This window comes from Crocuta crocuta, unplaced genomic scaffold (assembly GCF_008692635.1).
Source record: "Crocuta crocuta isolate KB4526 unplaced genomic scaffold, BGI_CrCroc_1.0 scaffold256, whole genome shotgun sequence".
Taxonomy (NCBI): Eukaryota; Metazoa; Chordata; class Mammalia; order Carnivora; family Hyaenidae; genus Crocuta; species Crocuta crocuta.
In genome coordinates, this window is record NW_027530999.1 from 467,637 (window position 1) to 539,725 (window position 72,089).

At 36.4% G+C, this 72,089-nt stretch overlaps 1 pseudogene; it reads right to left on the reverse strand.

The window, feature by feature from the left end:
- Nucleotides 1-17,449: 17,449 nt before the first annotated feature.
- On the reverse strand, nucleotides 17,450-30,797 carry LOC144236900 (large ribosomal subunit protein eL32 pseudogene; annotated as a pseudogene).
- Between the last annotated feature and the right edge of the window lie 41,292 nt (nucleotides 30,798-72,089).

The window sequence follows — 72,089 nt, forward strand, 5'->3', positions numbered from 1 at the left end:
ATATGAGTGAAGTCATATGATATTTGTCTTTCTTTGACTAAGAGACTGTAACAATTTAAATGACCTCCTATTAGTAGCAGCATCAGTCCTTCACTTTATAGCTTTTCTCAAAAGGTCTTAGATTAATGGTCTTTAGAATAAAATAAGATCCACAGAAACCTAAACTCTTCTGATGGTTCATTTTATGTGTCAATCTGATTGGATTATGGGGTACCAGGGCATTTGACTTGACAGTGTTTCTGGGTTTGTCTGTGGGGATATTTCTGAATGAGATCAGCATTTGAATTTCTCTAAGTAAATCAGTTTGCCCTTCCCAGTGTGGATGGTGTCATCCAATCTATTGAGGGCCCAAATACAACAAAAAGGCAGAGGAAGGGAGAATTTGCCCTTTCTGCTAACTATTTGAGCTGGGATATTGGTCTTTCATGCCCTTGTACTGAGACTTACACCTTTGGCTCCCTTGATTCGTAGGCCTTTGGTCTTGGACTGAATGAACTACATCTTCAGCTGTCCCAGATCTCCAACTTGCAGATGTTAGATCAGGGACTTCTTAACCTCCATAATCATGAGTATCTCTCTTCCTCCCTTCTCCCTTCTTTCATTCCTCTACCCTTTCTCTCTATTCACGCACACACATACACACACATACTTGGTTCTGTTTCTCTGGAAAACCTTGACTATATGTTCTTATTTATAAATGCCTAATAATGGATTGATGTATATAGTAAGGCCAATAATCAGTTGGTGTTGGGCCAAAATAAGAGTGAGTTAAAAAATTCCGATATGCTGATTCATGAATGGAACAAACTGGACTGCATGGATTGTCGATCAGTCAGTTGCAACAAAAATGTATGGTTATGAACCAAGCAAAGATTTTGACAGAGACATCATCTCAGTGATCTAAATTTTATTAGAGACTTTCCCTGGGAATCAGGAAACATGGTGAAAACATACAAGACATCAGAAAGCCTATTCTTAGATTTTGTTTATTTAGGAGACCTTGAGACCTGTTGACTTCTCATAAACATACTCAGACCTATGGCTACTGGCTAGGTGAGCCTACATGGTGGGGATATCTCTGAGCTCCTCGACTTTCTCTGAGAGTTGACCTGTAAGGAGACCTCCAAATTTTGCTATTTAGAGAGCCCTGCCTTAGATTATCCTTTTGGTCTTAACACTCAATGGGCAGTTGTTTTAACCATCCCCTTTCTCCTCTGAGCCTTAATTAAACACTTACAAATTGATATTTGGAATTTTTATACTACAAAAGGAGCCATCATCAGATTTGCCCCACACAGCCTGTCTCTGAAATTTTTTAGCTTCTCTATTGGCAGCCGCACTCCCCCCGCAACTTTTATCCACTTTCTCTGAACCTCTTTTTTTTTTAATATTTTATTTATTTCAGAGAGAGAGAGAGAGAGAGAGAGACAACATGAGCAGGGGAGGGTCAGAGAAAGAGGGAGACACAGCATCTGAAGCAGGTTCCAGGCTCTGAGCTAGCTGTCAGCACAGAGCCCGACGCGGGGCTCAACCCATGAACCATGAGATCATGACCTTAGCTGAAGTCAGATGCTTAACCTACTCAGCCACCCAGGTGCTCCAGAACCTTTTTCCAAGTGATTATCCCAAACTGAGATTGCCTTTAGACCAATGGATATTTTAGGCCCGACTTGGTATTTCGCCTCCTGTTTCAAGCCTGCTTTATCCATCGGCCCAATCCTGTCCTACAGCTTCCCAGACTTAAAATTTATTTAGATTTAAAATTTATTTTTCTGTTTCATAAGACAATTAAAGAACATTTAGTCAGGATTCTCCAGAGAAATAGGGTATGTATGTATGTATTTATATATACATCCATATGTAAATGGGGGATAGGATGTATATGTAATAGGATGTGTGTATATACACATAAATTGTGTGTGTGTGTGTGTGTGCACACATATACAGACAGACAGAGAGAGAATAAGGCATTGGCTTTTCCAGTGTGGGCTAGCAGGCTGGAGACCTAGGAGAGCCAGTGGTGTAGACGTCTGAAGACAGTCTGCTAGAGAATTCCTTCTTGCTCAGGTTCCCTCTTGCTCAGGGTGGTTGCTTTTTTATTCTGTTCAGCCCTGATTTCATGAGACTCGCCCTCATTAGTAATCTATTTACTCAAAATTGACCAATATAAATGTTAATCTCATCCAAAAACATGTTCTAAGTTGACACATTAAACATCATATTAACTATGCCAAATTCTGCTTTGGTTTGGATATTTAGCTAGCATTTATTAAGTGCCTACTGTTTATAAGGCACTTTATTCTATTTGAATCATACAGCAACCAGCAGGTTGGGCAATACTGCATCATTTTACTGAAAAAGAAACTTAAGCTCTGTGAGGTTAAAAGCATTGTTGAAGATTATGCAAACCCAAAGTGATAAACTCAGATTTTTCTTACTAAAAAATTTTGGGGGATGCCTGGGTAGCTCAGTTAGTTAAGCGTCTGACTTCAGCTCAGGTCATGGTCTCATGGTTTGTGGGTTTGAGCCTTGCATCAGGCTCTGCTGACAGCACAGAGTCTGCTTCGGATCCTCTGTCTCCCTCTCTCTCTGGCCTGACCTCCTCCCCCCCCCCGTCTGTCTCTGTCTCACTCTCAAAAATAAACATTAAATTTTTTTAATTGAAGTATAGTTAACACACAATATTACATTAGTTTCAATGGTACAGCATAGCAATTGGACAGCTCTGTAAGTTATGCTGTTCTCAAAACAAGTATAATTACCATCTGTCACCATATAACACTATTACAATATTATTGACTATATTCCTTATGCTTTACCTTTCATTCCTATGACTTAATCCATAACTGGAATCCTGTACCTCTTACTCCTCTTCACCCCTTTTGCTCATCCTTCCATCTCCTCCCTTCTGGCATTTACCAGTTCTGTTTTTATGGGTCTATTTTCTGCTTTTGTTTGTTCATTTGTTTTTTTAGGTTCTACATATAAGAATCATATGATATTTGCCTTTCTTGCTCTGAGTTATTTCACTTAGCATAATGCCTTCTATATCCATCCATGTTGTTGCAGAACGGATGATCTCATTCTTTTTTGTGGTTGAGTAATATTCCACTGTACATCTATACTACATCTTCTTTATCCATTCATCTATCAATGGACACTTAGGTTACTTCCATATCTTGCCTATTGTAATTAATGCTACGATAAACATAGGGGTGCCTATATATCTTTTCAAATTAGTGTTTTCATTTTCTTTGGGTAAATACCCAGTACTGAGGTTGCTAGATCATATGGTATTTGTATTTTTAATTTCTTGAGGAACTCCATACTGTTTTCCACAGTGGCTGCACAATGTACCTTTCCACCAGCAGTGTAGGTGGGTTCCTTTTCCTCCACATCCGTGCCAATATTTGTTATTTTTTGTCCTTTTCTTTTTTTTTTTTTTTTTTAGATAGAGAGCAAGAGAGCACAAATGTGCATGTGAGCAGGGGAAGGGCAGAGGGAGATGGAAAGAGTATCTTAAGCAGGCCCCACCCTCAGTGCAGAGCCTGACATGGGGCTCAGATGTGGGGCTCAGTCTCACCCCTGTGAGATCATGACCTGAGCTAAGATCAAGAGTCGGATGCTTAACAGACTGAGCCACCCAGGCCCTGCTGTCTTTTTGATTCTAGCCATTCTGCCAGGTATAAAGTGGTATTTCATTGTGGATTTGATTTGCATTTGCCTGCTGATTAGCGATGTTAATTAAGCATCTTTTCATGTGTCTGTTGGCCATCTGTATATCTTTTTTGGAAAAATGTCTAATCAGGTTCTCCACCCACTTTTAATTGGATTATTTGTTTTATGGGTTTTGTTTTGTTTTGTTTTTGTTCTTGGTGTTGAGTTAAAATCAGGCTTGTTTGACTCTAAAGTCTATGTTTTTTTTATGTTGTGCCATGGTATCTGAGAGGTCAGTGTTAGCTTCTGACTTCTTGGTTGGGTGATACATTATAGAACCAATAAATACAACTTACTGATATACAAAGCCATAATCTATGCAACTTCGTCAGCTGTATGTTTTTTTGGTACTTAGAGTGGAATATGGCAGATGTCAGGAAGCAACAGGCATCTGTTCTAGCCAGAAATCTACACCCACATAAACATCAGTTGCCTAATTGTTTTCCTTCATATATCCTGATATTTCTCAGAAGTACACCATCTGCTCATGGAATAGATACCAGAATATGTCTGCAGCAGTTTTTTTCTTGTCAAGTTATCTTTCCTCTTATAATGTATTGCTTTGGTTCTTATGCATACTTAATCCAGTCCTCTATGGAAGCACAAAATATCTGCCAGCTCATCTACCCCAAAGAAGGGGGCATATGTAAAATGGATTAATCGTGAAGAAGTAGAATGTGTGGAGATTGATTTTGGCTCCTGGGGTTTGATAGGCCTGGCTTTAGATCTTTGTTCTACCACTTGTTATCTAAGTCTTATTTTCCTCATCTACAAAATGGGGACAGTGAACATACTGCTTACCTCATAGGATTTTGGGAAAATTAAATAAGGTACTATTGGACACATTTAGCACAGTGAATATCTTGTAGTAGAAACTCAATAAATGTTAGGTATTTTTATCATTATCTTTTTTTTTTTTTTTTTTTTAACGTGCATGACTCTCTCCCTTGCTGTGAGTAGACTATGGATAATTGCTGTTTCATTTTGCCTTATATAGTGGGTAAGATTTTTTAAAAATCAAAATGACTTTTCCATTAAGTTGTTTATTCAAAAAATATTTAGTGTGCATCAAGTATTTTTTCTGGTTCCTAGAAAGAAAATGTGAGTCAAAACACAAGATCTAATACAAGGCCTAAAACCCCCTGCGGCCTAGAATCTAAGGAGAGGAGACATTGAATAAATAACTATTGAACAAATACCATACATACAAAATTACAGTGAGGGGAGAATGAGAACAAAGAGGGTGGGGAATTTTATGTTGGGAGTGAGGAATTTAGCTTTATAATTCTAATGGAATTTTGATGGAATAGGATCTCATTAAAGGAACAGAGCTGCCAAAGTAAAAAAAATATTTTAGAGGGACTGATCTGTTCATTGCTCCTCCCTTCCTTTCCTTTCCCCCTCCCTCAGTTACTCAAAGCTCATGACAGTGTGAAGGTAATGTTCAATTGGTATGCATTGTATAGCTCTTCCAGGTATTAAAAGTACTGAAATATTTTTTTACTGCTTGGTAAAGAGTTTCTTCTACTCCACACATTTTGAGTGGCCCTACTTTCACTCCCACTGCCTTGGCCCTAAATCCTCCTCCAGAACCCATCAGATTTCCCTAAATCAGCCACTAAATGGTTGATGCTTGCCACAAAGGGTCCTCAAAGACCAAAAAGGACCTACTTCCTCTTTGGCAAGCTTGTCTATTTACTAGGTCAGAACTGGTATCATCCTGGTTTTAAATAATTTTAATGTTGTGTCTGGTTAGGTCAACATTTCAGTCTCTATTTTATCATCTGGGAGAGGTATGATAAAGTGACGAAATGGTCTAAGTAAGTCTTAAGAGTTAAGTTCTCTTCCTTTGTCTCAATTTGCTTATAGTTTTTAGTTTATTATCTGTAACCTTTGAAGCTGACAGCGGGGAGTCTAGCATCCATTGTATGAATTACTAACTTAGTATTTCATCTTAATTCCTTAGTTCATTGTGATTACATGTTACTCTGGGTTTGTTTATTGTAATAACAGAGTCACAGAAGCTGTAATCTTTTATCCAAATAGAGTTTAAAATGTGTAGCTCTAATCTCAGTAGAAGGTTTACAGAGGGCACAACTTCAATCTTTTACTAGAGAATTAAAAGCACAGTTCTAGTTAGCACATACAAAAAGGCTGTTGCTCCTAATACTATTTTGGATATTGAGAACTAACTTGTTTCAACTCCTTTGACTGAGATGAGAAATCAGCTAATTTAGACATTTTTAGTTTTATTATTTCCTGTGTATATGGAAGTGGAATTGTAGAATTTGCCATGTGGTATTTAATAAAAAGAAAATGGGCTTTATCTATTTTATGGTCTTTAGAAAAATGTTTATTTAGAGGCATCTGGGTGCCTCAGTCAGTTAAGTGTCTGAAGCTGACCTAGGTCATGATCTCACAGTTTGTAGATTCAAGCCCTGCATTGGGCCCTGACAGCTCGGAGCCTGGAGCCTGCTTCAGATTCTGTGTATACCTCCCTCTCTCTCCACCCCTCCCCAACTTGTGCTCTCTCTCTTTCTTTCTCTCTCAAAAATAAATATTTAAATAAAATAAAATATTTATTTAGTGAGAGTGTGTGTGCATGTGAGAGAGAGTGGGGGAGGAGCAGAGAGAGGGAGAGACAGAATCCCAAGCAGGTTCCTCGCTGTCACCACAGAGCCCAGTATGGGGCTCAGTCTTATGAACTGTGAGATCACGACCTAAACTGAAATCAAGAGTCAGACACTTAACCAACTGAGCCCCCCAGTTGCCCCTATTTTATGGTCTTTTAAATCACTGGATAGTTATTACTCCTGTAGATGTTTAAGTGAGGAATTAAAGCTTTTAGGACATGTGAGTGAGATCTTCTAGGACACTTACTCAACTATCACTAGAAACAAGGGCCTCTTTTTCACCTTTTGTGTATTAGCTATATTTGACCTATTTGATCTCTCATGATAAGGTAAATGGGTTCTAGGAAGCAGCAGCTTTTCCTTTTCATACATTGTGTATGCATGCCACCTACCTAACCACAGGTCTCAAAATAAGCAATATTAATTATTCCAAAGTTTCCATCTAAGCTGACAAGCATCAGTCTTAGCCAGCAACTTATCATTTGTAATGATGAATAGGCAGTATTTGGAGAATAAAAGACTGCTGAGCAAGTAGCCTTTGCCACATTAAAAAAAAAAAAAAAAAAAAAAAAGGAAATCTCAAGGAAGTGTAGAAAATTTCCAGAGATTGTAAAGACCAAAAGAAGCAGGAGGCAGCTTTCATTTCTGTATCTTCACATGACATGGAATTTTAACATAGTAATTATTTTAGCATTTAATGTAAATGAGTTAACTTTTATCCAGCAGATACATAGCATTTATATTTTGGTAGGAAAAAATACAGAACATTACAGTAGAAGTTCAAAGACTTCAGGAAGTTTTACAGTAGAAGTTAAAAGACTTCAGGAAGTTTTATTGAGATAACAAAATGGGTAACAAGGCCATGAAGGAGTATGCCCATCTCAAAGAAAAAGGAAGCAGTGAAAGCCTTCCCTGACTATCACTGGGGGAAAGATACAGAAGAGCAATACCAATGGAGGGGATATAGGAACATCTAACTGCATTTGGAAAGAAAGATGGCATCATGGGCAGCCAATCCAAGCAGTCTGCCCTAAGATAAATAGGGGGTGAAGTTATTACTCTATTCAGAATCTGACAGAGCATGTCAGTCTACTCCATTGATCCTGTGAGTATCACAGTGTCATAAAATGATGGAATTTGGAGGATAATTCATTTGGTTTAATATTTATTAAGCACTTAGTATTATAGCTGGTGCTGTCTAGGCATTGAAGATAAACCAGTTAACAAAACACCCTAGGTTTCTGCCCTCAAAAAGGTTATCATTAACTAACTTACAAATATGATTTTGGGTAATGGCAAATGCTATGAGGAGAAATGAAGAGCAGGGTAATATGATAGTGAATGAAGGATTGAGTTGTTTTAGATAGGTTGGCCAGAAATTGGTTTTTGTGGAAGATATAGTTAGTTAGGGATTTGTTTTCTTTTCTTTTTTTTAATGTTTTATTTATTTCAGAGAGAGAGAGAGAATGAGAGCGTGAGCAGTGGAAGGTCAGAGAGAGAGGGAGACAAAGAATCCGAAGCAGGCTCAGGCTCCAAGCTAGCTGTCAACACAGAGCCTGACATGGGGCTTGAACCCACAAAACTGTGAGATCATGACCTGAGCCAAAGTTGGATGCTTAACCAACTGAGCCACCCAGGTACTCCAGGGATTTGGATGATATGGAGGTACCAGCCATATAAATGTCTTTGAGAAGAACTTTCCAGGCAAAGAAATACCAGTGAACTGAGTCTGAGGTGGGAATGATTTTGCATATTTGAGGAAAAGCCAGAAAGTTAGTGCAGTAAGTTATAAATTAGTGGGTGTGGGCAAAGATGAGATGGGAGAGATAGTTGGAGCCAGATCATATAGAGTTAGGCCTTAGTAAGGAGTTTAGATTTTATTCTAAATACTGTGGGAAGCCATTGGAAGCTTTGAGTAGGGGATGTGATCTATTCCATGTTTTAAAAATGATCACTCATATGTTATGTAGAGGTTAGACTGTAGAAGAGTAAATATAAAAACAAGGGAGGCCAGTTAGGAGGAAGGGTAAATATAAAAGCAAGGGAGGCCAATATTGCAAAAATAATTGCAATATTTCAGATGAAGATATGAATGAAGATGGTGCCAAGTGGTAGCAGTAGAGTAATGAGAAATGGTTTGATTCTGGCTTTGTTTTGATAGCAGATCTAAGAGGACTTGCTGATAGGATTTGGAGTAGGAAAAAGGCAAAAGCCAAGAATTATTTGATTTTTAACCTGAGAAACTGTATGAATATTGGTGCTCACTTCTATAAAGTCTCTAAGAAACCAGTGCCAAGAAGGATGCTGTAATTAGAAGTTATTATTATCCATTTTACCTTAAATGACCATACAGAGTCAGCTTAATCTGTCATCATCAGCCCCCCAAACCTGCCAGGTCATCCATCATCAGAGAAGCATGATTACAGTGTTGTACAGAGCCAGAATTGGCTCAAACCCTGATTCGTCCACTTACTATATTACATTGGCATGTTACTTAATCACTGTGCCTCAGTTTCTTCATCTGGAAAACAGGGATGAAAATAATGGTGTTTATACATTAAGAAAATCATTTACCATGATCAAGTGGGATTCATTCCTAGGATGCAAGGATGGGTCAGTATTCACAAATACATCAACATGATACATCACATATGTCTGGGGTGCCTGAGTGGCCCAGTTGGCTGCACATCTGACTCTTAATCTCAGCTCAGGTCTTGGTCTCAGGGTCATGAGCTTAAACCCCACATGAGCCTCTGCTCCTGAGTGTGAAGCCTACTTAAACATAACCTAAATGTATGATTATTTCAATAGATGCAGAAAAAGCATTTGACTAAGTACAACATTCATTCCTGAATAAAAACCCTCAACAAAGTGGGTTTGGAGGGAACCTACCTCAACATATAAAGCCCATATTTGAAAAACCCACAGCTAACATACTCAATGGTGAAAAACTGAGAGCTTTTCCATTAAGATCAGGAACAAGACAAGGATGTTCACTCTCACCACTTTTATTCAACAGTGTACTGGAAGTCCTAGCCATAGCAATCAGATAAGAAAAAGAAATAAAAGCCATCCAAATTGGTAAGGAAGAAGTAAAACTTCCACTGTTTGCAAAAGACAACCTGCAAAACCTGAAAAACTACAAAAAAATCTACTTGAACTGATAAAAGAATTCCGTAAGGTCATAGTATACAAAGTCAGTGTACAAAAACCTGTTTTATTTCTATACACTAATAGTGAAGCAGCAGAAAAAGAAACTAAGAAGATAATTTTATTTATGACTGCACTAAAATAATTAAAATAAAATAAAATAATGGAATAATGAACTTAACCAACAAGTTGAAAGACCTGCAGCATGAAAACTGTAAAACACTGATGAAAGAAATTGAAGATGACACAAACAAATAGAAAGATGCTCCATGCTCATGAATTGGAGGAACAAATATTGTTAAAATGTCCCTACTACCCAAAGCAATCTATAGATTCAGTGCAATACCTATCAAAGTACCAACAAGCATTTTTCACAGAACAAATAATCCTCATATGTGTATGGAACCACAAAAGACCCTGAACAACCGAAGCAGTCTTGATACAAGAAGAAAAACTGGAGGTATCCCAATCCCAGATATCAAGATATACTACAGAGCTGTAGTAATCAAAACAGTATGGTACTGGCACAAAAATCAACATGTAGATCAATGGAACAGAATACAAAGCCCAGAAATAAACCCATAATTGTATGGTCAATTGATTTTTGACAAAGGAGGCAAGAATATGCAATAGGAAAAAGATAGTCTCTTCAACAAATGGTGTTGAGAGAAATGGACAGCTACATGCAAAAGAGTGGAAACTGGACCACTTTCTCATACCATACACAAAAATAAACTCAAAATGGATTTAAGACCTAAATGTGAGACCCGAAACCATAAAAATCCTAGACCGTAATTTCTTTGATATCAGCTGTAGCAGCATTTTTCTAGATATGTCTTTTGAGGTAAGGGAAACAGAAGCAAAAGTAAGCTATTTGGACTACACCAAAATAAAATACTTATGCACAGCAAAGGAAACAATCAATAAAACTAAAAGACAACCTACTGAATGGGAAAAGATTTTTGCAAATGGCATTAAAGGGTTAGCATCCAAAATATATATAAAGAACTGATACAACTCAGCACCAAAAAAACCCCCAAAACAAAACCAAAAGAAAACAACCCCCCCAATAATATGATTAAAAATGGACAGAGGACATGAATAGACATTTTTCCAAAGAAGACATACAGATGGTCAACGGACACATGAGAAGATGCTCAATATCACTTACCATCAGGGAAATACAGATCGAAACCACAATGAGATATCACCTCACATCAGTCAAAATGACTAAAATCAAAAACACAACAAACAACAAAACTGTTACTGAGGATGTGGAGGAAAAGGAACTCTTGTGCACAGTTGCCGGGAATGCAAACTGTTAAAGCTACTGTGGAAAACAGTATGGAAGTTCCTCAAAAAATTAAAAGAATTACCAAATGATCCAGTACTTTCACTATTGGGTATTTACCCAAAGAAAATGAAAACACTATTCAAAATTGTAATGCACCCCTATGTTTATTATAGCATTGTTCAAGGACAGAAGCACTGATCTAGGCACGTTCGTGTTCATGACATGGATTCTAGACCAAATGCTACCTCTCAGTAGTTGTCCTATGTTGAAAAAGTCACTCAACCTCCTTGCACTGTAGTGCTTTGCTTGTACAGTAGGAAGAAGGGAGCAGGTGATCTTGGGATCCGTGCTGATCACTATACCACTAATGTAAGATTTAAGTGATCTTATAACATTTTAATTGTCTTCATTGAGTGTTATTCAAAGGAGTAGTCCCTAGAACCGTTTGAAAAATGTTGGCTATAGATAGCTCAGGAGTTGAAGGAGAAGTTAAAAATAGAATAAAATAAATGGATTTTCTCTGTATAAGGCAGTAGTCAGATTCACAGAATCTGAGTATTGATATAAGGAGAGAGTAGCAGGATAATTTTAAGAGCTCTTCCTGGGAAGCTTTGTGGCTATCAGATAACATTAGTCTAACCTTGCTGTGTTCTTCCCTGACCTTGTGTGCCATTCGTAGTTACTGCCTCTACTGCATTCTTCTCCCAAGTGCTGTCTACAGACCGTACTTGCTTCCATGAAGTGCACTGCTGTCAGACTGTCCCTAACCATGCTTTATCTGCTCTATAATGGAGGCCTAGACTGCTTACGTCTTCTGAAAGATACCATCTGGCCCATCTATTTGTCTTTCCAGGATACCTGGTACATTTGGTGGTTATATTTCCTTTAATTTTCCAGAGTCAGTTTTGTCTCCCATAGTTGACCCAGTGGATGGGCCATCTAGTCCTTGGACTATGACATTCTTGCTAGAACTCCTGAGCCCATTGTGACAGCTGGGTCCAAAGTTTTTCATCTTCCCAGTAGTTCGTAGGTCTGCAGGGGTTGGACCACTCATAAGTATTTCCCAATGTAACCTCCAAAAGCTCGTTGTTTATCATGAGCTTTCTGGTGGAAGGCCTGATCTACATGGCTCATTCTTTTAGGAATGAGCTGAAAGCTACTAGTGCTATACCAAGGAGCATCTGGTACCATTCCTTAACACCCTAGCCATCCATTTAGTTCTACTGACTCATGGAAGCAGTCTCTTACTTACTATGGCTTGTTTAAAAAGTCAGATATTGGGTTCAGCATATTATCAGGACTAGAGCCAAAGAATCTGACCCACAGGCTACTATTATTTTTTCAAAGGATGCTCCCAAAGGGTTTAAAAGCATACAGAGCCAATTTATTGGACAAACTTATTATTTTAACATAAAATAGGTATGCAAGGCATTTACATGGAGCTAAGGATAAAAATAGTGAAAAAAGCATATATTCTTCTTGATAAGATCTGAGGTATTGAGAGGCCTAGGAAGCAGTTTTAGATTCTTTTCAACATGTCTTCCATGCATGTAATTGAGTAATAGAAATGGTCCTAAAAGTGCTATATTTGCTCAAGATAGATATGCAAATTATTTTTGGTTATATTCTCTTTGGTTTTATGGGACTATTTTATTTTAAAGAATTTTAATGTTTATTTTTGAGGGAGAAACAGAGTGAGAGTAGGGGAGGGGCAGAGAGCAAGGGAGAGACAGAATCCAAAGCAGGCTCCAGGCTCTGAGGTGTCAGCACAGAGCCCAATGTGGGGCTTGAACCCACTAACAGTGAGATCATGTCCTGAGCCGAAGTTGGACCATTAACCGTTTGAGCCACCCAGGCACCTCTGTATGGGCCTATTTTAAAAGAAATGAACATAAATCCCTGTCATATAGATTGCATTAGTAGATAATCAGTAAGAATTTATTGTTTAAGTAAAATAATAATGAAATGTTTTTATGAAATGATCATGGTCTAGTCCACTATCATGGAAATTAAAATAGAACTGTGAAACTGCAATTCCTGGCTATTGTTTGGCAAATAAATAGACAAGAACCATGTCTTGGACATTCTGCAGACTTCAGGCTTTTTAGATTTGAAGGACAACTCCACCAGAGGAACCAGAAGGAAATTTCCACACTAGCCAACACAATAATTTTTTAGCTACTCCTGTAAAATCCATCTCGATGTTGCCTGTTGGCAAGTGCTACAGATGAAATTGGGAGACAACAGAAAAAGTACTTCAATATTTATACTTAATTTTTTTAATGTTTATTTATTTTTGAGAGAGAGCACAGGTAGTGGAGGGGTAGAGAGAGAGGAAGACACAGAATTCGAAGCAGGCTCCAGGCTCTGAGCTATCAGCAGAACCCAGAAGCAACGAGATCATGATCTGAGCCCAAAGTCAGACACAACTGACCAAGCCATCCAGGTGTCCCTGAATATTTGTATTTTTGATCCCCAAATGAAATTTAGGTGGCTGACTTCAAAATTATTCATATTTACTTAAACATAGTATTGATTTGTGCATTGTTAAGTACTCTAAATATTTATATTCTTTTAATCTTCAGATGTTTTTAAGTGACTTTTATGGTACAAAGAAAACAGTCAGATATAAATTCAGATCCCAGCATTGCCACTTATGAACATGAGTGAGTTATTTAACTTTCAATTTTTCTTCTGTAAAATTAGGATAATAATAATAATTTGTAATTCATAATATTTTTGAGATAATGTGCATAAAATATCTAGTGCCTGGCACAATTAAGTACTCAAAAAATGCCAATTGTTTATATTATTAAAATAGCTTACATATAATAGATTCTTGTAAACATTTATTGAATGAATGAACAAATGAATAACTTTATTATCATAGAACTTCAGGAATATTTTATCATTTATAATTTTACTACACCCTTTTTCATAGATGCAACATATCACTTTTTTTTTTTTTTCTGTGAATACATATCCCCTTTCTTAACCCCATTCCTTTGGTGTCATGCCAGGGAATCATGCAATATCATGTTTCTGAGGCCAGGCTTTATTGGCCATTTATCAAGGGAATAATCATTTCTTTATTTGGGAACAAAGTGGACATAGAGCTACCATACACAAGATTTGGGGTATTTTCTTCCCAAGAGACAAGTTATGAACCTTAAACATAAACATGAGAGATAACAAGAACTTGAGGTGTTCTTAAGATTTCTTTATATCTTGCCCTATACCATGAGGATTTTGTCATGCTTGCTATTTTGAAATATTTGTTGGAAGAAAATGGAATATACATTTCAGTGCGCCAAGTGAAACCAGAGAAGTTGCACTTGGATATTGTCACTAACCATCATGTTTAGTATGAAACGAGGAGACAGATCACCTCAGCTCCAATGAAGCTAAAACTGGACAAACATTGACTTGTCTTCCTTTCCTATAGTTAGATGTGAATTGGGGATTCATCATTGTTAGGAAATTTGAAACAATAAAAAGAAGAGTCTCACAAAAAAAATTGCTGAGCAAACAGGTATGGGTACTATTTGATTACTTCTTTTGTTTTGAGTAGAAAATAAAAGAACTTTATTGAAAAACCATTCTGACTGATGTCTTTTTCTAGAAATTTTGGAATTTTCCTGTACTGCTTTATACAAAAACTGATTGACTAATTTGTGGCCTAAAGAAGAGGGCTTCCTAATCAGTGGCCAAGAAATTCCTCAAGGCAGTGTCCCTCTTTTATTTATTTATTAATTTAAAAATTAATGATGTATAATTAACATACAATGGTATATTTTTTTCAGATGTATAACATATTGATTAGACAATTCTGTACATTACTCAGTGCTCACCACAGTAAAGGGAATCACCATCTGTCACCATACATACAATATTAAATGTATTCTCTATGCTATACTTTTCATCTCTATGACTTATTTATTTTATAACTGGAAGTTTGTACCTCTTTTCTCTTTAAGTTTATTTATTTACTTAGAGAGAGAGAGACAGAGAGAGAGACAGAGAGAGAGGAAGAGTGAGAGAGCATGGGAAGGACAGGGAGAAAGGGAGAGAGAGAATTTCAAGCAAGCTCCACACTGTCAGCGCAGAGCCCAATGTGGGGCTCGAACTCATGAACCATGAGCTCATGACCTGAGCCAAAACCAAGAGTGGGATGCTGAGCCACCCACCAACTGAGCCACCCAGGAACCCCTAGAAGTTTGTACGTCTTAACTACCTTTATCTATTTCACCCTCCCACACCCACTCTCCTCCTCCCTGGCAATCACCAGTTTATTCTCTGTATACTAGTTTGTTTGTTTTGTTTATTTAGATTTCAAATTAAGTGAAGTCATATGGTACTTGTCTTTCTCGTGTGACTTATTCAGTATAATCCTTGCTAGGTCCATCTATGCTGTCACAAGTGGCAAAATCTCATTCTTTTTTTTATAGAGGAATAATATTCTTTTATGTATGTATAAGTATGCATGTATGCATGCATATATCATATTAAGTATGTGTATGTATATATACACACATATACCACAACTTATTTATCCACTCATCTTTCAATGGACACTTGTGTTTTTTCCGTATCTTGGCTATTGTAAATAATGTTGTTCTCAACATAGGAGTGCATATGTCTTTTCAAATTAGTATTTTTATTTTCTTTAGGTAACTACCTATTAGTGGAGTAGTGGAATTACTTGATAATATGGATTTTTATTTTTAATTTTTTGAAGAACCTTTATATTGTTTTCCATACTGGCTATGCCAATTTACGTTCCTATCAAAAGTTTATAGGGGTTCCATTTTTTCCACATCTTTGCTAATACTTGTTATTATTTTTTTGATGTTGTCCATTCTGACTGGTATGAAGTGATATCTCATTGAGATTTTGATTTCAATTTCCCTAATAATCGGTGATGCTGTGCATCTTTTCATGTGTCTGTCTGTCATCTCTGTCTTTTTTATAAAAATGTCTATTTAGGTCCTCTGCCCATTAAAAAAAGTATTTTTTTAAAAAAAATTTAATATTTATTTTTGAGAGAGGGAGAGAGAGAGACAGACCAGAGCACAAGTCAGGGAGGGCAGAGACAAAAAATTTCTTTTTCAGTTTATTTGTTTTTTAGAGCAAGAAGAGAGAGAGCAAGTGGGGCAGAGACACAGTGGAACAGAAGATCCAAAGTAGGCTCTGTGCTGACAACAAAGAGCCCAATGTGGGGCTCGAACTCATGAATCATGAGATTATGACCTGAGCTGAAGGCAGACACATAACCAACTGAGTCCCCCAGGTACCCCCCCCTCCTTTGCCCATTTTAAAAAAGTTTTTATTTATTTATTTTGACAGATAGCATGAGCAGGTGAGGGGCAGAGAGAGAGGAAGGTAGAGAATCCCAAGCAGGCTCTGTGCTTAGCCCAGAGCCTGACATGGGACTCAGTAACTGAGATCATGACCTGAGCCAAAATCAAGAGTTGGATGCTTAACCAACTAAGCCACCCAGGCACCCCTGCCCATTTTTTAATCAAATTAGTTTCATGTGTGATGAGTTGCATAAGTTTTTAAAATATATTTTGGCTATTAGTCACTTAGTTCATACATTTCATTTACTTTTTATTTTTTTCTCTTTTCTGATTGCTGCAGCTAGGACTTCCAGTACTATGTTGAATAAAAGTGATGAGAGTGGACATCCTTTTCTTTTTCCTGAACTTAGATGAAAAACTCTCAGTTTTTCACCATTGGGTGGTAGTGTGTGTCTGGTGTGGCAGTGCAGTAGCCAGTTTGGAGGGATGCCTGCTAAGGCAGGCAAGTTTGAGAGGCTGGGTCTGTGGGGAAATGCCAGGATGGGGCATGGGGTGCTAGCAGGAAGATGGAGAATGTTAGCACTCATTCCCACACATGTCCAGCCATCTAAGCAGAGGGATAGGGAAAAGGGAAGGTGTGGGCTGGAAGGAGAAGAGAAATGGCTCCTATGAGCACTTTTGTTGCCAGAGAAATCTACTGAAGATCCCTTCCCCTTCTGCATGTGTTCTAAGATTATTCAGTAAATCTCCTTCACAGTTACCCCAGGTGCTTTTCATACTGCTACTTCTGTGCTGTTTAGGCCAAGTTATTTAGTATACTGGCTCATAAGGATGGGGACTCAGTTTCCTGCTGCCCTCTGGCTCTCCTGGAGTTAAGTCTCACTGGTTTGCAAAGCCCAGTGTTATGGGGATTATCTTCTGAGTGAGCATCCCCAGCGTCAGGGATACCCGGTCCTCTTACTTCTCCATACTTGTGATGTCCCTCCCATTTGTGGTTGGTCACACATGGTGGGGGGATTTGGTTCCCAACTGTGTTTTGCCCTCCTACCCTTTTTGATATGGCCTTCTTTTTATGGTTAGCTGTGGAAGCTTGTTCTGCCAGTCATCAGGTTGTTTTTGGAGTTAGTTGCAAAGATGTAGCCGTTATCTTGGTGTGTCTGTGGAACAAGGTGAGCTCAGGATCCACCTACTCCACCATCTTCCCAAAACTCCAGTGTCCTACTTTTATGGTCTAATTTTATATTCCTTCTGGATTTCTTTCTTTTTTTGTATTGAATTCAAATATATTCAATAGTTACTTTTTCATTATATTGTTTTTATATATAAAAGTGCTTTTTCTCTCTTTTTTTGTAGTTTTATGGTTTTATTAACAGAAATACAACATGCACATAGGCTGATTCATTTTCTTTGCTGTGCAGCCTGGCATTGGCATTGATCATTCTGATGACTAGCTGGGCTGCTTTTTCCACAGTGGCTTTATGGTTTTTGGAGGAGACATTGTAAGCAATCTCTGCACAGTAAGATTTGTAGCACATCAGTAGCACTCCAAGCTCTTTGATGCTGTGGACTAGGAACTTGCAGAAGCCACTGGGAAGCATGTGCTTTGTTTTCTTGTTGCTCCTGTAACCAGTGCTGGGCATCAAGATCTGGCCCTTGAATCTTCTGTGCATCCCATTGTCACTGCCTCTGGATCTCCATCATTTGTGCTTAATTTTGATGTATCAATCTGACTGGTGCCGGATGAACGTCTTGGTACTCTTTGTAACAATCTTGGGCTTCACCAGAAGTCCGAGAGTTGCCGTGATGCTGAGTAGGAGATGGCGGCCACCTCTACAGGGAGCACTGAGGAAGAGATTAAAAAAAAAAAAAAACCTTTACCTTTTAATTCTACTTTGACTGAATGGTATTAATCAATATCAGGATGGTATTGAGGTTAGTTGCCTATTAATATGTCTCTATTTTGATGCATTCATTTTGTTTCAGGATCTCCTTGAAGGAAAAGAAGCTTGAGTATATATTAGGTTGCATGATAAGAAAATGCTGATATTTGACTGATTTTGACTTACAAAACGGGCAATTTCACATAATTCAACCTAATTCATCTGAGTCGGATTCTTACCTCAAGGTAGAACTATTTCAATTAGGCTCAGAGACATTGGCATATAAGGTAGAGTGCTACTTTCACAAATTGTAATGGCCACCATAACTGCCATGGGAAACACCTCCTGACATTTTGGCCAGAGTGACAGTTCCACCTTATAGGTGGATCTACACAGGAAGTCAAATGATAAGCCAGTTCTTAGCAAAGTTACAGTCTATATTCCATCAAAGAGTATGTATACCTGTTTTGAAGGGACAAAAAAGATTATTAAAAAATACCCTTAAAATATGTACCAACATAAAACTAAGTATAACCGTTTTAATCGCCAACATTTTTGTAACAATGAAACAAAAACTATGAGTCAAATACAAACAAAAGTACAAAACCAATACAATTTAATTGAACCATATTGATTTAATGACAGGTTCCCCCCCCCAAATTGCGGATTGCATCGTTGACATGGTACTGATTTCAACAGTGAGTAAGTCTTTTGAGCCTGCACGATTAACTCTCCATTTTCATGTAAGCACTCAGTTTTCTCAGCATTCATCTTTGCTGTGAAACCTCCATTTGTACAGCAAAGAGTGATGCCATTTAGTTTTCCCTTGGTGTGAATGTGACCAGTTCTGCTCTTTTGGATTGAAGGTAGGCATTTCACAATTAAAAGTACCTTTTACAATTAAAAGGTACTGTTTGGTGCCAGAGCTACCTTAAACACTAACACAAATGCCTCTTTGTTTCTATTCACCCTTATTGGGGTTCAGAGGGCAACTCTTTGGTGATATAGCTTTATGTGGGAATCTCTGTTAGATTTCACACCTTATAGGGGCCCTGTGCCTTATCTATAACATATTACTAGTCTTTAATATAGAATAATTAATAAGTAAAATAGTTAGAAAAGTGTTTTCAGTTGTTATTGTTTTAATAATAAATATATTTTTTTGAATTTAAGTTCCCATCTATGAATTAAATCCTGCCTTGATTGAGTTTGTATCCCTCTGCTTTTCCTTTCAGTAGACATTTTTTTCTGTAAACTATCATTAGATTAGAAAAGCATTACCAAGTTCCCATCCAAACCTTCCATCTCCTAATTGCTGACAAAGGATGATGGACTTCAGTCTTTATGGGTATGAAAAAGATAAGTAATGACTCAGGAATTAAGTAACTGTACAGAGATTTTAATATCAATTTTGCAGTCAACATTGCCAACATATCACTTTATTACTTAGAAGGAATAAACAACAACAAACAAATCTTTTTAAAATAAGCCTAAATTGTATCAAAGATCCCCTTGTAGTAGGTTATTTTTTTCAAGAAAAAGTGTCCAAACTCAATTACATTCTTTCCTTTGATTCATAGTTGGTGAATAGACAAAGGGCTCTTGGTCTAAGTGTCAGCTGTTATTTAAGATATAAGGCAAGAAAAAGAGTTAATACTCTTAAGTGATTTCAGATGAGGTCTTCCTCTTATGTTAACTGTTCAATTACTGATGAAATTAAGACATTGCAAGATGATTTTAAGGAGCAACATTCTAAGATGTAACATATAGAGTTAGTTAATTTGGATATCTGTAATATAGCCTTCTATTATAATTGTAAGCTTTTAGTGACCAAAATATTGAAAACAAAGAACAGAGAAAATGAAATTATGTTTCTTTACAAATCACTCATTTTGTGTATTCAACAAACATTAATTGAGCATTTAGCCCTTGACCTAGATACCAGGGATATAGACAAATCAGTGCTTTTCTATGAGTTCTGTATCTGCAAAACTACTCATTCTTCCAGATTCAGTTCAGAGGATATTCCCTGATACACAGATAATTAGTTGGTCAAGGCTTTGTGCTTTATATATATTACCTATTTATTATATATTACTTACATATCATTGAATAGATATAAGTAATACATCTACCAACTCAATATATCTATAAACTAAAGTGTAAACTTTTCAAGGACAGGTATCACTGTTGAATTTTTAATATCTTTCCTTTTTGCATTTTAAGGTATGTTGTTTTCCCATATAAAATTGTGGTAATCTTTATTTTTCATTCTCTAAATGTTACATAAGTAGCACTTATTTATGTGGTTAAATATTCCTTGATTTTTATTGGCATCACAGTATCACATGTATGAGCCATAATTAATTTAGCCATTCCTCTACTTTTGGAAAATTAAGTTATTTCTAGTTTTCTAGCATTATAAATAATGCTGAAATCCTTGAAGATAAATACTTATACATATCTTAGATAATTTAGAGTTGTAAATTTCTAGAAGTGATATTACTGTGTCAAATGGTATGAGCCCTGTTAAAGCTTTCACCATAAATGGCCAAATTGCTTTCTAAGAAGTCTGTTCCATGTGTAATAAATGTTCCATGTGTAAAAAATGCCTGTTTTATCTTGCCCACCCTTCCCAACTCTAAAGATACCATTTCAAAATGATAATTTGGTATGCAAAACCAAATATTTCTTTTTTTGATTTCTTGAGTGATTTTATGTTTTATATTCTTTGCCCTAGTAATTTGGGCACTTGTGTTTTCAGTCATTTGACTATTTTCTGTACTAGTTTTTAGGGAAAGAGAAGTTTAAAAGGTTAAAGAAAACTAAACTTCAAAATATACTTAAAGAAAAGACTGTGGAGCCCAACACTGAACTCAGTCTCATAACCATGAGCTTAGCTGAAATCAAGAGTTGGGCACTTAGCGGGCTGAACCACCTAAGCACCCCTTAAGTAAATTTTTAATTGTTTTTTCTTTGTAAATTTATTTATTTTTGAGATACAGAGAGGTGCAGAGAGAGAGGGAGACAGAGAATCCCAAGCAGGCTTCACGCTTTAATTGCAGAGCCTGACATGGGACTTGAACTCATAAACGGTGATATCATTACCTGAGCCAAAATCAAGAGTCTGATGCTTAACTGACTGAGCTACCCCAGCGCCCCAAGTCAATTTTTAATTCTTAATAAGTACAGATATTAAGGTATTTATTTACGATTGTGGTAAAAATAACTTATGAAAAAGATACCGTTATTCTTGTTGTTCAGTCATGTATCATGTAATCATATGTGTCATTCTTTCCCCCAGTTTGCAGAATAGCATAAGTATGTCAACAAAATCCAAGGAATTAAAATAATATAATACAACCAAACTGTTGTAGGATCCTTTACCTGAAAACCCTGGGGTTTGTTGTCTGGCTACTTCAAAGAATGAAGAGGTGGACACAAAATGAGCAGCAGACAAAGTTTATTTGATTATAAGATTAGAAAGGAAGAAAAGTATGAAAGCTCTCTTTATAGAGAGGCGACTTTTGAAGGTGAACACCTGTGACAATAGTCAATGGCCTTTGCTTTATAAGGTTCTGGTCAGCCCTCCTTTCCCTTCCTCTTCCTTTGTTTCTTCTCAGGTTCTGCTCTCATTGGCTAGGTAACTCTAAATGCCTAGTCATTCCTTTTTGATTGGCTCCTTTCTGTTGTATGAGGGGTGGGTCATAAGTTTTATGCTTTATTTATTTTTAGTTAGGGTCTTTTTTCAAATTCCTGAGGGGAAGGAGGAGAAATAGGTGTTGTCTGTTACATTGTTAAAAGGAACCTTATGCCTAAGAGGGTTTGCTGAGGTCAGACACTCCCAGCATTGTTTCAAAATATGTATTCCCCCACCCGAGGACTTCAGGTCTTTCCCTCTATGCCTACTGAATCCTATCTTTTCCTATCATAAAACTAAGATGGCATATCCTCAGTTAAAATTAAACAAAAAACAAATAATGAAAATAAATCTCTGACCATACCAAATGTTGGCAAATTTATAGAGCAATTAGGACTCTCATGCTGGTATGGGCCATCAAGATCAGGACTGAGTATGTGGAGGTATGAAATACTTTCCTCTCAATCCTCCCCTAATTTCTAACTTTATCTCTTGATTTGCCTGAGATCTAGGGTGAGGCTCTTGCTGACATTTGTGACATTTGTGAAGGATATAAAATGGCTTCATAAGAGTCTTTAAAGCAAAGGTGAGATAAGAAGTGAAAGCACTCCTGAGAGAAAAGAATCATCATAACAAATGAAGGTGTTTGTCCCAATGGGAAGGGAGAATTAGCATAGGATACAGATGTGAGACTAAAATTTTTTCATGCTTAAACCCTTGTGGATACTTATGATCCTAGAACAAAGATAGTTGGATGGTAAAATTGAAAGCACTGTATCACTATGAGCCCAAGCATTTCTGCTGTCAGTTTTTTCTGCCTTCATATGTGAAGAGCTGAACAAGTGGAAATCAATCATTTCTTTCCAGGTGTGGATTAAAGGTTAGGATTGGGTTAACATCAGTGTATTAGTGACCAGAATAGGGCTGTAGGTGGTGTTTATGCCAGGAACTTGGAAGAAGGCAGGATGATGTTCCAGGCACCAGAAGTCAAGAAAATAGATACTTAAAAGGATGTCAAAAGTTATTACCACCATGCGGGTTCCTTGCCAAACATAATTTTTGTGACAAGAGAAATTGTACTAGCCAAGAGGAATATTAAGAGCCATAGTATAAGGGTAGTAGAAATAGTAAGCTGTATAAATTCTATGTGAGATATTCCTTATCCTCTTTGGGGTATCCAAGAGACACTAGAAAGAATAGAAAGCCTGCTGTTTGGCAAGTGGAAACTATTACTCTAGTGACATTGAGAAAAAGCTTTAAAGTGGTCATGTGTAAGCTCCACAAGCAAATGGTAGCAAGGGAATCATTTGAGTTAAAATGAATTTTATAAAATAATTTTTTAAAATCTAAGTTAAGATCGTGATCTTCATAGAAAAACCATTGTTAACCAAAAGTGGAAGAGAAATATTTTTCATATTACAAATATGATAGACTATTATACAGCATGTAGGTTTGGTCCGTAGTTCAAAAGCTGAGGCCCCAGGTTAGTCAAAGGGTTCTTATCAGGTGCTGCCTGGGACTGTTCATCCCCCATATCTCATGTTTCATCCATGGAACTCAAAGGTATCCATTATGGTGTCTTTGCTACATTTAGTCCTATTGTCTTTTTTCATTAACCTGGTTTAGTTTAGCAAACTTCTGCTCCCTGGTTATCTTGCTGCCATCTCTTTCTGAAAAGATGAAGGCTTTTACCCAAGCACTGCATCCGTGCTATGGATGTGCCTGCCTTTGGAGCTGGAGTTAGAGCTTTGAAGCAGTTTAATTTAATTACATTCATTTGGATGTCCTGAAAAATGACTGCTGTGCTCAATCAGTTTTCTCTCTGCAGGCCTCTGTCTTTCATTTGTGTTTGAGGGAAGGATGAGTTGGGGGAGAGGAGAGAGGAAAGAGGAAGAAAACCAGTTCTCTTTTAATCTCCATTTAAGGCTTTAAGAAGAAACTTCAAAGAAAATAATTCCATATCGTAATTAAAATGAACAGATTCAGCTCATGGTAAAAAAACTGATTTGTAAAAATACATTTGAGTTTTAACATCAAAGTAGAGTCAGAATTTATAGGGGTTACCATATAAAAATATGGTACCATAGGGGTTACCATATGATTCTAACTTTTTTTTATTGGTAGCTATATTTGTCAAGTGTTTATTGTAGACTTACTTGGTGTCATGATCTTCATATATAATGAGTAGATATATGAGCATTCCTTGAGGTGATTAATATTTAGTCTTCTTTTACAGATGAAGATATTATGGTGAACTTAAGTTCACCGAATAAGAGGCAGTATCAGGATTAGAATTCAGGGCTACCCATTACTCTTCCTTTTTGTCCAGACCAGTACCTTCCAACCTGTAACCTGTACATCAGTCATCTGAGGATTTTGCTAAACTGTGGGCTCTAATGCTGCATGTCTGGGATGGAGCCTGAGATTTCACTTTTCTAGGATCCCAGGGGATGCTGATGCTGCTTATTTACAAACTAAACTATGAGTGGCAAGGCCATAAGCTCTTATAACTTAGAGAACTATACTTTCTGTAATGACAAGTGAAGAGAGAATAATGAATACACTCATTAGCTCATCAGTTTGCTTATTAATATTTACTTTTTAGAAAATCTTACATTGGTTTTTTGATAATCCCAGAGGATGGTGGTTGTGTATACACTTGGTGTGGTCTGATCCAGCAAATGCACAATGTACTTTTGAGAATGTGTTCTAAAGTGGCAGATGCTAACAAGAAAATTACTCTGTGCTTTTTAAGTGACTTAATTTTTTGAAATAATAGCTTGAAAACAAATCCAAATTAGATAATATAGGGTAATTATGGCAAAGAAAGTTTGGGTAAATCCTCGGTAAAAATCACTTTCTAAATCATTTGTTTGGAAGATGTAATTGGAGAGAATGACTATACCCTTCCCTTTCTTCTTTTTTGTTAAGCTTTAAATAGACAATGAACAATACCAGCTGTAATCTAATTGAAGTCAGCAGTACCCAGGTGTTCAGAGAAGCTGCTCATTCAGTCAGAATTTTCCAAATCAAGCCCTTCTTGGGATAAGCTGTTTTAAGGGCTTTAATATTGAAGTATATTTCTTTTCAATGTTCCTAAATTAGTGAATTATTTTCTTGTGATTAAATGCACTAATAAAACTCAATTTAAAAATTAAATTTAATTTAATGATAGTCAAGACAAGATTTCACTGATAGTAGAAGTTATAGCAAGAATTCCATTTCTTTTTCTTTTTTAATTCTTTTTCTTCTTTAAAATTTATTTTGAGAGAGAGAAAGAGTGTGAGTGGGGGAGGGACAGAGAGAGAGGAAGAGAGAGAGAGAGAGAGATAGAGAGAGAGATGAAGAGAGAGACAGAGGAAGAGAGAGAATCCCAAGCAGGCTCTGTGCTGTCAGAAATCAAGAGTTGGATGCTTAACTGACAAATCACTTAGGTGCCCCTAGCAGGAAGTCCATTTCTAAAAAGAGTATTCCAAATTTTAGAATAAATGTTAGAGTTAGAAGTACTCTTAGAGATGAGGATGTCATGTGCCCCCTTCCCAGTGTCAGGTGAACATGTTGAGTCCCAAAGAGATTTAACAATTTGCTAAAGGTCAGCTTGTTGGTAGCATAATTTTTATTTAAGTGTGGTCAGTGATCACAAAGTGAACTGCTACCAGGGACAGGTAAAAAACAATTTAGGGTTATAAATTATAACATCAAAGGGGGTATTAGAATGTGAAAGCTTAGGTGAAAGGGTCACTGCCACACAGATCTAGCTGATTATTTACATGTGAAAATAGGGACTCAGTATAAGCCAAATCACCTGATTTTTAAATTAAAGCTGGAAATTTGGAAATTTTATGTAAAATATTTCAATTTTAGGGGCATTTGGGTGGCTCAGTTGGTTGAGTGTCTGACTCTTGACTTTAGCTCAGGTCATGATCTGATGGTTCAATGAGTTTGAGCCCTGAGTCTGGCTCTGTGCTGACAGTAAAGAGCTGTTTGAGATTCTCTCTCCCTTTCCCTGTCTCTCCCCCTCTCTCTCTGCCCCTCTCCCACTTGCTTGCACGCTCTCTCAAAATAAGTAAAATTTAAAAAATTTTTCAATTTTAAAATGCTGACAACAAAGAAAAAGAAACACAGTGTGAGTCAGACAAAACACACTTATAAGGCAGAATTGGCCTATAGGGCTGCACTTTTACAATTTCTGATCCAGGCATTTGATCTCTCAGTTTAGTATGCCTCCACTAGTGATTTTTAAAAGCAATCTGAAGTTCTTTAAATTAGTAGTGATCTAAAAATTGAACAGAGGTCGGATCGTTGGGTTTCTGGTCCTTCCAATTCCATATCGACAAGGTCTTCATGTGAAGATCCTTTGGAAAGAAGGTTTCCTAATAATAATGAATAAAAATGTAATATCTGAAGGAGTTAGGATGATGGAGAAGCAGGGGGACCCTGGACTTTCCTAGTCCTTCAAACGCAGCTATATTGAGGTCAGATCACTTGGAACACCCAGGAAATCAATCTGCAGACTGGCAGAAGGATCTCCATGGCTGGAGGGAGACAGTGTGACCGGTGTGAGATGTGAGAGAAAAATGGTGGTGCCATGGAGGAGAAGGAACCATTTCTGTGGAAAGACAAAAGGGAGAGAAAGAGAGAGGGGCTGAAAGAGTGCAGCAGAGGTTCACACAAGATGAAAACGTCTATGGACCATGGACTGAGGAGTGAGAAGTATAGTGTCTTAAGCGGTTTTTTGTTTTGTTTTGTTTTGTTTTTCAATGGTGTTTGGAGCTTGAACTCTGAGGTTTTGGAAGTACACAACTTTCTGTGGAGCAGAGCTATGCTGCATGCTCCTATGGAGGGCGGAGCTGGTCCCAGAGTGCGTGGTGTGGTGTAGAGATCTCTGGGAGATCTGGGAGAGAACATTCCCATTCCTGGAGTATTTTGAAAGAGGGTATATTGCCTACCCAAGGACAACAGCCCTGCAAGTGCCAGAAAAAGCCTTTCATCAGCAGGGGACAGAGGCACACCCATAGGGAATATAACCTTTGCTGCTTTTAATGGTGCTACACCATAGAATCCTGGCACTATGCAGGAGTGGGACTGTTTTTCAGGAAAAAAGTCTTTAGACACTGTAAGGAGAGGCTTTATTCTGGAGAAGGGGTTTGGGTCCTTTACGATTTCAAGTTTTGAATCGCAGCTGGACACCAAAGAGAAAATGTAGGAGAGCTGTAGCACAGAGCGAGCTGACTGCCCTCATTATTTTGTGAGGACTGCCAGAATGGGGGTGGAGTGGGGTGTGTGTGCATGAGATCTCCTGTCCGGGGACAAGAGCTTGGGGTGGCACCATTTCCCCCCAACACCAACATGGTGGGATGTAACAGAAAATTGTATGCTTCAAATTGACACCTGCAGTTCTGGTGCTGGTAAGACCAGGCTTACTTTCTTTTTTTCTTTCTTCTTCCTTTATTCTTTTGTCATAGTTTTTTTTTTTTCATTTCCTTCTTTCACTTTCTCTCTCTTTGTTTAGAATCAGGCTTCTTTATTCTTTTTTTCTTTTTCCTTTCTTTTTCTTTGGAATCAGCCTGATTCTTTAGATTTCTTTGGAATCAGTTTTTTGATTCATTGTTTTTGTTGTTTACTTTACTTTTCTCCTTTTTGGGGGATCAGGATTTATTTGGTTGTTTCCCCTTTTTTCCTGGGTTATTCTAACAAACAAATCAAAGCACATATAGTATAAGGTCCAAATACTCCCCCAATGCAAGCAAGGAGCACCTCTGCAGAGGACTGAGCAGTGGGAAAGAACAGCCAAAACACAATAGCAGAGTGCACACAGCATACACTAGAGACACTTCCTGAAGTGTCAGGTCCTGGACAGTGTATGATCCCTTTTTAAGATAGCAGTACTCTCAGGTGCAGGAAACATAATAAACTTTCAACACATGCAAAAGACAGAAACTTAGTCAAAATGACAAGATGGAGGAATTCTCCCCAAAGAAAGGTCAAGAAGAAATCACAACAAAGAACTTGATCAAAACAGATAGAAGCAATATATCGGAACAAGAATTTAGAATAATAGTCATAAGACTACTAGCTAGGCTTGAAAAAAAGCATAAAAGACACGAGAGAAACCCTGTTGCAGAGATCAAAGACCTTAAAATTAGTCAGACTGAAATAAAAAAAAGTGCTATAGCTGAGATGCAAAACTGGCTGGGTACAGTCATAATGAAGATGAAGAAGCAGAGGAGAGGATAGGTGATATAGAAGATAAAATTATGGAAAATGATGAAGCTGAAAAGAAGACGGAATGGAAAGCATTAGATCATGAGGGGAGTCTTAGAGACTAAGTTATTCCATAAAATGAAACAACATCCATATCATAGGAGTCCCATAAGAAGAAGAGTGGGGAAAAGGGGTAGAAGGTTTATTTGAACAAATTAGAGCTAAGAACTTCCCTAATCTGGAGAAGGAAACAGACATTCAAGACCAAGAGGCATAGAGAACACCTCTTAAAATCAACAAAAACAGGTCAACAGTGTTGATCACTATAAATCATAGTGAAACTGGCAAAATACAAAGATAAAGAGAGAAGTCTGAAAGTAGCTAGGAACAGAAGGTCCTTCAGCTACAAGGGTGGGCACAGAAGGTTAGCAGCAGACCTGTGTCCACAGAAACTTGGCAGTCCAGAAGGGAGTGGCAGAAAATATTCAATGTGCTGAATGGGAAAAATATGCAGCCAAGAATCCTTTATCCAGCAAGGCTGTCATTCAGAATAGAAGGAGAGATAGAGTTTCCCAAACAAAATCTAAAGGAGTTCATGACCACTAAACCAGCTGTGCAAGAAATTTTAAGGAGGGCTTTTTGAGTGGAGAAGAAAAAAAAAAGACCAAAGCAATAGACTACAAAGGAGCAGAGAACATCACCAGGAACACCAATTCTACAGGTAACACAGTTACTTGTGCTAAATTCTTATTTTTCAGTACTCACTCTGAATGTTAGTGGAATAAATGCTGCAATCAAAAGACATAGGGTATCTGAATGGATAACATAAAAAAGATGATCTATATGTTGCCTACAAGAGATTTCTTTTAGACCTAAAGACACCTGCAGACCGAAAGTGAGGGGATGGAGAACTATCTATCATGTGAATGGATATCAAAAGAAAGCTGGTGTAGCCATAGTTATATCAGACAAACTAGATTTTAAAACAAAGGCTGTAATGAGAGCTGAAGGGCATTATGATGTAATTAAGGTGTCTATCCACCAAGAAGATCTAACACTTGTAAATATGTCCCCAACTTAGAAGCACTCAAATATAGAAATCAATTAATAACATGTATAAAGAAACTCATTGATAATATCATAGGGGGCTTTAACACCCTATTACAGCAATGGACAGATCATCTAAGCAGAAAATCAATAATGAAACAGTAGCTTTGAATGACACTCTATACTGGATGGAATTAACAGATGTTTTTCAGAACATTTCATCCTAAAAACAGCAGAATACACATTCTTCTCCAGTGTACATGGAGCGTTCTCCAGAATAGATTACATATTTGGTCACAAATCAGCCCTCAACATATACAAAAAGATCGAGATCATACCATGGATATTTTCAGATCACAAGGCTATGAAACATGAAATCAACCACAAGAAAAAAATTATAAAGTCCTCAAATACGTGGAGGTTAAAGAACATCCTACTAAAAAATGAATATATTAACCAGGAAATTAAAGAAGAAGTAAAACAATATGTGGAAGGAAATGAAAATACAACAATCCAAACGCTTTGGGATACAGCAAAGGCAATTCTAGAGGAAAGTACATTGCAATTCAGGCTTGTCTCAAGAAGCAAGAAAGGTCCCAAGTACACAATCCCTCTCCTAAAGGAGCAGCAAATAAAGCCTGAGGCCAGAAGAACGAGGGAAATAATCATGTTTAGAGCAGAAATAAGTGATATAAAAACAAAAAAATCAGACGAACAGATCAATTAAACTTTGAAGGAGTAAAGAAATTGAAAAACCCTTAACCAGACTTTTATCAAAAAGACAGAGAACCTAAATAGATAAAATCATGACTGAAAGAGGAGACATCACAGCCAACACCACAGAAATACTATGACAAAATATATGCCAACAAAGGAGGCAATCTGGAAGAAATGGACAAATTCCTAGAAACTCATGCACTACCAGAACTAAAATAGGAAGAAATAGAAAATTCGAGCAGACCCATAACCAGAAAAGAAATTGAATCCATTATCAAAAAAATCTCTCAACAAACAAAAGTCCAGGGCCAGATGGCTTTCCAGGAGACTTCTACCAGACATTTGAAGCAGAGTTAATACCCATTCTTCTCAAACTGTTAAAAAAAAAAAATAGAAATGGGAGGAAAGCTTCTAAACTCATTCTATAAAGCCAGTATTACCTTGATTCAAAAACCAGACAAAGACTCCATTAAAAAGAATTATATGCCAATATCCCTGATTAATATGGATGCAAAAATTCTCAAGAAGATAGTAGCAAATCTAACTCAACAGTACACTAAAAGAATTATTCACTGGGGGTAGAGTTAAGATGGAGCATGAAGGGGGGTGGAGCAGCATGAAGACTCTGAGCTTGTCTTGTCCCTGAAACACAGCCAGATCAGCACCAAACCATTTTGAATAGCTAGAAAATTGATTTGAGGATTAACACAATAATCTGCATAACTTGAACCACAGAACTTGGCAGCTATGTGGTGCAGAGAGGTAAACTGGGGAAGAGAAAAGCCACGGAGAGTAGGGAGCTGTTTTTGTGGCTAGAGGACAGAGAAAGGGAAAGGGGGAGAGTGTGGCATATCAGGATCATGCAAGAAAAGGACTCCCCCAAAAGTAGCTGGAGAGAAAGAGAAAGATTGAAAACATTCGCAGGGGACTGAACAAGAATTTTTTTCCCCTAAACCATTGACTGGAAGAAAGGAGAGGGTTTCAATACCACCAGGATTCTATAAACAGTAGACCATAGAGTTTGAAGTTTTGGAATTTAGTGCCTGATGGTGCTCTGGTGAAGAAGCAGGGCGAATCCCTAGTAGCAGACAGTGAGGTTTGAGGAGTCTGCATGCCACACAGTAGAAGCAGTTCTCTTCCTTGGAGTGGATTTGGTAGAGGCCATATAGCGTTCCCACAGGCAAAGGTCTCAGCAGACCCCAGAGAGCAGCCCATGTTTGCTAGTACTGGGACAGAGATGCCAGAGTGCATTGGGGCTGGCTCTGTGTTCTGATTTGCCACAATCTCTGAACCTCTGTTGCTGTGTGATCACATGAACGTTTTCTGGGGCAAGCACTTAGCCATTGCTCAGCAAGGACTTCCCCCAGAGAGTCAGAGCGTGTCCAAACCATGGGGGTTTCTAAAGCAGGGGTTTTGAAACACAACCCCATCTGATATAAAACTCTGGAAGGGGGTGCTGCCTGGCAGATGGACAGCTTGGACACAGACAGGATAGAAGTGGGGAGTGGACAGAGGCCTGAGACAAAGGGGGGTTGCTTGGACACAGTGGAATGCAAAGTTCCTGTGCCAGAGACTAGGGAGCTGGGTGAAGCCATTTCCACCTCACCTGTGCACGCACATGAATGCTTTACATGAGCACTGCACTGATCCACCCAGGTAAGCTAAACAGCTACACCTAGCAGAGAATGGAGCTGTTACACCAAGCCCCACCCAACTGCACCCTCCAAGCACATCCCCTATAAGACCAGCAAAAGTCACTCCACTTGTTTGGTGTACGGACTATAGAAGGTTCATAGTTTCACTTCTAGGAGAAACTGGATTTTACTTCATTCGGGTTTTATTCTGTTTGTTAATTCATTTATTTCTTTGCTTCTGTTCTTGCTTAAGTTATTTTTTAATCTTTTTTAAAGAATTTTATTCCTAATTCTTGGATACAGAAAGAGAAAAATTTATTTTTATTTTTATCTTTTATCTTATTTTTAGATTTTTAAATTCTATTTCGTTTTCTTTACTTCCTTTTACCCTTTTTAATATATAATTTTTAAATTTTTATTTATTTTCTCAAAAAATTTTTAATATTTATTTTTGAGAGAGAGAGGGAGAAAGAGAGAGTGCACATGTGGGGGATGGGAAGAGAGAGAGAGGGAGACACAGAAATCAAAGCAGGCTCCAGGCTCTGAGGTGTCAGTACAGAGCCTGTGTGGGGCTTGAACCCACAATCTGTGAGATCATGACCTGAGTTAAAGTCCAGCACTTACCAACTGAGCCACCCAAGTGCCCCTAATTTTTAAATTAAAAAAATTTTTTTAACTTTTTTTTCTTTTTTTTCCCTTTTTTCTCTATTTTATCAACCTTCTTTCAACTAGCAGACAAAAACACAGGTAGGACCTAGCTTCCTTTATTTGATTTTTTGTTTTGTTTCTAATTTAAAGTTTTTAGTTTATTAATTTTTTTCTCCCTCCAAAAGACAAAATGAAGGAATTTGCCTTAAAAGAAAGAACAGGAAGAAATGATAGCCAGGGGCTTAATCAATACAGCTATAATAAGCAAAATGTCTGAACTAGAATTTAGAATAATGATAATAAGAATACTAGCTGGGGTTGAAGAAAGCATAGAATCCCTTTCTGCAGAGATAGAAGAAATAAAATCTAGTCAGGATAAAATTTAAAATGCTGTAACCAAGATGCAATCTTGAATGAATGCCATGATGGCAAGGATGGACTATATAGAGCAGTGAATCAGTGATTTAGAAGATAAAATTATGGACAATAATGAAGCAGAAAAAAAGGGGGGAACAAAGGCAGAACTTCACAATGCAAGACTTAGAAAATTGAGTGACTTATTAAAAAGGAATAGCATCGAATCATAGGAGTCTTAGAAGATGAAGAGAAAGAAAAAGGGGCAGAAGATTTATGTGAGCAAATTATAGTAAAAGCAGCCAAATCTGGGGAACGACACAGACATCAAAATCCAAAAAGCACAGAGAACTCCCATTAGATTCAACAAAAACTGACCATCACCAAGGCGTATTGTAGTCAAATTCACAAAATACACAGACAAGGAAAGAATTACGAAAACAACAAGGGAAAAATGTCCTTAACCTATAAGGGAAGACAGATCAGGTTTGCAGCAGACCTATCCACAGAAACTTGGCAGGCCAGAAAGGAGTGGCAACATATATTCAATGTGTTGAACTGGAAATATATGCAGCCAGGTATTTATCCAGTAAGGCTGTCATTCAAAATAGGAGAGATAGAGTTTCCCAGACAAACAAAAACTAAAAGAGTTTGTGACCACTAAACCTGCAAGAAATTTTAAGGAGGACACTTTGAGTGGAGAAAAGACAAAACAAAACAAAAAAGACCAAAAGCAACAAAGACTAGAAAGGACCAGAGAACATCACCAGAAACACCAAGTCAACAGGTAACACAGTGATGCTAAATTCTTATCTTTTAGCACCCACTTTAAATGTCAATGGATTAAATGCTCCAATCAAAAAACATAAGGTATCAGAATGGATAAGAAAACAAGACCCATCTATATGCTTTTTGCAAGAGACTCATTTTAGACTTACAGAAAACTTCGGATTGAAAGTAAGGGGATGGAGAATCATCTATCATGCTACTGGTTGTCAAAAGAAAGCCAATGTAGCCATACTTGTATCAGACAAACTAGATTTTAAAATAAAGACTGTAACAAGAGGTAGAAAAAGGGATTATATCATAATTAAGTGGTTTATCCATCAAGATGATCTAACAAATTAAAATTTTTATGCCCCTAACATGAAGGCACTCAAATATATAAATCAATTAATCAAAAATATAAAGAAACTCATTGATCATAATACCATAAGAGTAGGGGACTTCAACACCCCACTGACAGCAGTGAACAGATAATGTAAACAGAAAATCAAAAAGGAAACAATGGCTTTGAATGACAGACTGGACCAGATGGACTTAACAGATATATCCAGAACATTTCATCTTAAAGCAGAAGAATATACATTCTTCTTGAGTGCACATGGAACATTCTCCAGAATATGTCACATACTGGGAAACAAATCAGCTCTCAACAAATATAACAAGATCAAGATCATATTTTGTATATTTTCATACCAGTATACTAGGAAACTAGAAATTAACCACAGGAAAAAATCTGGAAAGACCATGAATACTTGGAGATTAAAGAACATCCTACTAAAGAATGAATGGGTTAACCAAGAAGTTAAAGGGGAAATTAAAAACTACAGGAAAAACAGTGAAAATGAAAACATGACAGCCCAAAACTTCTGGGATGCAGGATTGGCAGTCATAAGAGGGAAGTATATAGCAATCCAGGCCTTTCTAAGGAAGGAAGAAAGATCTCAGATACACAACCTAACCTTACACCTAAAAGAGCTGGAAAAAGAACAGCAACTAAAGCCGCAAACCAGCACAAGAAAGGAAATAGTAAAATTAAAGCAGAAATCAATGATAGATAACAACAACAACAACAACAACAGTAGTAGAACAGATCCATGAAAGCAGGAGCTAGTACCTTGAAAGAATTGAGAAAATTGATAAATACCTAGCAAGATTGATCAAAAAGAAAAAGGAAAGGACCCAAGTAAATAAAATCAAGAATGAAAGATAAAAGATGACAACCAACACTGAAGAAACACAAACAATATTAAGAGAATATTATGAGCAAATATATGCCAACAAATTAGGCACTCTGATAGACATGGACAACTACTAAAACTGAAGCAGAAGGAAATAGAAGATTTGAATATACCCATAACCAGTAAAGAAATTGAATCAGTATTCAAAAATCTCCTAACAAACAAGAGTCTCGGCCAGATGGCTTTCCAGGGGAACTCTATAAAACATTTAAAGAAGAGTTAACAGTATTCTTTTGAAGCTGTTCCAGAAAATTGAAGTGGGGGGAAAACTTTCAAACTCATTCTATGAGGCCAGCATTACCTTGATTCCAAAACCAAAGACTCCACTAAAAAGAGGTAGTACAGACCAATTTCCCTGATAAAAATGGATGCAAAAATTCTCAACAAGATACTAGCCAACTAAATCCAACAATACATTAAAAGCATTATTCAGTATGATCAAGTGAGATTTATGCTTAAGATGCCCAGCTGGTTCAATATCTGCAAATCAATGTGATACATCAAAGTAATAAAAGAAAGGATACGAACCACATGATCCTCTCAATAGATGCTGAAAAAGCATTTGACAAAAACACAGCATCCTTTCTTGATAAAAACCCTCAAGAAAGTAGGAATAGAGAGATCATACCTCAAGATCATGAAGGCCATACATGAAAGACCCACTACTAATATCATCCTCAATGGAGAAAAACTGAGAGCTTCCTACCTAAGGTCAGGAACACAACAAGGATATCCACCCTCACCACTGTTATTCAACATAGTGTTGGAAGTCCTAGCCTTAGCCATCAGACAACACAAAGAAATAAAAGGCATCCAAATTGGCAAAGGGGTAGTCAAACTTTCACTCTTCACAGATGAAATGATACTCTACATGAAAAACTCAAAAGACTCCCACAAAAAACTGCTAGAAATGATGATGAATTCAGCAAAGTTGCAGAACATAAAACCAACATACATAAATTGGTTGCATTTCTGTCCAGAAATGAAGGAATTTATTTCAGAAAGAGAAATCAAGGAATAGATCCCACTTAAAATTATACCAAAAATCATAAATACCTAGGAATAAACCTAATCAAAGAGGTGAAAAGTCTATACATTGAAAACTATAGAAAGCTTATGAAAGAAATTGAAGACACAAAAAGATGGAAAAACATTCCATGCTCATGGATTGGAAGAACAAATATTGTTAAAATGTTGATACTACCAGAAGTAATCTACACATTTAATGCAATCTCTATCAAAATAACACCAACATTCTTCACAGTGCTAGAAAAACAATCATAAAATTTGTATGGAACCAGAAAAGACCCCGAGTAGCCAAAGCAATCCTGAAAAAGAAAACCAAAGCTGGAGGCATTATAATTCCTGACTTCAAGATGTATTACAAAGCTATAAGCATCAAGACAATATGGTACTGGCACAAGAACAGACACATCGATCAATAGAACAGAATAGTGAATGCAGAAATGGGCCCATATGGGCCCATATGGCCAACTAATCTTTGACAAAGCCGAAGAGAATATCCAGCGGAATAAAGACAGTCTCTTCAGCAAATGGTGTTGAAAAAACTGGACCATGATATATAGAAGAATGAGCCTGGACCGCTTTCTTATACCATACACAAAAATAAACTCAAAATGGATGAAAGACCTAAACATAAGACAGGAAGCCATCAAAATCCTAGAGGAGAAAACAGGCAGAAACCTCTTTGACCTCAGTTACAGCAACTTCATTAAAAATTTTTTTTAAATGTTTACTTTTGAGAGAGAGATAAAAAGGGTGTGGGCAGGGGAGGGACAGTGAGAGAGAGAGAGGAGAGAGAGAGACAGAGAGAGAGAGACAGAGAGAGAGAGAGAGAATCCAAAGCAGGCTCCAGGCTCTCAGCTGAGCTGTCAGCACAGAGCCTGATGCAGGGCTCAAATGCACAAACCATGAGTTCAGGCCCTGAACTGAATTTGGACACTTAACCAACTGAGCCATCCAGATACAAGTAACTTCTTACTTTACATGTCTCCAGAGGCAAGGAAAATAAAAGCAAAAATGAACTACTGTGACTTCATTAAGTTAAAAACCTTCTGCATAGTGAAGGAAATAATCAACAAAACTGTAAGGCAACTGACAAAATGGGAGAAGATATTTGCAAATGACATATCAGATAAAGGGTTAGTACCCAAAATCTACAAAGAACTTACCAACTCAACATCCAAAAACAAATAATCCAGTGAAGAAATGGGCAGAAGACATGAGTAGACACTTTTCCAAAGGAGACATACAGGTGGCTAAGAGACATATGAAAAGATGCTCAACCTCACTCATCATCAGGGAAATACAAATCAAAACCACAATAAGATACTACCTCATACCTGTCAGAATGGCTAAAATCAATAACTTAGGCAACAACAGATGCTGAGGATGCAGAGAAAGGGGAACCCGCTTACATTGTTGTTATGCAAACAGGTCTAGTCACTCTGCAAAACAGTATGGAAGTTCCTCAGAAAGTTAAAAACTGAACTACCTTACAATCCAACAATTGCACTACCAGGTGTTTATACAAAGATTACAAAAATGGTGATTGAAGGGACACATGCATCCCAATGTTTATAGCAGCACTATCACTAATAGCCAAATTATGGAAAGAGTTCAAATGTCCATCGACTAATGAATGGATAAAGATGTGAGATATATGTATGTATGTATATACATACATTGTATATCTATTAGCAATATTATTAGCAATCAAAAAGAATGAAATATTATCATTTACAACAACCTGATGGATCTAGAATGTATTATGCTAGGCAAAATAAGTCAGAGATAGACATGATTTCACTCATACATGGAATTTAAGAAACAAAACAGATGAACATAGGGGAAGAGATGCAAAATATAGATGCAAAAATAAGATATAAACAGGGGCACCTGGGTGGCTCAGTCAGTTAAGCATCGGACTTCAGCTTAGATCATGATCTCATGGTTTGTGAGTTTGATCCCCCTGTCAGGCTCTGTGCTGACAGCTCAGGGCCTGGAGGCTGCTTCAGATTCTGTGTCTCCCTGTCTCTGCCCCTTTCCCACTCATACTGTCTTTCTCTGTCTCTCAGAGAAGAAACATTAAAAAAAATACGATGTAAACAGGGAGGCAAACTGTAAGAGACTCTTAAATACAGAGATCAAACTGCTGGAGGGGTGATGGGTAGAGGATGGGCTAAAATGGGTGATCTCATTAAGGAGAGCACTTGTCAGGATGAGCACTGGGTGTTATATGTAAGTGATCAATCACTAGGCTCTACTGAAAGCGATACTACACTGTATGTTAACTAACTTGAATTTAAATAGAAAAAACCCTTAAGATCCTTCTCACTGTCTTTGAGGCAAAAGTGTTTTAATTTATAAGGCCAGTGAAGAAAAATGAAATTATAAAATAAAAGAGGAATTCCTGCCTCAAGAGGGAGCTATCCTGAATGGACATTGTTCAAGTTTCCCCAATAATACAGCACTTTAATTAGCTAATTTTGATACTGGTTATTGTTGAATATACCTGTGAAATATACATATATATACATATATACACATATATACATATACATATCTCTCTTATACACACACATATATGTATGTGTATAAGAGCGAATGGAAACTCTAATTAGAGATAGAATCATCACTTTTTTCTTTCCTTTCCTCATGGTGTTGAAAGAGAACTAATGGCAGTCATGAAGAAATGAGATATTGGAATAATAGTGACATATGAGATGGAAGTCGAGGTACGGGATGACGGAGGAAATCAGTACTATAGACTCTGGCATTCATTTGTGGTCTCAAATATTTATGAACTTCCCAAAAGTTCAGGTCATAGTGTATAGTTGTTTTTCTAAGACACAAATTTTAATTGCACAGTCAGTGGTTGCAGTGGAGAACAAGGACACTGATCTAGTATGGGAGTTTAGACTACCATTCACTATTTGTAAGGATTAAGTGAATTAATACTAATAAAGTGTATCTAGCATAGAGAAAATCTTTAATCAATGGTACCTGGTAATCTTAATTGTTTCTTTGTGTGGCTCTTGATTTCTATGTATTGCTATCCTTATAATAATTCTTATAAAGTTATACATTAGTGCAATTTATGGGGAAAATTATTTTCTGGCATGGTATTCCAAGTTGAGGATTGTCCAAGATACCGAGACCTATTCTTTGTAGATGTCAAGGGTTCATTCTGTTTGTCTCTGGGATCTCAAGGATAATTGACATGTCAGCCTAGTGTATAAACAGACTGATATAATTGAGGTGCTGTGTCTAACTTTATTTTTGAGAGGTAGGATTTAAGTTGAAGATAGTGAAGTTAAATATCTAAGTGTATTTTGGAGGATAGGGATAATGGAAATAGACTTCAGTCTCTCTGGAGCTAAACAACTAGATGGTACTAGCCCAGAGGAAGAAGGCTCAGAGCTCAAGGCTTCTTCCACACGACAGTTTGAGGATAACTAGAAGCTTTGTGAGTCCTTTGAGAGACTCTTGCTGCTTCACTAAATCACGTTTCGCATGTCCTTATCATTATCATCTGTAGATATTAAGGATTATGTCTGACCAATGATAATTTAATTACTAATTTGTTATTGAGTTTTTCCACAAAAAGCTTATTTTCATGGGACATAACTTTGGGTTAATGCTAATATAAAAGTTATGCTTACAGTTTGGTCTAATGAACATAAAATTAGAAAAATATATATTTGTTCCAAATAGTCCAAAGTATGGACTAGAATAGGGGACATAAATATTAGGATTTATTAAACTATAACATTCTATAATTAAGTGAAAACTAGTAAAAGTTATAAAAACATCAGACCTGATTATTTTTTCCGCTAAGGATACAGTTTTAAAAATTAAATGGAAAAATGCTTGTACAAAATTATCTTGAGAATTTATCCTATTCATTCAGTTATTTACCTTTTGCATTTTTCAAGAGTAGAATTTACTCAATAAAATATTTTCTTTCTTTAATATCTTCTAACTATAATATCCCATCCTGATTACAAAATGGTGTACTAGCAAGGCATTTGGACACAAACTTTGGGGTCTTTGAATCTGTTTTTAAAAATCACCTTTATTGAGTTATAATTAACATAACATACAATTCACCAATATAAAGTGTACAACTCATTTTTTTTGTTTTGAAGCAACTTTACAGGGTTACTACATCATAACAACAACCTAATTTTAGAACGTTTTGTTCTGCCTGCTAAAAGAAACCCTGTACCTATTAGCAGTCATTCTCCATTTTTCGCAACCCCTCAACATTAGGCAACCATTAATCTGTATTTTCCATAGATTTGCCTATTTTAGTCATTTTATATAGGTGGAATGGCTTTTTGCACTTAGCATAACATTTCAAGATTTATTCTTGTAGCGTGTATCAGAGCTTCATTCTATTTAATTTCTGAATAGTATTCCATTGTATGGATATATCACATTTTATTTACTTATTTACCACTCAATGGGCATTTGGGTTTTTTTCCTTTTTGACTATTATGAATAAGGTTGCTATGAACATATATGTACAAGTTTTGATGTGAATATGTTTTCAGTACTCTTAGGTCCAGGAGTGGATTTTCCAGCTCAAATGGTAACTTATATTTAAGTTTTAGAGGAACTGGCAAAAACTGTTTTCCATAGTGGTTGCACCAGCCATATATGAGAGTCTTAATTTTATCTTCACATCAGTAGTGTATGAGAGTTCTAATTTCTCTAGTCCTTGTCAAAACTTGCTATTTTTCCATTTTATTTTTTTATTATTACAGCTAGTGAATATAAAATGGTATCTCATTGTGGCCTTAATTTGCATTTCTCTAATGACTCATGATGTTGAGCATCTTTTCATGTGTTTATTGACTATTTGTCTATTTACTTTGGAGAAAAGTCTATTTATATCCTTTATTAATTAAAAAATGTGTTATTTATTTTCTCATTATTGAATTATAAGAGTTCTTTGTTTCTTATGAGCATTTACTAAAAATAATGTCTGAAAAGTACTTAATACACAGAAACCCTTGAATGGATATTGGATCTCTTTTCTCATTGCCCTTTCAATTTGGCCTTAATGTGCCTTGTTCTAAAGTTCATTGATGACCATATATTTAATATTTATTAACTGTATTTTATGAAGAGCCTTCAGCTCAAGTTTATGTCATATATCTCTGTCTATATCTATGAAGACTTCAGATTACTCAGTAATTTCTCATACAAATAAGGTGCTTAAGTAAGCAATCAGTCAAATATCTGATGTTTATTTCATCTTAATTCAACAACTATTTATTGAGTACTTATTTTTTTCTCATCATTTTGCTAGAGATAGTCTTGCTAAGAGACTTTCTCCCTTGCTGGCTGTGATAAACCAAGCTGCCATATTGGGAAATGCCTTGTGGAGAGCCCCATGTGGCAAGAGACTGAGTGCAACTTCTGGCTTACAGCCAGCCAGAAACTGAGGAGCTCAGTCTGAGAATCTGCAAGGAACTGAAAACTCCTCCAGTTATCATGTGAGCTTGGAATCAAATCCTTCCCAGTCAAGTCTTCTAATGAGACCTGAACCCTGGCCAATACCTTGATTGTAGCCTCCTGAGAGACCCAAAGCAGAGGACTCCGATAATCTGTCCCCAAATTTCTGACCCACAGAAATCCAGAGATAGTAAATATGTATTGTTTTAAGCTACTAAATTTGTGATCATTTATAGATAACTAATAAGTAATTAATAATTAATGCACCATTTTTAAACACATTAATTCTTTTCTTTTTCTCATTTCTCTAGCTCAGGGTTTGTAAACTTTGACACTATTGACATTTTGGTCCAGGTTATTTCTTGTTGTGGGACATCCTGTGCATTGTAGGATGTTTAGCAGTACCACTGTCCTCTACCCATTTTATGCCAATAGCACCCTAGTTGTGAGAAACAAAAAATGTTTCCAGACATTGCCTAATATCTCCTTAGGGAATACCCAATCTCCATATTGAGAACCATTGTTTTCCTTCTATTTATGATACATTTATCTATCATTGTTGTTTGATGATCTGTTATAACACATTTCAAATACTATGTCTCCTGACACCTTGACTGAGGGAGATTATATAGACACATTATTTCTACTGGAGACTCTTCTCCAAATTCCTTATGTACCAACTATAATGGTATAAAATTTGAGGATGACCTCATTATTTATTATTATTTTTTAATATGTGTAAGATTGTGTAAGGGCATAAACTTTCTGCTGCCCAAGGTTTACAGAATATTGATTTGAAATTATGATATGTGCCCTCAAATAATCAAATTTATGTAGTCATTGATTTAAGTTGCCAAACTATATTAGGAAAGGGAAAAAACAAGTATTTGCCATTGGATAATACTTTTCATGATAAATTTTAAAATATAATCATTGTCAAAAATAATCATACTTCTTTTACTGTATTTACTGACAACTCTGTATATGTGCACTCTATGAGACATTTTGGCTCTGATATTAAAGCAATAACATAACTCAATTTCATACATAATTTATTTTGTTTTTGAGCTGTGCCTTCATAAGCACATTTTAATGCATAATTACGCTAAATTTTATTTAGTTTATTTTATTTCACGTTTGGAGATCATCTACCCTGTCTCTGACTTGAATTATAAATGCTTTAGTAATTCAATAATGAGACACTGGAGTAATTTTCTTAAATTAAAAAGAAAAAAGGAATCTCTCATGGAGGAGAGAGCTGCAGTGATCTTGACTTTCTATCGAAGCTAAACTCGAGTAATCCGTATATGAATTAAGATTAAAAAGTCACTCTTATTTTCTCTAATTTGGTAAATGATATAGATAATTTTCTCTACTTCATCCATCTTGCAGTTAAGAAAACCAAGACCATAATTTGAGAAGAATGTGCTCTTTTCAGTTGGCGATTCATAGATTTTTGTGGACTTGAAGTTTAGACTTAATTGTTTTATTAACTGGAATCTTATGTTGGTATCGTGGTTTTGGTGTTTCAGTTAATTTTTTATAAGACCAGAAACTCTTCATGTATAGAGCTTTAAGTTCATGGGTAGCTTAGAGATAGAGTGTATCCTCTATATAATAGTGCATACTATAAGGTTTCAAGTTTCAAAGAATGAAACCCAGCTGGTACAAGAAAAATACAAAAGTTAATACTTAATGTAACTAAAAGGTGTAGGAACTATGGCCAGCTTTCAGATAGTTTGACCCTGATATCATCAGGACTGTGTTTCTCCATTCATTGGCTCAGTTTTCCATTGTTTTCTATTTTAACTAAGATTTGAGTTTTTAAGAGCATGGTGAGTGCTGTGTTATATTGCTAGAATAAGAGAAGGGGCCGTTCCCTGAAGAAGAGGAAGGGTTTCAGAAATGTGAAGTGTTCTATTCAGAAGAAGAGATGGGTGTGGACAAACTAAAAATAGATACCTACTTTAGAAGCCAAATTTTAAGCGTGTGACCTGTAAAGCATCTGTAATCAAAGGAAAAGGAGTTTGAATTTGAATTGTTAATTGCATCAGATTTTAATAGCTTTATTCATGCATCTCAGCAGTAGAAATATACATGCTAGGAAGACCAGATGTTCATCCTTCTCCTTGAGAAATGCTTGTTTTATTTCTACCTATGTATACTTCTACAGCACTAACTTACTTTTGCTCTAATTCTAAGTGGACACATTGTTCATATTTCTTAATACAGTTAACACTCTGTTTCTTTAAGCTTCTGTATATTTATATTTCACTATATGTTGTTTTGTTGTTTTTTTCTTTAATTATCAGAGGCAGATTTCTGGGCAGGAAGATAACAGTTGCTCTATCACTTAATCCATTCAGAATTTTTGAGTGTTTTGTATATTTTTCTAAGGAGGCAAAAATAATTTTAGCAGAGTGATTTCTTTTGCAAGTAAATTCTTATGTACTAAAACTAAAGTTTTATTTAAGAAACCTGTTTTGTTCTGCACAAAGCATAGTTTGTCCATGTATAAGAAAATGTAGAGGATTAAGAAGAAGTCTATGAAATTGTTTTCACCATCTGCTCTTGATGCAGAAAGATGTAATGGTTGTTGCTTGAGTACTTTTCACTCTATTTTTTCCTTTTACATTATTCTACCTTTCTCATCATGCTTGATTTATGATATGGCACCCTCATATTCATATTTATCAAAATACCAAACCTGTGAGAGTTATCACATATCTCCAACTCTCTCAGCCTTCATCAGTTAGTTACTAAATCCTATTTATTCTATCTCCTAAAATCTTTCAGTTTCTCCACTGCTACAGGTCTTCACAGTTTCTCTATGTATTCTCCAAACTGCTCTCTGCTTTCAGTCCCATTTCATTCCACTCTCCCAACTGTGGCCCCAGCCCCATCTCAGCCCTGCAGTCAAGGTTATCTTTCTGATATGCTGGTTTGATTGTATAACTCCTTTAGAATTAATTCTCATAGATTTCAGGATATGGTTCAGATGCCATGGCTTGGCACATAAAGCCCTTTGTGTTCTAGCATCTGACCACTTATTCAGCTCAATTTTCTGCCTTAGTGGCATCTGCATCCTTTGCTCTAGACAAATCAAATGCACCTGCATCTTTTTCTTTCAGGCACATCACATTTGTATATGACTTTGTCTCTCCTTTTTCTCCTGCTTTGCTCAGTAACCCTTATGCTTCCTTCAAAATTTTGTCCAATCATTATCTATCTTCTAATGGTTCTCAAAATCACTGTGGCTGAATTTGACGCTCTTAATCTAGCCTCTTCAGCATAGTATTTTCCACGCTGTTATATAACTATTAACTTGCTTGTTTCTCATACAATAATGCAGTGACCTTGAGGTGAAAATCTGTGCTTGGAGTATTTAGTATTAGGCCCTTAGGAGATGCTTAATAAATATTTAGTGACTGAATGTGTGATGTTTAATTTTATGTGTCAGTTTGGCTAGGCTATAGTCCCATGTGGCTTTGTCAAATACTAGTCTAGATGAGGTTGTGAGGGTATTTAGTAATGTGACTAACATAATCAATAAGGTACATTTCCTTTCATAATATTGATGGGCCTCATCCAGTCAACTAAAGGTCTTAAGAAGAAAATTAGAAGGTTTTTGGACAAGAAGGTATTCTACCTAAAAACTATTTCAGAAATCCTGCTCGAATGTTTAGTCTGTTGGCCTGCACTACAGATTTCAGACTTGGCAATTCCCACAGTTATAGGGGAGTTAAGATAAATCTTACTGTATATGACGTCTATATCTCTATTATCTTGGATCTGTTTTTTTTTTTTTTAGAGAACCCTGACTGATACATAATGTATTAATTAATGGATTGTGGATATTCTGTACATATTTTATCCCAAGCATTTAGAGAAATGCTATAAATAAGGAAATGAAAGAATACAATTTACCTACTTCTAAACTGAATTATGCCCTTATAGGAAATTTCTTCTAGAAAAATTTTGTTTAAAACTATATGTGCAAAACTTTTAGTGGAACAAGTCTGTGACACTTAAATATTGCATCTTTGTAGCAATTCATCAAGTGAAAACAGGACTTTCCACTGGAAAGGAAAGCCAATTTAATTTTTTAAATTTAAATTTTATTTTTTCCACCAAAGTATAGTTGGCACACAATGTTACCTAAGTTTCAGGTGAACAACATAATGACTTGACAACTCTATACATTATGCTATTCTTAACACAGGTAACTACAGTTTGTCACCATATAACACTATTACATTACTATTGACTATATTCTGTATGTTTTATGTTTTAACCCTGTAAATTATTAATTCCATAACTAGAATCCTGTACCTTCCACTCCCCTTCACCCATTTTTTCCCATCTCCTTTTCCCCACCCCTCTGGCAACCATCAGTTCTCTGTATTTATGGTCTGTTTTTGCTTTTGTTTTTCATTTGTTTTTTAGATTCCATATATAAGTGAGATCATATGGTATTTATCTCTTTCTGACTTATTTTACTTAGCCTAATACCTTATAGATCCATCCATTTTGTTGCAAATGGCAAGATCTCATTCTTTTTTTTTTATAGCTGAATGATATTCCATTGTATAAATATAGCACATTTTCTTTGTCCATTCATCATATTGACACTTTAGGTTTCTTTTGTATCTTGTCTATTGTAAATAATGCTGCATAAACATAAGGGTGCATCTATCTTTTCAAATTTGTGTTTTCCCTTTTTTTTTTGGTAAACACCTAGTAGTGGAATTGCTTAATCATATGTATTTTATTTTAAATTTTTGAGGAACCTCCATACTGTCTTCAATAGAGGCTGCACCAATTTACATTCCCACCAGTAGTGCAGAAGAGTTCATTTTCCCCCACATCTTCACCACTTGTTATTTCTTGACTTTTTGATACTAGCCATTCTGACTAGTATGAGGTGATATCTCATTTGCACTTCCCTGATGATGAGTGATGCTGAGCATCTTTTCATGTGTCTGTCAGCCATCTGGATGACTTCTTTGGAAAAATCTATCCAGGTTGTCTGCTCACTTTTTAAATTGGATTGTTTGATTTTTTTTTTAATAGTTTATTGTCAAATTAGTTTCCACATAACACTCAGTGCTCATCCCCACAAGTGTCCTCCTCCATGCCCATCCCCCCTCCCCCCACATCCATCAGTCCTCAGTTTTTGTCAGCATTCAAGAGTCTCTCATGGTTTGCCTCTCTCCCTTTCCCCCACCATTTCCGCCCTTCTTCTCCCCCTTGTTCCTCCGTCAAGTTCCTCCTAATCCTCCTATACGTGCAAACATATGATATTTGTCCTTCTCTGCCTGACTGATTTCGCTCAGCATAACACCCTCAAGGTCCATCCATGTTGCTACACATGGCCAGATTTCATTGTTTCTCATTGCCATGTAGTATTCCATGGTATAGATAAACCACATCTTCTTGATCCATTCATCTGTTGATGGACACTTAGGCTCTTTCCATGTTTTAGCTATTGTGGAGAGTGCTGCTATGAACATTGGGGTACATGTGCTCCTATGCATCAGCATTTCTGTATCCCTTGGGTAAATTCCTAGCAGTGCTATTGCTGGGTCATAGGGGAGTTCTATTGTTAGTTTCCTGAGGAACCTCCACACTGTTTTTGCTGTTGAGTTGTAAAAGTTCTTTATATACTTTGGATATTAACCCCTTGTCAAATATATCATTTCCAGATATCTTCTCCCATTCAAATTGTGTTTTGTTTTGTTGATGATGTCCTTTATTGTGCACAAGTTTTTTATTTTGATGTAGTCCCAATAGTTTATTTTTTTAAGTTTGTTTGTTTGTTTATTTATTTATTTATTTTGAGGTCAGGGGGAGGGCAGAGAGAGAAAGAGAGAGAGAGTATTCCAAGTACTTGTGAGATCATGACCTGAGGCAAAACCAAGAGTTGGACAGTCAAGCAACTGAGCTTTGCTGATGCCCCCCAATAATTTATTTTTAAATTAATTTTTAAATTAATTTAATTAAATTTAATTAATTTTAAATTAATGCTTTTGTTTCCCTTTCCTGTGGAGGCACGTCTAGAAAAGTGTTGCTATGGCTGATGTTAAAGAGATTACTGTAGGAAACCCAACTTTTAAAAAGTTGAATTATGGTGGCACCTGGGTGACTCGGTTGGTTAAGCATTAGACTTCGGCTCAGGTCATGATCTCGCAGTTCACATGTTCAAGCTGCCCTGTTGAGTTCTGTGCTGATAACTCCCAGCCTGGAGCCAGCTTCAGATTCTGTCTCCCTTTTTCTCTGCCCACCCCTGCATGCTCTGTCTCTCTCAAAAAATAAATATACATTTTAAAAAAGTTGAATTATGGGGGGTGCCTGGGTGGCTCAGTCAGCTAAGTGTTGATTTCAATTCAGGTTACCATCTCAAGGTTTGTGACTTAAAGTCCCAAATAGGCTCCATACTGTCAGGACAGAGCCTAGTACGGGACTCTCTTTATCCTCTCTCTCTGCCCCTCCCCAACATGCACTCTCTCTCGCTTTTAAAATAAATAAATTTTTTTAAAAAGTTGGATTATGGGATGCTAATTGGCATTCTTGATTCTAAACTTCTTTTTTATTTATTGATACTTTTGGTGACAGAGTTCTGGTCAGTTTTGAAAAAATAATCTGAAGTTGAAAATATGGCTTGCTCTCCTATTTACCTATTTTTATTAAATGTCAAACATGTGATAAAATATTGGAGCCCTTTGAGTTAATTTCCACTCATTTCCTTAAAATCCTCTATGAGGAAATGTAGTACAACAATGGAATTTCATAGCTATCTGGGCATTGACTTGTCCTTTATCTAAGGCATTATTCACTTCAGTGGACAGACTAATTTTCTTTCATCTAGATACCAGAAAAATAGATTTCCTATATGAAACAAAAATGAGACAAAGAAAAGATAAATGTGTGCATGTGAACTAACATCGCTCTAAATTAGTAAGTAGGATCTTGAAATTTAAACAATTGCCAAATGCCCATGAGATCAGTAAATTTAAAAATAAAGAATTTTTAATGGAAAGATAAATGGCTGCAAGGTATGTGGACTTCTTCTGGGTCTTATTTTTGGTATTATCAGATTTTTTTTTAATCCACTTTTGTCCATTTGAGCTAAATTTTAACCCAGCATTTATTATACTTCTGCTAGGAATAAAGTCCTATGCTAGATGTTTTGGGTGACTCAAAGATGATATGTACCTTGAAATAGATCAAGATAGGAATAATAATAAAGGTACCAAAATTTTTTAGAGGGAAAATAGCTGAATAGTGAGACTAATTCTGAGTGGTAAAACTTGAGTGTGGATCATGGAGTTGAAACTTGAGCTGGACCATGAGAAACGATCTGGTACGTTGAGTTACAGATATGGGAGTAGGGAAGAGGTTTTCAAGCATTAGAACAATATGAGCAATAAAGAAGATGCAGCAGACAGGAGACTACAAATTCAACACAGGTAATGGTTTGGAGAGGGGAATCTTGGCATCTAGGAAATCAGTTTTAAGGTTACTTGAAGTAATCTAGAGAAGTGCTGATGAGAGTCTGAGTTCAGAGAGTGGTGATGGGAGAGGGAATAAGGGAGTGTATATGAAAGGCAGTGTGGAAATATGTTAGATATTTAAAAAACAGTTTTAATGCTTATTTTTGAAAGAGGGAGAGGGAGAGGATCAGAGAGAGAGGGAGACACAGAATCCAAAGCAGGCTCTTGGCTCTGAGCTGTCAGCACAGAGCCTGATGCAGGGCTCAAACCCACAAACCACGAGGTCATGACCTGAGCCTAAGTTGATGCTCCAACAACGGAGCCACCCAGGCTCCCCTATTTGATGTTTTACTTCATTTTTTTAAAAAGTTTTATTTTTGAGAGAGAGAGATATATAGAATGAACAGGGGAGGGTCAGAGAGAGAGGGAGACACAGAATCCAAAGACAGGCTCAAGGCTCTGAGCTAGCTGTCAGCACAGAGCCTGACGTGGGGCTCGAACCTGCAAACCATGAGATCATGACCTGAGCTGAAGTCAGATGCTTAACTGACTGAGCCACCCAGGTGCCCCTTGATATTTTAAAGCCTTACATAAAATTAACTTAAAAAAATTTTTTAATGTTTTATTTATTTCTAAGAGAGAGACAGACAGCATGAGCAGGGGAGGGTCAGAGAGAGAGGGAGATACAGAATCTGAAACAGGCTCCAGGCTCTGAGCTGGCTCTGAGCTGTTAGCACAGAACCCAACGCGGGGCTTGAACCCACAAACCATGAGATCATGACCTGAGCCAAAGTCGGACGCTTAACCGACTGAGCCACACAGGCGCCCCTAAAATTAACTTTTTTTAAGTGAAATTTTCCTTTTTTATTTTCTTTTATCAAGTTAAATCTCTATTTTTATTTTTTCTTTTAATGTTATTGTTATTTATTTATTTCAGAGGTAGAATTTAGTGATTCATCACTTAAATATAACACCCAGTTCTCATCCAAACAAGTGCCCTCCTTAATGCTTGTTACCCATTTAGCCCATCCCCCACACAATACCCCTCCAGCAAACCTCAGTATATTCTCTGTATTTAAGTCTCTTATGGTTTGCCTCCCTCTCTCTTTTTATCTTATTTTTCCTTCCCTTCCCCTATGTTCCATCTGTTTTGTTTCTTAAATTCCACATATGAGTGAATTCATATGATATTTTTCTTTTTTTGACTGACTTATTTTGCTTAGCATAATACACTCTAGTTCCATCCACATTATTGCAAATGCCAGATTTCATCCTTTTTGATTACTAAGTAATATTCCATTGTACATATATGTATAAAGTTTGGAATTTTCTTCTAATCACCTCTTGTTGGCTATTTTCTTTTCCATAGTCCTTGTTCTTTTGATTTTATGACTTTAAAAATCACTGGCATTGTAATGGGATTTTGTGAGGGAATGGAGATATAAACTCATGTGTTCAGAATACTTTGAGTTGGTCTCTCAAGGTTTTTCTTGCATTTAATATTCTATGAAAGTTCTTATATTATCACATACTCATATAAATATTAGTTAAATGAAAATCAAGTATTTGCATAATATTGTATGAAATGAATGTGCCGTTTTCCTTAATTTCTTTTATTGTTGTATATTTCAGTTTTTAAAATCACCAGTGACCATATTTCTGTAAAAAATTTGTCCAGTATGTGGAAAATGATGTCTTAATTGATATAATGGCCTTGTCCTATTAACATTTTTTTAAGTGACTTTGATGAAGTAATTTTTTAAAAGCTTCTTCTGCCTGTAGGATAAGGCTTAAGACAGATTCCAGATTCCATGATTCCAGAAGGCTTAACTTGAATAAAGGTTTCAAGGAGACAGATTTTAGTTAAATAAAAGAAAAATTTCCAATATATAAGGTCATTCAAAAAGAAATAGGGCTGCTTAGTCTGAAAGTAGGCCCCCTTTACTAAACAGTGAGCCCCAAAAGGGTGTGACCATCTGGTTCCCTAAGGTCCAGCCGTCCCCTAGCATAGTGCTGTCACAGAGCAGGCATTTAATAAACATTTAATGTTGAAAGTACTTATGCTAATTTATTGTTAGAGTTGTTGTAGTAGCAGACATACCTGTTCTTAGTAGAAAATTTACCTCTAAAATCCCTTCTATCTCTGAAATCTTCTCCACCTAAATGGAGACCCAAAAAGCCAATAGCCTATAATAGGGGAAAAATGAATTCAATATTTAAAAGTATTTTTTGACATCTATGCAGAACTGTTACCATTAATGATACCAAGTTAGATAAATAATTCACTTAGATATGTTGTTTAACAGTCCGAAGATTAATGACCTAATTTGCTTTAGCAGTGCTCCACATGGCTCCATCTTTTCTTCCCTGTAATCACAGGCCATCGTTCTCTACTTAAAGTTGATTACAGAGAGAGTTGTTTTTCCCCTCTTGGTGTCCTCTTAATTTTGCAAAATTATTTCATTTTGATCATTCTTCTGCCAAAATAATGAAAAATCAAATTTATGTAATCAAGTATAAAACTTAGTCATACATGTTAATATTTTATAATTTTTATCATTTTATAAGTTAACAACTTCCTTGCATATATGTTTGTCTTTTCTCTTAATACACACATTTTTCCTAAATGGTCATCATTATGTTGCCTTGGCTACTTGCTTAGAGTGGCGGAGGAATTAAAGGAATTTATAGATAGCAAAACTTCAGTTCTTTTTTTAAAAATTTTTAAATGTTTATTTATTTTTGAGAGAAAGAGAGACAGAGCATGAGCAGGGGAGGGGCAAAGAGACAGGGAAACACAGAATCTGAAGCAGGCTCCAGGCTCTGAGCTGTCAGCACAGAACCTGATGCAGATCTCAAACTCAGGTGCTTTGAGATCATGACCTGAGCTGAAGTAGGACACAACCAACTGAGCTACCCAGGTGCCCCAAAACTTCAGTTCTTTGTTAAGTATCTGATACTACTATGAGTATAAAGTTGAGTGTGAAGCTGAAAATTATAAGAACTTTTAAAGTCCCTGAGAAAGAGACATAACCCTTAATACTCTCTCCTGTGTTGCTAGATAGTCTTTCAGGTTTCACTGGCTTATAATCAGCCATTTAAAAATCGAAAATGGAGAGGCACCTGGGTGGCTCAGTCAGTTAAGCGTCCGACTTTGGCTCAGGTCATAATCTCACGGTTCATGGGTTCAAGCCCCATGTCGGGCTCTGTGCTGACAGCTAGCTCAGAGCCTGGAGCCTGCTTCTGATTCTGTGTTTCCCTTTCTCTGACCCTCCCCTGCTCACATTGTCTCTCTCTATCTCTCTCAGAAATAAATAAAACATTAAAAAATTTAAAAAAATTGAAAATGGAATTAGCAAGTCTTGAAAACATTGCCCTGGGCCCTTTAAAGTAGAGTTCATCTAAATCTAAACCTTCATACCTCTTCATCATGACTTCTCTTAAATCATTTATTACTTTGACCTTATATTTGTCATGGCTTTAGAAAGAGTTGCATCTCTCTAGGGCAAGATCCAAGATTGAGTCCTTTGAATTTCCTGAAAATCTCTACCCAGAGCTCAATAAGTATTTGTGAAATAGATTACATTAACTATATGTTTGAATCCATACTTTTGTGGTGATAGAAGGACACTTATATGTTACATATAAATGTGACAGAGAAAATTATATTTTACTAACTGACATCATAATTCCTTTTGGGAAAGGAACTACCTTATTTAGGAAAATGCTTTCATAAATGGCTTTGTCAGGTGGAAGGTGATGCCCTGGGAAAAGCATGTATAAGAAATACGTAGGAATTTCTGGGTATAGATGAGTAAAAGCAAAGGAAAGGGAGGAGGCAGATGAAGGTGACTGTGTTGGAAAGAGAGGCTGCCACACCACTTGGCAGAAAGCCTCAGGTTCTAGAGGAAGTAGGAAATTCCATCTTTGTGGTAGCTAACAATGTCCTCAGATACATGTGACCAATATTTTAGTTGAAGTCATTTGTGTTACTCTGTATAACCCCCCTTGCTACCCAGCTCTGGGAAACATGGTTCACTGAATATAGTGTACCCACCGCTATGAGCCCAAACCTTCATTCAAGGATGTCACAGAAATATACCTTGAGTGAATAGTTTGGAGAAGGAGTATCAAGGAAATTTGGCTCAGTCCCACATTTGGTTTGGTATAGAATAGGAAGAGAATAGCTATAGAAAGTTAGACATAAAAAATCAGAGATGTAGAGCTATGAGTCAGAGTTAGCAGAAGTCATTGGACTTCAGATAGCACTTAGGGTAAGTGATAGTCCTTCTAATTTTATTTATAACTCAGGCAGTGTGAATTCAGATGATACCTCATCTACATAGGCATGCCTGAGGTTATCAAAGACCTAAGTCCTCTTTACCTCCTCAATAATAGGAAATTTGATTTTCTGATAACTGGCTAGAAATTCATTTGTGGCCAGAAAGTTACCAAATCACATAACCTGTGTTATCACTGAGATTTAAGTAAGTTGCCTCATGGTAAAGCTAGATCTGTTAGAAAAAAAAAAGTAAGCATACTCTGTGTCAGCCTCTTTTTAAGGGTTTTGCATTGTATATGGATCTTATATATATTAACTCTTCATAACAAGCTCACAAGTAGATAACTTATTGTCCTAATTTGACAGGGCAAATTGAGACATGGAAACGTTAAGTCAGTTGCCTAACCTCTCAGAGCCAGTAAATAGCAGGGATAGGATTGAAACAGAGGTAGTCTAGTTCCAGAAGCCAAGTTCTTTTTTTTTCTTAATAATTAAAAAAAATGCTTATTTACTTATTTTGAGAGAGAGAGAACATGAGCAGGGGAGGGGCAGAGAGAGAGAGAGAGAGAGAGAGGGAGAGAATCCAAAGCAGGCTCAGTGCTGTCAGCTCAGAGCGCACTGTGGGCCTCGGTCTTATGAACCGTGAAATCATGACCTGAGCTGAAATCAAGAGTTGGACGTTTAACCAACTGAGACACCCAGGCACAATTCCAGAGGCCATGTTCTTAATAACTATGCATATTCTGTCCTACTGTACTTTTCAGCATAGTCCAAAACAAGCCTAAGGCACAAACAAAAGTGAAACCATCTAAAGGTTTTAAGTAAAAAGAAAGGTAGATCAGCAAGTAAGAATAGTCCTGCCTAACTGTTCTGAGCATTGTTGTTACTTATGGTAGGAACTGTTGTGAAATTGTTTAATGTTTGTTTCTTCATTTCTTCAATTTTAAAATGAGATCCATGCCTACTCTGATGCCTTTTATAGTAGTTTTGAGAACATGAATACATGACTGAAACATTTAATCAATGTCGAGAAAAGTCCCATAGAAATTACAAGGTAATAATTTGAAAAATGCCTGGGGTATGCAGGAAGGTTCATTACTAATCTCAGAGTTTGCACTGGAGGGCAGGGAACTTTGGGAGATTTTTCCAAGAATAAAGGAGCTTGTGGGTGTCATTTCCCTACCCTGTCCCAAAGCCTAGATACATGGATACCTATATGAACACTCTCCACCTAGCATGCTAACAGGGTGTTTGGCCCCCTCATACTCCAGCAGAAATTCCAGTCTCTATCACAGCCTGAGGAGTTCTCCTGGGTGGATGCAGGCCCTCTCCCACAGCAGATCAGTGCAGATCTTGCTGGCACCACACACCCTGTCCCCACATTCTCCTGTGGACCTGCCCCCTCAAATACACCCTTGACTAGGACCCATACAGAGCAGTGCCACAAGCTTGGAAGTGGGCATGCAGCCCTCATGGGCCACCTCCACTCCAGAGTGACTTCTGCCCCAGGGAGAGGGGAAGAAAACCACACACATAACTCCATCTGTGGCCCTAAAAGTGGGCTGGGGGCAGACATTGGGTCAAACTTTAGGTCCCAGTGAAAGCTTCTCAGGGGACAACACAGAGAAAGCACCCTACAATTTGGTGCTACTGCATCTATGGCAAACACCTGGTCTCACTCAGCTCAAGCCCAGGGCAACTCCAGACTGGCCCACTAACAACAGGGACCAAACCCTGTCCACAGGCAAAGAGAGCCATTGCAGTGTGCCTGGGTGGCTCAGTCAGTTAAGCATCTGACTTTGGCTCAGGTCATGATTTCATGGTTAGTGGGTTCAAGCCCTATGTCAGGCTCTGTGCTGACAGCTCAGAGCCTAGAGCCTGCTTTAGATTTTTGTCTCCTTCTCTCTCTGCCTTCTCCTGCTCATGCTCTCTCTCTCTCTCTCTCTCTCTTTCTCAAAAATAAACATTAAGAATGTTTTTTAAAAAAACCCAAAACCATTGCAAACAACTGGACTGAAGGGAAATGTGGCTCAGCCACAGCAGTAGAGCACAGTCAGCACACATAGGAGATACCCCTGAAGTACCAGTTTCTGATGAAAGGGAACATTGAACTGCAGGGCATAGGAGGGCCGTTTCTTCATAAGGCCACTACTTTCAAGAGCAGGAGATGTAGCTGATTTTTCAAACATACAGAAACAGACATAAAGAGTTACACAGAATGAGGAGACAGAGCAATATGTCTCAAATGAAAGAACAGGAGAAAATCACAGAAGAGACCTAAGAAAATGGAGGTAAATAATATGCCTGACAGAGAATTTAAAGTAATTACCACTAAGGTATTCTCTGAACTTGACAAAAGAGTGGAGGGTATCAGTGAGACCCTTAACAATAAAAAAGAACCAGTTAGAGATGAAGAAAATAATAAATGAAATTAAAAATACACTATATAGAATAAAAGCAGAAGCGTGTAAAGCAGAAGAACGATGTAGCAGCCTGGAGGATAGATTAATGGAAAGCAGTCAAGTGGAGCAGGTTAGAGAAAAAAAAATTATGTAAAATGAGAATAGATTTAGAGAACTCAGCGACATCATCAAGTATAATAACATTTGCATTATAGGCATTCCAGAAGAAGATGAGAAAGAAAGGGGAGCAGAAAATTTATCTGAAGAAATAATAGCTGAAAACTTCCTGAATTTGGGGAAAGAAACAGAAATCCAGATCCAGGAGGCACAGAGCACCCTCAACAAAACCAATGAGGGGGTTTATAGCAAGACACACAGTAATTAAAATGGAAAAATAAGTGATAAAGAGAGAATTTTAAAAGTAGCAAGAGAAAAGAAAATAGTTACATACAAGGGAAATTCCATAAGGGTATCAGCTGATATTTTAGCAGAAACTTTGTAGGCCAAAAGGGTATGGTATGACATACTTTAAGTGCTGAAAGAAAAAAAAAAAAACAATCAAGAATACTCTCTCCAGCAAGGCTATCCTTCAGAAAAGAAGGAGAGATAGAGTTTCCCAGGCAAACAAAAGTTAAAAGAATTCATGACCATTAAACTAGCCCCACAAGAAATGTTAAAGGGGACTCGTTGAGTTGAAAGGAAAGAACATAAGCCAGAGTAAGAAAAATAGAAAGCACAAAAGCAGTATAATTAAGTATATCTATAAAAATCAATCAAGAGATTCATAAAATAAAATGATGTAAAGTATGACCTAAAGTATACCTAAAATTTTGGGGACAGGAAGGAGTAGAGAATGGATTGAAATTTAAGCAACCATCAGCTTAGTATAGATTACAGTATGCATGGTAACCACAAATCAAAAACCAGTAATACATGTGCAAAAAAATACAGAGAAAGGAATCCAAACATATCAGTAAAGAAAGGCAGCACATGATGAGAGAAGAGAAGAAAGGAACAGAGAAGAGCTACAAAAACAAACATGAAACAAGTAACAAAATGGCAATAAGTAAATATCTACTAATAATTATTGTTAATGTAAATGGACTAAATATTCCAATCAAAAGACATTGGGGTGCCAGAATGGATAAAAAAGCAAGACCTATCTAAATGCCACTTACAGAGACTCATTTCAGACCTAAAGGCAAATGCAGATTGAAAGTGAAAGGGTGGAAAAGCATTTAACATACAATGGAAGTGGAAAGAAAACCAAGGTAGCAATAGTTATATCAGACAAAATAGACTTTAAAACAAAGACTGTAACAAGAGACAAAGATGGATACTATATAATCATAAAAGGAACAATTCAACCAGAAGATAAAACTGTAAATATTTATGCACCCAACATAGAAGCACCCAGATACATAAAGTAGCTAATAACAAACATAAAGAAAGTAATAATAATAATACAATAATAGTAGAGGATTTTAACATCCCACTTACATTGAGAGATACATGATCCAAACAAAATCACCAAGGAAACAGTGGCTTTGAAGGACACATTGGACCAGATGGATCTAACAGATATATCTAGAACATTCCATTCTAAAACAGCAGAATACACATTCATTTCAAATGCACATGGAACATTCTCCAGAACCATTATTATACTATATGTTAACTAACTTGGATTTAAATTAAAAAAAAAAAAAGAATCACGTGTTAGGCTACAAAACAAGTCTCAACAAATTCAAAACATTGGAAGTCATACCATGTATCTTTTCTAATCACAATGCTATGAAACTAGAAGTCAATTACAAGAAAAAAATCTGGAAAGTACATAAATACACAGAAGTTAAATAACATGCAACTGAACAAGAATGGGTCAACCAAGAAATTAAAGGGGAAATAAAAATACATGGAGATAAATGAAAATGAAAATACAATGTTCCAAAATCTTTGGGATGCAGAAAAAGCTGTTCTAAGAGGGATGCTAATAGCAATACAGGGCTATCTCAAGAAATAAGAAAAATATCAAATAAACAGCCTAATGTTACACCTAAAGGAACCAGAAAGAGAACAAACAAAACAAAAAACCACCAAAAGGAAGGAATAATAAAGATTAGAGCAGAATAAACAAAATAGAAACTAAAATCAAACAAAAATCTCCCCCAAGAAAACCCAATAGAACAGAAAATGAAACGAGGAGCTAGTTCTTTAAAGGGATCTACAGAATTGATAAACCTCTAGCCAAAACTCATCAAAAAGAGAAAATAAGTTCTCAAATAAAATTAGAAGTGAAAGAGGAGAAATAACACCACAGAAATACAAAGGATTATAAGAGTTTTATGAAAAATTATATGCCAAAAATTGAGCATCCTAGAATAAATAAATAAATTCTTAGAAACATAAATTCCCAAAACTTAAATAGAACAAATAAAATGTTGGAACAGATAATCAGGAAAGAAGTTCAATCAATATTCAAAAACTTTTGGGGCACCTGGGTGGCTCATTTGATTGAGTGTACAACTTCGGCTCAGGTTATGATCTCACAGCTAAAGCCTCGTGTGCTGACAGCTCAGAGCCTGGAACCTGCTTTGGATTCTGCATCTCCCTCTTTCTCTGCCCCTACCCTACTTAACACTTTCTCTCTCAAAAATAAACAAAAATTAAAAAAGAATTAAAAAAAAAAAACTTTCAACAAGTAAAAGGCCAGGACAAGATGGCTTTAAAGGCAAATTCTACCATAATTTAAAGAAGAGTTAATACCCATTTTTCTCAAACTACTCCAAAAAGAGAAGAAAACTTCCAAATTTATTCCAAATGGGGCCAGCATTACTTTGATATCAAAATGGGATAAAGACACTAAGAAAAAGTGAACTATAGATCAATATGTCTGATAAGCATAGAAGCAAAAATCCTCAATAAAATATTGGTAAACTGAATTTGACAATACATTAAAAAGTCATTCACCATGATTGGGGCACTGAGGTAGCTCAGTCAGTTAAGCTTGGTTTGGGCTCAGTTTATGATCTCACGGCTTCATGGGTTTGAGCCCCGCATCGGGCTCTGTGCTGACAGTACAGAGCCTGCTTGGAATTCTTTTTTTCTCTCCCCTCTCTCAGTCCCTCTCCACTTGCATTGGCTCTGTCTCTCTCTTAAAAATAAATTAACTTTAAAAAAATAAAAAATAAATGAAAAATAAAAAAGTTATTCACTATGATCAAGTGGAATTTATTCCTGGAATGCAAGGATGGTTCATTATTCACAAATCAATCGTCAAGATTTATCACATCAACAAGAGAAAGGATAAAAACTATATGATCATTTCAGAAGATTCATAAAAAGTATTTGACAGAGTACAACATGCATTCATGATAAAAACCCTCAAGAAAGTAGGTTTAGAGGGAACATACCTCAATATTGTAAGGGCTATGTATGAAAATCCCATAGCTAAAGTCATACTCAATGGAGAAAAATGGAAAGCTTGTCCATTAGGATCAGGAAGAAGACAAGAATGTCCACTCTCATCATTTTTATTCAGCATAGTATTGGGAGTTCTAGCTACAGGAATCAGATAATAAAAAGAAATAAAATTCATCCAGATTGGTAAGGAAGAATTAAAACTTTCACTACTTGAAGATGACATGGTACTATATATAGAAAACTTGAAAGACTCCACCAAAAACCTACTAGGACTGATAAATGAACTCAGTAAGGTCACAGGATACAAAATCATTATATAGAAATCTGTTTCATTTCTATACACTAATAATGCAGCAGCAGAAAGAGAAATTAAGAAAACAGTCCCATTTACAATTGCACTAAAATTATAAAATACCTAGGAAAAAACTTAACCAAGGAGTTGAAAAATATGTAGCATGAAAAGAAATTGAAGATGACACAATGGAAAGATATTCCATGCTCATGGATTGGAAGAACAAATATTGTTAAAATGTCTATACTACCTAAAACAATCCATAGATTTAATGCAATCCATGTCAAAATACCAACTTTTCACAGATCTAGAACAAATAATCTTAGAATTTGTATGAAACAACAGAAGACCCAGAATAGCCAAAGCAATCATGAAAATGAGGGAAAAAAAAAACTGGAGGTACCACAATCCCAGCTGTCGAGATATTCTACAAAGCTGTAATAATCAAAACAGTGTTACTCACACAAAATCAATGGAACATAGATCACATAGATAGACACATATATCAGTGCAATAGAATAGAAAGCCCAGAATTAAACCCACAATTATATCGTCAATTTATCTTCAGTAAAGAAGGAAAAATTATGCAGTGGGAAAAGACAGTTTCTTCAACATAGGTGTTGGGAAAACTGGACAACTACATGCAAAAGAATAAAACTGGACCACCTTCTCATACTATACACAAAAAGAAATTCAAAATGGATAAAGACCTAAATGTAAGACTGGAAACCATAAAAATTATAGAAGAGAGCTCAGCCAGTAATTTCTATGACATTGGCTATAGAATATTTTTCTAGATATTCCTTTCCTGAGGCAAAGGAAACAAAAGCAAAAATAAACTATTGAGACTACGCTTATAGTGTAGGAAACTTCTTCACAGTGAAGGAAACAATTAACAAAGGTAAAAGACAACCTATTGAATGGAAGAAGACATTTGCAAATGACATATTCAAAAAAGAGTTAGCATCCAGAATATATAAAGCACTGATACAACTTAACAACAAGAAAAAATAATGTGATTAAAAATGGGCAGAGGACATGAACACTTTTCCATAGAAGACATCCAGATGGGCAACAGACACATGAAAAGATGCTCAACATCACTCATCATCAGGGAAATGCAGATCAAAACCACAATGAAATATCACTTCATACATGTCAGAATGGCTATACTCAAAAACACAGGAAACAGCAACTATTGCTGAGGATATGGAGAAAAAGGACCCCTCATGCAGTGTTGTTGGGAATACAAACTGGCATAGTCACTGAAGAAAACAGTATGGAGGTTCCTCAAAAAATTAAAAATAGAATTACCGTGTGACCCAGTAATTTCACTTCTGAATATATACCCAAAGAAAATGAAAACACTAATTCAAAATGATATGCCCCTGTATGTTTATTGAAGCAGTATTTATAATAGCTAAATTATGGAAGGAGTCCAAGTGTCCATTGATAGATAAATTAATAAAGGATAGGTAGATATATTCATAAAAATGGAATATTATTCACCCATAAAAAAGAATGAAATCCTGTCATTTGCAAGATGTATAGAACTAGAAAGTACTTTGCTGAGCAAAATAAGTTCAGTAAGAGAAAGACGCATACCAGATTATTTCACTCATATGTGGCATTTTAAAAAACAAATAAAGGAAAAAAGAGACAAACCAAAAAACACTCTTAAAGTTTTAAAAAATGTTTATTTATTTATTTATTTTTTTACAAATAGTTTATTGTCAAATTAGCTTCCACATAACAGTGCTCATCCCCACAAGTGTCCTCCTCCATGCCCATCTCCCCCTCCCCCTCACATCCATCAGTCCTCATTTTTTGTCAGCATTCAAGAGTCTCTCATGGTTTGCCTCTCTCCCTTTCCCCCACCATTTCCGCCCTTCTTCTCCCCCTTGTTCCTCCATCAAGTTCCTCCTAATCCTCCTATCTATACCATGGAATACTACATGGCAATGAGAAACAATGAAATCTGGCCATGTGTAGCAACATGGATGGACCTTGAGGGTGTTATGCTGAGCGAAATAAGTCAGGCAGAGAAGGACAAAAAATGTTTATTTATTTTTGAGAGAGAGAGGCAGAGCGCGAGTGGGGGAGGGACAGAGAGAGAGACACAGAATTGGAAGCAGACTCCAGGCTCCCAGCTGTCAGCACAGAGCCCGATGTGGGGCTCACACAAACTGTGAGATCATGACCTGAGCTGAAGTCAAATGCTCAACCAATTGAGCCACCCAGGCACCCCAAAAAGCAGTCTTAAATATGGATAGCAAACTTATGGTTACCAGAGAAGAGGTGGGAGGATGGGTGAACTAGATGAAGAGGATTAAAAAGTTACACTTATCATGATGAGCACTGAGTAATTTATAGATTTGTTGAACCACTATATTGTACACCTGAAAATAATATGACATTATATGTTAACTATACTGGAATTAAAATTTAAAGTGTCATGTATGATGTGAATTCTCAGTTAATGGTCCAGTGGCATTGGATAATACCTCATCAACTCTTTGAGTTGAAAAATGGAAACTACCATAAGTCAAGCTTTGAAGGACATTTCCTATACCCTGAATATTTTCTTAGTGACATAATGAGCTGTGAGGGAAAACAGATGCTGGATTGGTTAACCCCTCAGCCTTAACCAGACTTAAAAATTTTTTTTTGTACTTCTCATTTCAGTTTATTGTTTTAACATGTCATCTGTGCACACTAAATTCATTATGTAAAGAGTGCTCAGGGTGTTTCTGTTATTATTAATCCCCAGTGTGTCCAAAGGCAAGAGTCAGAGAGGAACTGGCAAGTAAATTAAAGGCCTTGGATCAGAGTGTATAGGAAGCTAAATGGTGGCAGTGCATCTATCAGCCACACCATTTGGCAATTTCAGTACAATTACACTAGGTTTAGACACTAAATATAAAGTGTTATACAAACAGATTTAAAATGGGTGAGATGGAAGCCTGTAGCACTTTTCTAGGATTAACACAACAGCCACTGTGAAGAGACAGAGAATCCCACTGTATGTTCAATTTCTAAGAAATAGCAATTTGAGTGGAAGAAGCTCCACAGTGCAAGATAATAACATTATTTTCCATGTATAGTTTAAAACATAATGATTACTTCCCAAAAGGGCAGAGATCTTTGTAAAAAGGAAAAGTTATTGTGATTAATGGAGGGAAAGACAAGCTCAGAAAGGAAAAACAAGATCATCTAAAAATAAAACTTCAATTTGTGAAAAAGAAAATACTTAGACTATGTTGTATTGTTCATTCCAAAAACTATAATGGGTGCCTAAGAGAAGGGATAAAATAATGAGGAAGGAAGGATCCTACTGGAGAAATGTTGATTTAGCATGAGATAGATCTGAGTGATTATAATTGTTAATGAGACCCAGGAGATTTCATCCAATTTTACATAATAAGTTTGGTAAGTTTTTTTTTAATGTTTATTTATTTTTGAGAGAGAGAAACTAAGCATGAGCAGGGGAGGGGGCAGAGAAAGAGGCAGACACAGAATCTGAAGCAGACTCCAGGTTCTGAGCTGTCAGCACAGGTCCCCAATGTGGGGACCTAACTGTGAGATCGTGACCTGAGCCAAAGTCGGATGCTTAAGTGACTGAGCCACCCAGGTGCCCCACAAGTTTGGTAATTTTAAAAGAATATTCTACCTCTCTCTTCTCTTCTCTCTCTCTTTTCAACTAATGGAGTGCTCTTTGCAGGATAGAGACCGAGGCACTCCTTCACCAGCTCCTCTTGTGTGATCTGTGTGGAAAGAGTCCAGTGCTAGATACCATAAAGCTGTGAAAAGAAGACTTTGACTCTGCCCTCAGGGAACTTAAGAGTTTAATAGGGGAGGTGACCTACACTTAAAATAATATTTAAGAGTTAGGAAATGGCAAGCCTAAAAATGTAGCTCAGATAGTGTGCCATGGGGACTTAGAGTTGGGAAAGATTATTTGTCAGTGAAAATGTGAGAAGGCTTTATGGGGAGCTCAGGAGGATGTCCCAGGAAGAGTGAATAATAATTATATTTGGCTAGAACTTTGGGTGTTGTGTAACTTTATTTCTGGTGGTTGAAGTTCAGGGTTGCAAAAATGATCTCTTTTCTGTGGTGGACTAAAATTTGAGGGCTTAACTAGAGCATGATTTAGTAGCATTTTGTGCCTAGTTTAACTCTTCTGTAGACTCTAGGCAATACAGACCACTCTTCTCTTTTCTGTCTGGCTCCAGGGAACTTGGCCTGAATCCATTCCATGGTGTTGTGTCAGAACTCAGACACAACTCAGACACTTTTAGTTCTAAAAGATAGAGATTTGCTTTAAAATAATAAAAAAAACATTGAATGATACACACTGTAAGAAATTCAGTTTATTTTTAATATATTTGCAGTAATCTTGTTGGATAGAGGATTGGTTAGAGGAAAATTGATTAATATTTAATAGCACCTGCTATTATGATACTGCATGCTTAAATATAATCACAATGAAGAATCAAAGGGCACCTTATATTACATAATATGAAATATTTTAAAGAAAGCTAATTTTGAAAATTTCTTTAGATTTTTGTTTATTTATTTTAATTTTTTTAACATCTATTTTTGAGAGAAAGAGAGAGATAGAGCACAGGCAGGGGGAAGACAGAGAGAGAGGGAGACACAGAATCCAAAGCAGACTCTTGGCTCTGAGCTGCCAGCACAGAGCCTGATGTGGGGCTTGAACCTCCAAACCATGAGATCCTGACCTGAGCCAGAGTTGGATGCTTAACCAACTGAGCCCACCCAGGCACCCACCCCTCTGCTTTAGGTTTTTAACTGTTAGGTTGTGCTTAAATCATAACTGAATGCTCAGAAGACCTTAAATCATTTGGGTATATGTATATTACATGTAAGCATTCTCTAGCAATTTTTGAAATTAGAGGAAAGAAGTTTAATCAACCCTATGGCTTCTACCTTAGTGGTTTAGTTACTTAATGTCCCTAGCAACCTCAATCAGGTTTTAGTTTGTAATTATTAAAGAAGATACAGATTTTCTCCTCTTAATTGAGAAATAATAGTGAATATCTCCTCAACATCTCTCCTATTGTTCTTCTTCTTCTTTAACAAGTGCTAGATCTACTTCATGCCCTCATTATCTCTTCTCTGGTCTATAACAAGAACCTCCTAAATGGTCTTACTGTTTTCTGTTTCTGTCTTCTATCATCCAACCCACCTCATGAAAACTAATCTTGCTAAAACAAAGCATAGATCATATCATCTTCTTGCACAAAATATTTCAATAATTTCCTATCACAATCTGGTCCAAGCTCAGATAGCTTGCTTTGACTTGCTAGGCCAACACAATCCAGTTCCTTCATATATTTTATATGCTTTATTCAAAGTTGGTAACTTCTCTGTAAGCATTCCCTCCTCCACACTTAAGCACTTCCTATCCGGAAAGTCTTCCCTATCATTTCTAGTTACAGAAATTCTCATTATCCTTCAAAGTCTTACCTTTGCAAGTGCTTTCATGCTAACTCTACTATGCCCTAGCCAATCCTAGTCCAGCCAAGAGGAAGTCAGTTCTTCTTCCTCTGAGTTCCCAAACTATGTGAACTAGCCTTATAGCAGTTATAATTTTCTACCTTGCATTATAATGATTGTGCTATATGGCAAAGTCCTTGAAGACCAACATCACATCTCATCCCACAGTATCTATCCCTGTGGTCTACACATTGTGTTGCCTAATAAATTCTGTTGCTTGGCAGATATATTATAAAAATTTTTTTTAAATATCTGTTTTTGAGGGGGGAGGGGTAAAAGAGAGGGTGAGACACAGAATCAGAAGCAAGCTCCAGGCTCTGAGATGTCAGCATAGAACCCGACATGGGGCTCAAATCCATGAACCATGAGATCATGCCCTGAGCTAAAATCAGATGCTTAACCGACTGAGCCACTCAGGAGCCCTGCTTGGCAGATGTGTTTAATGCAACATTGACTTGCCCAAAGATTGTGATTGCTATACATTTTATTGGGAGGAATTGAGGGCTTCCAATAACTTTCAGTTACTTGTTTTGAAACTCCTTACTCATTTTAGTCCACATTTTTAATGTAAAATATTTTAGAGTTGATAAAACTGGACACAATATGAGAAGAGTGGCAGAAAAGGAAATGCTACAGATTGTACTTGTGAATTTGTTGAGCTCAGGATAACGAAGCAGCATCTGTTCCAGAAATATCTACTAGTTAAGACCCAAGAAGTCAAACATACCTAACCATCCTGTATATCACATTTTTCAGCAGGAGGTGCCAAGAAGAAAAGGAGCAATCTACCATCTGCTAAGCCATCTGTTTCATAAGACCTATTCCTTATTTAGTGCCGTCAGGGTTTTTAGTTCTTTTAAAAAGAAGATTAACATTGTCAAAGACCCCCAAATAAGAGCATATGATAACATTATCTAATAGCCATCTAAGTTAGCAGCAACTTTTATATTTCTTAAAGTTGTTTTCCTGTTGAATTATGTTCTTTATGATGTGTGTAGTATGGAAAGTGCATAATCTGTTCATCAGAAGCCCTGAGTCTCAATCTTAACTCTGATTCCTAGTAACTTATCTAGGAAAGTTGCCTACATATGACCTTAAACTTCTTTCCATGTAAAATGGAAATAGTAATTACCTAAAGGATGGGAGCTAAAATGTAAGCCCCTTGAGAAAGCAAGAATCTTCATCTGTTTTGTTCACTGACACATTCCAAACACCCAGATCATTGGCACATAGATGTTCAATAAATACTTGTTAATGGGTAATACCAAAATAAAACTAATACCTGTTGAAATGCTTTGAAGACTATTTATCCAAATAATAGTGTTTTAGGCTTAGAAGGATGAGTGTCACCTAATCCAGTTATCTTGGTTTATAGATGAGTAAACTAAGAACCAGAAAGGCTGACCTGCACAAGATCTTGAAATCACAGAGTTGTGAAGCTAGCACAACAATCCAGGCTTCCAAAATTCTAGTTTGGTTCTCTTCTGTTGAATCATGCCTTTGTTTTTAAATCATATGATCAATCCATTACCTTAGTACAGCATTTTACAGACTTCAGTCTTGTGTGTATGTACCACTTTATCTATTTTTGCAGTGTTTGCATACATTATTATTTTCTTACTGTTCTTTAGGTTGAGTTAAATCACTAAATGTAAATACTTTGTCTTGTCTTAAGCAATAACGTCCATGAAATAATGTGTTATTTCAAGTATACAAGAAAACAAGTAATGTTTTCTTAGTGTATATTAAGATGAAAAATGTACAGTTAAGTACCATCTAAAATTGTTTTGCCTATCTCTAGTAAGTACCTTTTACATATTCTTAGGGAAATACTGCTTAGAACTATCTGTGATGCATTATGACTTCATATGAATATTCTTCATAGAGTAAAATAGCAAAGGAATTTCTAATACAGTCAACTCATGACTTTTTATATTAGAAGAATATTGATAATTTAAAATATGAAAAAAATAGAAATTTAGCTTACATTTTTCCCCTCCTGTTCTATCTTGGTGGAAATGGTAAGAATGTTGTGCTATTGTGGTGGGCTTAGAAATTTCATAGCTATAATGTTGGATGTGCAAAAATGGAAACTATTTCTTTATAATTATACTTAGCTCTTAAACCTCCATACCTGCTATTGGTAGAGAATTTAACTAGCCACTGAGAGGTTAACATAGGCACTTGGGAATTTTGTCTCACATTTTTTTTTCCAATAAATACATAATCAATTAAGGGTCTTGTCTTTTCCCTTCCTCTTTCCTTTTTCCATGAGGGAATCTAAGGTCAGCTCATAGTACAGTGAGTCGGTGGCAAAGAGGGTGCTGTCATATCTGAGTTCACATTCTCTTTTTTCCACTCTGTCCTTGCAGTTTTCTTTCTTTTCAGTCCAACAGTTTTGTTTTGTTTTTAAATATTTTTTCATGTGTCTCTGAAAATAAGACTTCTACATGAACATTCATTATTCCACATCATAATAGTTTATGGTGTGCATGATATATGCTGAAACCACCAAGCTTTTAGTCTTTTTGGTACCATAAACCACTTTTCTTTCTCCAAGGATCCTACCTCTTGAAACTGAAACCTTGACTTTAAAGGCTGTTAGCTCTGTTATGGGCTTTTTGGAGGTAGTAACCTGAACTGTAGAAATTCCTGATCCTAAATCATTCTTGTGATAATATATGTCTCTGAATAAGGACAGGGTCACATACAAGGAAGTGGAGAGGGGAGGCCTATTAATTGACACCTAAAATGCTTGTTTCAATACACTATGCATACAAATCCTTTTTCTGTATATGCACCTTTAACTGTTCCTTTATATTGTTTTTGTTTTATAGGTAAAAATAATTCTATCCTTAATTTCTTTTTTTTAGTTCTTATTTTAAAAATCCTTTAATAAATGACTGGCTCTCTGTGGGATCCTCATATGGTTACTAAAGTTATAAAGTAGAATTAACATCTATACTTGTGTAGCCTTTTTAGTTTTGATTAGAAAACTTTTTCATATACATATCTCTAACTATCCCCCATAAATCTATGAGGGAGATAGCAATAGTCACAAAGACAAGAATATTGAAGCCAGAGAAATCTAATGATAAGGTAATAAGACAATTATTTTTTAAAAAAGTATATTGTGAAACACATATATACATATTTATAGGGGACATGAAAAAATATCTTACAGTTTTGGGATGTTTAATAATATTTGATTAATTAAAGGTATATATTAAAAAATCTTACAAATTTTTTAATGTTTTATTTCTGAGGGAGAGAGAGACAGCATGAGCAGGGGAGGGTCAGAGAGAGAGGGAGATACAGAATCTGAAGCAGGCTTCAGGCTCTGAGCTAGCTGTCAGCACAGAGCCCGATGCGGGGTTCGAACCCATGAACCGTGAGATCATAACTTGAGCCAAAGTTGGACGCTTAACCGTTGGAGCCACCCAGATGCCCCTAAAAAATCTGGTTTTTATTAAGTCTTTAAGTTCAACTTACTTTTTGCTATTATATTTTAAAGTCAAGTATTTTTTTAATATAAAAGTAACATTTCATTGTTTTTGGATTCAAATTCAATTAATTCAATTGGAAAAGATTAAATTCCTCTGAACAATTAATATTAATTTTTCTATTAATAAACTTCTAAATTGCCTTAAACATTAACATTTCATTGTTAAATTTAACATATTCAATACTTTAGCCTTTCAAATATCCAAAAGGGCAGGTTTAAAGCCCCAGTGAACAAAACGTCGTGACAACTTCAGCAACTCTTAAGAACTTAATTAAACTTAGAGGGAAGCATTATCTTAACCATTCCAATGTTTTTTACAAACTTAAAAAATTCTCCTATACCTGAGATCTTAAAATCACAGCTTGAGATGTCAGATTTTCTTAGATATTATAAACATTTTATTTTAAGCGTATTTACTTATTTTTGAGAGAGAGTATGAGTGGGGTAGGGGCAGAGAGGGGGAGAGAGAGAATTCCAAGTGGGTATGCAGAGGCTGATGCAGGGCTGGAACTCAAGAACCATGAGATCATTATCTCAGCTGAGATCAAGAGTCAGATGGCTAAGTAACTGAGCCACCCAGGTGCCCCTTATAAACATTTTAAGTAGTAAACTTTATCTTAAAGCAAATGCAAAAAATATGAATACTAAGATTTTGTCATACTCTATGACTTCCATAGTTCATTCTGTAGGTTCCTAGAGTCATAAAGTCATTTAGCTAGGATAAAAGGAATACATTTTACTAAATTAAAAAACTTAATATTTTAATATATTTGCTTGGAGGTCAGACATTCTAAGTTGGATCTAAGGACTGTAAACTTTCAGTGTGATTCTACCCAAATTACAAATGGGCACTCTGGAATCATTCTCATCACAGTTATTGTACATGGGGATCTGGAAGTCTACGCTTTCATCTGGGGTTTAGTCTTGCAACTCCTTACCTGGTTCTTTAGTAGTCTTTTTCATGTTTTATCTTCTTCATCAAATGATTGCGTTCAGCTTATATTTTTACAGTCTGATTAGAGTTTGCATTATTTTTCAATTTAAGGTCTTCTCTTCAAGGGTTTTTTGTTTTCTTTTGTTTTTTAGCTCTATAATAGTTTTCATTTATCTTGGTTGTCTCTCAGCTACAACTCTGTGGTCATTTTAATAACAGTTATTTTCAATGTGCCATTTGCTATTTTTTAAATTCTTCATCATATTTTTAAAGTCTATTAATAATTTTTTTTAATTGAAACACAATCCCAACCAGTCTGTCCATTCCTTTTTCTTTTCAGCACTGTAGAACTCCCTTCTAAAGATCTCTGTCTCTGCATCAGCCTGAATGACTGTTCTTTGGTCTGATGCAAGCTCTCATCCTGATATTTTCCTTTGTTGCTTTCCTGTTTCAGATCCCTTATTTTCTGGGTTCTCACTTTGTCCTCTTTTTTTATATGAATCCTCATTTTACTGAAACATGTAGTCTAATAGCTTCCTGTTGCTTCCATAAGGTATAATAACATTCATATCATAGGTCTCCCCAAAGAAAAAGAGAGGGGAAGAAAGAAGCAGAAAGTTTATTTGAGAAAATTGTACCTGAAAACTTCCATAATTTGGTGAAGGAAACAGACATCCAAATTCAGGAAATACAGAGAATTCCCACCAAAATCAACAAAAGCAGGCCAACACCAAGACATATTGTAGTAAAATTTGCAACATACAGAGATAAGGAAAAATTCCTAAAGGCAGCAAGGGAAAAATCCTAACTCAGAAATGGAAGATAAATAAGGTTAGCAGTAGATCTACCCACAGAAACTGGATAGGCCAGAAGGGAGTGGCAGAAAATATTCAATGTACTGAATGGGAAAAATATCTAGCCAAGAATACTTTATACAGCAAACCTGACATTCAGAATAGAAGGAGAGACAAAGAGTTTTCCAGACAAAAACTAAAGGGCTTTGTGACCACTAAATCAGCCCTGCAAGAAATATTAAAGGGGACTCTTTGAGTGAGAATGAAAAACCAAAAGTGACAAGAAAGGAAAAGAGTAACAACATTGTTTCTCTAGAAACAACACTCAACAAGTAACAAAATAGCACTAAATTCATATCTATCAATAATCACTCTGATGCAAATGGACTAAATATCCCAACCAAAAGATGGAGTATCAGAATGGATAAAAAAACAAGACCCATCTATATGCTGCCTATAAGAGATTCATTTTGGCCTAAAGACACCTGCAGATTGAAAGTGAGGGGATGGATAACCATTTATCATGCTAATGTAGATCAAAAGAAAGTCAGAGTATCCATACTTATATCAGACAAACTAGGTTTTAAATGAAAGACTGTAAGAAGAGTTGAAGAGGGGTACTGTATCATAATAATCTATCCAACAAGATCTAACAATTATAAATATTTATGCCCCCAACTTGAAGAACCCAAATATATAAATCAATTAATAACAAACATAAAGAAATTCATTGATGATATTACAATAATAGTGGAAGACTTTAACACCTCACTTCACAGCAATGGACAGATTAGCTAAGCAGAAAATTGAGAAGGAAACAATGGTTTTGAGTGACACACTGGATCTGATGGACTTAACAGATATATTCAGAAAATTTCATCTTAAAGGAAGGGACTACATTTTCTCTTCGAGTCCGCGTGGGACATTCTCCAGAATAGATCAATACTAGGTCAAAAATCAGGCTTCAACAAATACAAAAAGATTGAGAGCATACCATGCATAGTTTCTGACAATGATGCTATGAAACTTGAAGTAAGCTACAAGAAAATACTGGATAAGACCACAAATACTTGGAGGTTAAAGAACATCCTACTAGATGAATGGGTTAACCAGGAAATTAAAGGAGAAATTAAAAAAATACATGGAAAGAAATGAAAATCAAAACACGACAGCCCAAAACCTTGGGATGCAACAAAAGTGATCCCAAGAGGGACACATGTAGCAATACAAGCCCACATCAAGAAGCAAGAAAAGTCTGAAATCCATAACCTAACCTTGCACTTCAAGGATCTAGAAAAGGAACAGCAAATAAAGCCTAAAGCCAGCAGAAGGGAAATAATAAGGATTAGAGAAGAAATAAATGATATAGAAACAAACAAACAAAAACAAAGTAGAATAGATCAATGAAACTAAGAGCTTGTTTGTTGAAAGAATTAATAAAATTGATTACCCACTAGCCAGACTGTATCAAAAAGAGAAAGTATCCAAATAAATAATATCATGAATGAAAGGAGAGAGATCACAGCCAACACCACAGAAATGCAATCATAAGAGAATATTATGAAAAATTACATGCCAATGAGTTGGGCAATCTGGAAGAAATGGATAAATTTCTAGAAGCATACAAACTACCAAAACTGAAACTAGGTGAAATAGAAAGTTTGAACAGACATATAACCAGTGAAGAAATGGAATGAATAATCAAAAATCTCCCAACAAACAAAAGTCCAGGACCAGATGGCTTCCCCAGGATTTCTATGAGACATTTAAAGCAGAGTTGATACCTATTTTTCTCGAGCTGTTAAAAAAAATAAAAAGTCTATGAAGTCAACATTACTTTGACTCCAAAACCAGACAAAGACCCTACTAAAAAGAATTACAGGCCAATATCCCTAATGAACATGGATGTAAAAATTCTCAAGAAGATAGTAGCAAATCGAATTCAACAGTACATTAAAAGAATTATTCCCCATAATCAGCTGATATATATTCATATATCGTATGGCTGGTTCAATAGTCACAAGTCAATCAACATGATTCACCACACTAATAAAAGAAAGGATAAAAACCATATGATCCTCTCAATAGATGCAGAAAAAGCATTTGACAAAATACAACATCTTTTCTTGATTAAAAAATCTTAAGAAAGAAGGGATAGAGGGAACATATCTCAAGATCATAAAGGCCATATATGAAAGACCCACTGCTAATATCATCTTTAACGGGGAAAAACGCGAGAGCTTTCCCCCTGAGGTCAGGAACACTACACTGACATCCATCTACCACTTAAGTCCCAACCTCAGGACTCAGACAACAAAAAGAAGTAAAAGGAATTCAGATTGGCAAGGAAGAAGTCAAACTTTCACCATTTGCAGATAACATAATATTCTATGTAGAAAATCTGAAAGACTCCACCAAAAAATTGCTAGAACTGATACACAAATTCAGTAAAGTTGCAAGATACAAAATCAACGTGCAGAAAAATGTTGGATTTCTATACACCAATGATGAAGCAACAGAAAAGGAAGTCAAGGAATCAATCCCATTTACAATTGCTCCAAAACCCGTAAGATACATAGGAATAAACCTAACCAAAGAGGTAAAAAAATCTGTATTCTGAAAAGTATAGAACACTTAAGAAAGAAATTGAAAGAAATGGAGAAATCTTCATGCTCATGAATTTGTAGAACAAATATTGTTAAAATATCTATAGTAC